We start from the raw sequence: 72,089 nt of genomic DNA on the forward strand, positions 1-72,089 counted from the left end.
CGAGCATCAGCAAGGGGGCACCGAGGTAAGGGAGGACCTGTGGCGCTGGGAGGGAGGCGCGCCTTCAGCTGATGGGCCGTGCGGCGTGGGGGTGCCCTGGGGACAGGTCACACTCGCCTACGCTGCGTGGGCTCCATTTAAGGCCAAGTGGGAGGGAGGAGCAGCTGGGAGGCGGGAGCAGGGCGGTCAATGGGGAAACAGAAGGGAAAAGGGGCGGGGCCGCAAGGGAGCAGCGGCGGGAAGCGGGGAGCAGAGGGGGGTCACACCAGGGGCACAGAGCAAAAGGGGGAAGCGCAACAGAGGGTACTAACTGGAAAGGAAGCACTAAAACAGTAAATAAAGCACAAAATCACAATACAGTCAATGAAATAAAAACAATGACACTGGGCACAGAGGGGGGCAAACCGGCGAAGAAGATCGAGCAGCAGCGAGGGGGCACCGAGGTCAGGGAGGACCTGTGGCGCTGGGAGAGAGGCGCGCCTTCAGCTGGTGGGCCCTGCGGCGTGGGGGTGCCCTGGGGACACCTCAGGGTGGCTTGGTAGCAGGTGGATAGTCGGCCGGTGTTGAGTGCGTGGAGGGCGCTGGGCAAAGTCCAGGCACGGACAGGCGCAGACGGGCTTGCCTTAGGCGCGCCTTCAACGCGCCAGCTGCACAGCCTCCATATGAGGGGAAGAGGGAGGGAGGAGCAGCTGGGAGGCGGAGGCGGGAGCGGGGCGGCGAATGGGGGACCATGGGGACGGGGCCGCAGGGGACGCAGCGGCGGGAGAGCGAGAGGGGGAGCAGGAGGGTGGCACAGAAGGCAAAAGGGTACAAAACACAGGCACAAAATACGGCGGGGCAGGCAGAGAGAGACAGGCGCAACAATGGGCACACAGTAAACAAATGAACAAAAATGAAATAAACGCAGAGGAAACCAAAGGACGAACCGGGGCACAGCAAGTGGCAGCAGCAGGGGTAGCGTCACACAGGAGGACCATGCAGTGGCTGAGGGGGCGACCTACCTGGTGACAGGGTCAGGGGTAGCTCCTTTTACCACTGCGCGGCCTCCATATGAGGGGAAGAGGGAGGGAGGAGCAGCTGGGAGGCAGGAGCGGGGCAGCGAATGGGGGACCAGGAGGGCGGGGACGCAGCGGCGGGAGAGAGCGAGGGGAGAGCGGGAGGGTAGCACAGAAGGCAAAAGGGCACAAAATACAGGCACAAAATACGGCAGGGCAGGCAGAGAGACTGGCAGCAACAATGGGCACACAGTAAACAAATGAACAAAAATGAAATAAACACGGAGGAAACCAAAGGACGAACCGGGGCACAACGAGAGGCAGCAGCAGGGGTAGCGTCATACAGGAGGACAGTGCAGTGGCTGAGGGGGCGACCTACCTTGTGACAGGGTAAGTTTGTCCAGCCTGACAGTGTAAATGCATCCTGCACAGCTAATTTTCCTGACTGTCCTGATGCCAGATAGGCCCAGGCCAGGGACTGGAATTTCTCCTGCCTGGAGAAGCCTGTGGACTGTGCAGTCTCTAGTTTGGCTTATACTTTCCCAATGCCTGTCAGCATCTCCCCTCTTCTAGTAGCCGGTACATTAGTAATCCAGGCCTTCTATCAAAAACTCTTACCTGATAGTGTGATCGGACACCTGAACCTGTTGAATATCTCCTTTTTTTTGCAAAATCTGTGAGCCCCCTTACCACTGCTCCTTTACTCTTCTGTTCACTCACCAGGGGTCTTACAATCAGAAGTTCCAAGTCCATGAAGCCCTATATCATGTCTGTGACGCAGGCCTCTGAGTAGAAACATCCGGCTGCAGAACTGTAGCTGTGCCCACAGAGCTCCACAAGAGCTGCCATTTTCTCTACCATGATTCCAGGGATCCAGACGTCACAGTATAAGCATCAGCGAGTTCCACATTTAAACTCGGGGAGTCACTATGGCATCTGAGTGAGAGCTTCTGAACTTTGATGACTGCCAAATTCATACCACCCAGTGGCCAGGCTTTAATAATACCTTTGTGTGGCCTTTGTTAGTTTGCCAGGTACTTTCTAACAGTACAGGAAGGATCTGAAAGTAGGGCTTCTCTATGTAGAGTGCTTAAATTGTGCCAGTGATCTAAGTGGCGGGCATCAGCAATTATTTTTAGGGACCATTATCAGACTTTGACCCAGTGGAAGAGAGAGAATAGCAGAAAAGAGTGTATAAATCAGGAAGAGAGATAGGAAACTAGAGCCAAAGCCAGAAAGAAAGGATAAACTAGAACCTGCAAGAATGATATAAAGAGACAGGACATGTAGGCTGGTACCAAAGAAGGTATCAGATGGAACAAGTCTATTGAAACTTGGTATGCAGTAACACTGGTACTTGACTGCAATAGTGGCAGGGTAATATGAAAAGCTTTGGGCTTCTATCCCTTGTTTAAAAACTACGCACTGATCCTATTAAAAAAATGTGTTCACAAATTAAGCACATTAACCTCACGTAGGACTGGTCAAATTGTTACCTCTCCTCTGGATATGGAATAGCAGACAGTACCATACACCTGATCCAAACAATCAGGGCTTAAAGATGATAGAGGTTGGACCTCAAAAAATGGTTCATTGGCTGCGTTCCGACTATCTGCTGCTACAGTCTGACCAATGCATTACGATGCCTGCAGTCGGAGGGAGCAGTCAGAGAGACCAACCAATGCTTACCGATGGGCTCAAGGAGCATATCGGTCTCTCAGAAATTCCTTATAATCGCCTAAGGTTGGTGCCAGGATTATGATGTCAGTTTCCGACAGCCAATTCATGTTGGTCATTCCCACATAGAGTGGCTGTCTGAAACTAACTTTTGGGGCCCCTAGCAGGGTCCCCTGCCCTCCTGGCCTTCAGCATTTGGACCTCAACATCCTGACACCGTGTGGCAGGCACCGGGATGTTTACAAATCTTTCATTTATCAATAGGCGTTTTTAGCCTGCAGCACAAGCTCCCCTTTGAAAAATGTATGGGCCCGAATCACAAAAGTAATCTGAGACAAAATCCAAACTTTATGACTTTCGGTATTCACAAAGGGCATTTTGGAGTGTTAAAGTTAGTATTTTGTCTTAAAATGTTCATATATTGGGATTTTACCAGTGTTGAAGGAAAAAAAAATCTGGTGTCTTGTAACTTACCCAAAAGGCTTTGGGTAAGTAACAACAGTCCAGAGAAGCAATAGGGCCTTTCTCCTTAACTACCTACTAACTTAACTTGTTATCAAACAGAATGACTGAAAGCAAGAGCTTTAAACAATTAGTTAATATCTGACCAATTACATAACAGAAAGGAAAAACTTGTACTCTGAGTCCAGCAAGAGTAATGTACTCTCCCATCCCTCAGTTCCTCAGTGGTTGGAACATGGTAAGAGTAATGGGTAAGAGTAATGGGGTAATCTGGGTGAGGCAGCTTCAAGCCAGTGGCGTAGTTAGGGGGGCAGGGGGTGAGTGGGGTAGGTCCACCCCATGCAGCACTATTTTGGGGACGGCGGCCTTTATAATTTATTTGGGGACACTCACTGTAAGTGACTTTAGTCAGTGTCCTCAAATAAATTATAAAGGCCGCCCTCAGTGCCACGCGGCCCCGTGTAAAGAGCAAGGCAAGCGCACCTGCTCGTAAATGCTGCCTGCAGTGCAGCATGCGCTACGTTACCGGTTTGTGGTTGCTTATGGGTCCCGTCCTAGGGCTGTCAATCTTGTAGCGCGCGAAAGCGCTACCAATGACAGCCCTGGGCATAAAGTGTTTGGCCAGCCCTCGCTGAAAAGAAGCACAGCAGTGACGAGTGATGAGTCGAGCACTCCATCACCACGCGGCACGAACGCCTCTCGTGAGCGGTCGCCACTGCCAGCAAGACTATCACTGGAGGCGGGCCGGACCCAGGCAGCAAGCTCCAATTGCCGCGGTACGCTGTAACTCACAGCCTTGCTTGCACCTCTGCAGACCGGAGTCGATGCCTTCAATTATAGAAGGCTGAAAGTGCAAGGCCAGAATTGGCTGACTGGAGTGGGTTAACTGTTATGGGGTCCCGGCGTCCAACTTGCTGCACGGCTCCGCAAATGTGCTGCTTGCAGCGTCACGCCTGCTGAATGCCACTCGCACCGGCTCCGCCAGGTGCTATCACCAGCCATTTGATTTCCTTAAACTCCCCCAATTTAATAATGCCAGACCGGAGAGAAAGCAAGTGAGTGACGGGGGGGCAGCAGCCACCAGGACATAGCCTGCGTGTCACTAGACGGCCCCGCCCACCCAGGGACTCATCAGCCTGCCAGCCGGAGGCTGACTGTTAAATTAAGTGGCCTGCAAACCCGAATTACTACTGCCTGCAGCCACTGCCTTGATAGACAGTGCCTTAAGCAATTCTCGGAGCGCCACCGCCACAATCCTCCGGACTCTGCAACCACTGCCCAAGTAAGTGCCACCAGCCTCTGTGATTTACACAATAAATGGCAGCGCACGGTCAGGCAGCGAGATCATTGTTAGGTGGCACATGTTTAAACTCTTTATCAGCCAGTGTGTGATATCTGGTGCGCTTTTGTCACGTTCAAAATTTCCAATAGAAAGGGTTTATGAAGTTTTAATAATGATCATTAGGATACTGATGACATCATTTGAATTGACCTTTGTACATTACAAGCGTGTAACCATGACAACATAAAACACAAATCTCTTCAATCAGCCTTAACCCTCACGCCATATAAGCATCTAGATTTAGACAAAAAAAATAGTATGGGTGAGATAGCTTGCTGGGTTAAAGCCTGTGCATGCCTTCCTGTGTTAATACTAAGGTGACTTTTAGATTTGGGGGTCTCTGGTTTCCACAGGTAAGCACTTGTGACAAGCAGGGACCCTCTCCTCTATTCAGGGAAAGGGACTTACTCTTCAGAATAACCCCTGCTCACCCTCTAGGTTGCGTGGTGCGAGCAGACAAGGCTAGACTTCAGGGCGATATGGGTTAAGCATTTGTGACCATATACAGCAATCAAATGACACACTACAAATGGACACCAGTCAAGGACTTATAAAAAATAGATTTCTTTATATATAGATTTGAGCAGACTTATTACAAGACCAAAATAACGTTTCAGATTAGGCCACCGTATTATTCAGCAAAGCGTTATCATTGAAAGCGTACTTTTTGAGTCCTGTGCGACTCGTTCTCTTAGTTCCGTGCGTTTGGCAATGGGAAATGCACAAAAAGAGTCAACTGTGCGCAGCGGATGCGTTTGTCCAGTGCGTACCGGGATGGTGTTCGAGTTGATAACAGTACCTCAATTGCAGGGTTTGTCGCGCACAAGTGAAAAAAGCGAAGGTGATGCAAGCAGCTTTGTTGGCCTGAAACGGTGCGAGCTCCGGCTCGTGGGCGTCGGGAGTCCGAGGCGTAGATCGAGGAGCTGGCTGTGATGCAGGCGGATGGTGCGGGTTGCGGGGTGTTCGCTTCTTGTGCGGCTTACGAGCCGTGCTTTTCGTTCAGGCTGTGGACGAGATGCGGGCACGGAGCGGCCAGAACGAGGCAAACAGGCAGGCTCCTTGGTGTGGCTCTGTCCCAGAGATCCGGAGCGTGGTGCGGGGCGGCCAGTACGCTTCAAGCGTACGGACCGCACGGGCTTCCCGCTGTACCTCTGATCTCACTTCTGGCGGTGGGGGCTGCGAAGCGAGCAGTGCGTCTCGGCAGGAAGGAGGAGGCAAGGTGCGGGCGGCCCAAGCAGGACGGGACGGACACGGCTCAGGCAGAGCAGAGTCACCCATGGCGGGGCGGCCAGGCACAGGCTGCACAATAGATGGGGTAGAGGCGCACTTAGGGTCGCGGCTTCCAGCGGCACAAAAGGGGTCGAGCAAACGTCCAGGAGCTCGTCAGGAAAGGCGGCGAGAGTCCAATGATCCCGGGATTCAGGTCAGGGGGCAAGCTCAGTTCCAAGCCCTTGTAGATTGTTTGAATTCACAAATAGTCAAAGTCTCTTTCAGTCCTTCTCCTCTCCTTCCTCAGCAAGGCACCTACTGCAGGCCAGTCCCCCAGGTCAGGGACAGTACTCTTCCTCTCAACGTCTTCCAGGTCCTTCTAATTGGGCAGAGGTTCTTCGTGGTCAAACAGGATCTGATTCCTAAGGAGCAGGGCTCCTATTTGTATACCCAAAATCCTTTGTTCTTTCAGGCCAGGGGGGGCTTTGCCTAATCCAGTCCAGTCCTTGAGCACGTTGTTTTGCAGACTCTGGTTTCTTCTTTCAGTGTGCAGGGCAGAGACATCAGACGCTCCGCAGGAGGTGGAGCCAGCATTGTGGTGACAAGTACAGTTCAGGAGTACTCTGTTGACAGTCTTCCCTTTTCTCTTTACAAGGTGTTGGGCAGAGACATCAGACGCTCCCCAGGGGGCGAAGCCAGCATTGAGGTGGCAGAGCACAGCCCTATTCAGAGTCAAGGGGCACTCCCCCCACCGATCCTGGTGTAATCTCTCTATTCACCACGTGTCAGCCCCAGCCTGTCTCCTGGAATTCCCCAGCCCTATCACACACAGAAACCAGACAGCAGGTACACATCAGAGCAGAGGTGGGCTGAAATGGTTAGGCAAGCAAATACCAACTTTCTAAAAGTGGTATTTGCAAACACAGAACATTAAAGTAAACTTTACTAAAATATGTATTTTATTATCCTGAGTTCAGGCGTATCAAACTCGAATTTCTACCATGTTCCCTGAGCCTCCTAGGACTACAGAAAGTAATAATTCCAGCAGCCCATTCTGGCCTATGAGAGCAGGTAGCCTTACAATAGTAAAAAAACGAAAATGGCTGTAATATACTATTAGGACATGCCACACACATCACGGCTTGTCCTACCTCATACTTACAATACACCCTCCCCTTGGGCCTACCATAGGGGTGACTAATATGAAGTTAAGGGAAGGTTTAGGGACTGGTAAGTGGGTGCACTTGCGCAGGCAGCATGACAGTACCAGACTGCACGCAGGTTCTGCAATGGCAGATCTTAGATACATTTTCAAGGCTGCGTCTGTGGGTGGCACAACCAGTGCTGCAGGCCCACTAGCAGCATTTGGATTTACAAGCCCTGGGCACTCCTAGTGCACGTTACTGGGGTATGATAGTAAACCAAATAAGCCAATCATGGAAGTCAATCAATATACATATTTGTATGTAGGGAGCACTTGCACTGTGGCACTGATTGGCAGTGGCACAGTGCTCTGAGCAGCTAACACCAGCAAAACACATGAGGCACAGCAGCAAAAAGTGGGAGGGAGACTCACACCAAGGGGCCAGGTCTAACACTGACACTGCTAGATATTTCAAATATCCTGCTGGCTTGGGCCCCCAGTTGCTATTTTCAAATGTGTGCTCTATTTCTTGCAGTACACCAGGCCAAATGCTTGTTAACACTGCAAATCACTTCCGTTTCATAATTAACTACCTATGAAATCACTTCAGCTGTTGTCAGGGGAGATGTGCTACAAATAACATTTTGCTAGACAGGAATACCCAGGAAAGAGTCATTGTGTTGGTGTAATGTTTGTCTGATGTAAACTGCTCTGAGCAGCACTAGAAAATAAATGAACAATTTGTGAGAGGGGCTGAAAGATAATACAGTGCTTTACAAATAAAGATATAAGGCATATGAATGATACCACACAATAGCGTTGGGCCATATATTACAGACAAAGAGCATACAAATATAAATTACAGCAATCACAAATATTGAGTAACAACAAAGCCACAGGTCATTTGCAGCAGTTTTCAGATCTTTCTAAGAGTTTCTTCTTGCTCAAATGGGTGCAATGTCATAAATGTAGATGCTTCAGTCATCTTCATTGCTTGATTATGTTCACGCGTAAGTGTCACTCGTTGTCATTGAAATGTCACTCATATTTTCATTGAAATTATGAAAATGTCACACATAAGCTATCTGAAACCTTGGCAGCTATGGACGGTGTTTAGGGTCTGGTCAACAGGCTCTTGACTTGTATACGTCATGATGGTAAGACACTTTTTTCATAAATTGATACTGTGACTTACATACTGAGAGGTGCTAATCTCGAGTTATGGGAGGGAAAGGTTTGTGTTTTTCCTGAATAGATGTCCCATACAGTGACTGATTGCTAAATTAATTTAAAGCATTATCTGTATTATGTTTTATTTCACCGTCCTGTAGCATTTTCTGAATGGCCATTAGTCTAGACACTTTCCACATTATTACCATTAGTCTTTCTGACTTTAATAGTTTTTTTCTTTTTTTATATAGCGCGAACTAGACCCAAACCGAATCGGGTATCAGAGCGCTTTACATAGCACCAATTACGTTACATGAGGAGAGACACACATTCATTTTAGGCACAGGTAGATTAAGTGATTTGCCCAGAATCACAGGAGGTTTTGGCGTCGTTACCGAGACTCGAACCCAGATCCCCAGGTCCGAGGTCGAGCGCCCTAGCCGTTAGGCCAACTCCTCTCCCCAGAGAGGAGTTGTTCCAGGCTTTTGTGTTTAACATTAATGGGACATCCATCATCAGCTGGGAAAAGTGCTCCTCCTGCCAAAACGTAGGGTGGATTAATAAAAAGAAAATGAAACTGCACACCCCTTTTGTTACCTATATCAAACATTAACCTGTCCTCTTTTGGTGTGTCAGCATCTGCCATGTTTGGATTTTCTCATAACTGGACATTCCATTTTACACACAACACCGCCCTGGCTTGCTGTAACTTATGTGTGCCTCACCCTCACTCCCCTGAACCTTGCCCGATGCAGAGTGTCTGAGGTGAGTGTATGAAGCCACTGTCCAATCAGGTTACATGGACACTAAGGTAGTTACCTTCCATTTCTGGTGCTTTGCAGCAGTTAGAGTTTCTCTTTGCTCAAATGGGAGTCATTTCTGATATTTATATGTTTCCCTCGACTTCATTGCTTGATTTTGCTCGGGAGAAAGTGTCACTCATACATATTGAAGTGTCAGTCATAATTACATTAAAATTATGAAAATGTCCCACATAGCAATCTGAAACCTTGGCAGTTATGAGTCGAGTCTGAGGCAGTTGTAGTGCTGGGCAATAGGCTGCAGCAAAACCAAACCCTGCGGTAGAGACCCTGCCACCACTATGGAGTACTGAAGCCTGAGCAAGGTAAGAGCTAAACAGTTGTCACAAGGGGAGGAAAGGATCTTTGGTGAGTAGTAGGGCAGTGGCATAAGTCCTATAAAAAGAAGTGGGGGGACTAACCAAGTTAGGCAGTTAGCAAATTACATCATGACACGTGCAATCCATAGTTGCCAAGGTTTCAGATTGCTATACGTGACATGTTCATAATTTCAGTGTGGTTAGGAGTGACATTTGACACTTTCTTGCAAGCAAAAATCAAGCAATGAAGATGAGGAAACATAAATATGGGAAATTAGACCCATTTGAGCAACAAGAAAATCTGCAGCAAACGCCTGCTGCAGCTGACTATAATAAAGATGAGAGCTATGGACAGCTAGAATGCAGGTAACATGCTCCGTTAAGAATTAACACCAAAAAGAGCAAGGACCTGCGGTTAGTCTGTAGAACCACTGGAGCGAAGCTCTGCAAAAAGAGCCACTGGCAACACAAGACACCAGTTTAGTAGAGAACACAGATCTTTACTGGACCCCACCAATGTAGAAGGGCTATTGCTGGGTGCACACGAGGCATTTAGAGTTGTAGTGGCATGAGCATCACCAGAGCCTGCTCTGATGTCCTGGCATAAATATCTCTAGTGTCGCACAGCGAGTGATAAGTTACACACCAAGTGTAAATACACCAGACGACACTTCAAGTAAAGATTTACATTTTATTTTTTGCCCGTGGCACAAAAGCAGCTTGATCTTCAGTCGGGTATTCAGTCCACCCTACATTGCTGTTTAAAGCCTTCAGCACAGCAAGTGTCTAAAGTCCCCTAAATCCAACACCCCACATTCAGAACTAGATTCACGCAGGTAAGTGCAAAAGTAGACTGTCTTGAGTGAAAGTCAAGACGCAAGCTGATTAGAGTACCTGTCTGTGAACATGTGGCATCGTGGCTGTTTGGAGAGAGCTCAAATAATAAACCAGGAGAGAAGAGTCACTAAACTCCATGCTGCTCTCTCTGTCCCACATGGGGCCTGGGCCCAGATTATAACAGGGTGTGAGAAGCCCTAACACAAATTTCAAATGCCTCAGGCCTATACCGTGAAGCTGACTTACGGACTCTGGCCGCCACAGTGAGCATGTGTGTGATAGCATGATTGCTGGGCAAGCCTCGGGAGAGCCTGTGAGACACACATAGCAGTCACAGTCAGGAAGGATGACAAATATGTTTAAAAGTATTTTAGAAAAATCACACTGGTATAATTAAGCGAGTGGCCATGGGGTGCTGTGCGCAGCCCTATACAACTGCGAGTTCAGATTGTTAACACTTACTTGCACTAGTTAATAGACCAATGTAAAACTAGCATTCCAATGATACATGTGAGAATATTTGTGTCCAAAATTTGACAGTGAGGTGAGGTTCATAATTCGAGTCCAAAATCTAAGCTCACACAATCACAAGGCTGCGGATGCCACGGGCTGCAATCTGAGGGATAGCCCTGAGTGCCACAAGGTCTAGCTACGCCTCTGTTCAGAGCTACTATGCCTAGATTCACTCCAAAAGCTTTTCTTCTGATGTCAATAAATCTCTAAAGGAAATGCCCTTCAATATATTTAGGCTGTTATTAGCGGAAGTGATTTCAGCCTTAAAATGATCTAAAGGAAGCAAAGTTGAGCAAAGTCACTGCTTGCTCTCTAGGCCTAGCACCTTCTGCTTGTCAGTTCCCTCAAAAAACTCAATCCTTTCCAGTGTTTGACAGAAGCTGCAAGGAGGGCAATAGCAGCATAAATCCCAGCATCACTGGGCCTCTCAATCATTTTGAAGTAGAGGTTGGGGGTAGGCATACAGCATCCAGATCCCTAGCGGCAAAATTCTACCACAAGCCTGAACCCCCTTCCCCAAATCCACTTTAACTAGTCCTGTGCATCACACGCTCTCCCTGTGGGAGTCCACATCACTGTCTATCTCCCTGAGTGAAGAACTGCAAAATATGGTCACCCCCTACCTTTCCTGTCGCATCCTCCAGATATATCACCTGCATGGAAACACCTCCAAGTGGTCCACTTGTCCATACTCCTAGTCACAGTTTGAGCTCTCTTGGCCAAGGGGGCACTGGAATGGATGCTGGCATCAGAGATCTGGACTGGCTGTTATTCCTGTTATTTTCTGGTGCTGGAAATAATTGAGGTCTCAGACCAATCCTCGATCTCTGCCCTTTGCACTTCTTTATCCAGAAGCAGATGTTCAAAAAGCTCTTATTCACTCAAGTTCTGTCTGTCAGGGTCCCATGAGACTGGATAGTGGCATTGATTTTGCAGGATGTTTAGTTCCACATCCTGGTCCTGCACTACCACAAAAGCTATGTTCAGTTTCAGGTAGGCCAAGGGTACTTTAAGTTCACTGTGCTTCTTTATAGACTTGCCAGCTGACTGAAGGGGTTTAAAAAGGTGTTGTATGCAGCCATTCTTCGCAGGTTAGGTATACTAGCCTTCCAGTTCCTTGATGACTGGCTACTGAAGATTGACTTGCCTTACACGGTTCCAGACAAAAGCTGACCCTTGTGTAGCATTGGACCCTTTCCCCAACGTGTCAAAGTCAAACCTAACTCATTCCCAATAGCTCCTCTTTATTGGAGCAATCTGGGTACTTTCCTGAGCATTCCCTCCACACAATGAATCCAGGGCATTCAGGCTATGATCCTAATGTTTCAGCCTTTGAGATGGGTTGCAGTGAGAGTGACTGTATAGCTTCTTGGCCTCTTGCCTTCCTGCATCCTGCTGGTTGACCATGCCAGGTGGTACAAGCAGGCTCAGGTCATCTGGACGACAGCGGCATTCCTGTTTAAGGTAGTTGCACCCTTCCATAATGGGCAATCCATCACCTAGCTGGCTTGCTATTTCCCACCTAATTCATCCAAGGTAGAAGAATGGCTCTATCAGCTTGATCCAAAAATGCCCTTCAGTTTTTACATTAACCCCTTCCATGCTGGGCCGATTCTGCTCCTGTGCTGAAGATTTCAGCGCGGGTGCAGTCATGACGGCTCCCAGCCGTCATCCGCACACGAGCACTGTAGTGCATGACGACTGGGGGCCGTCATCAGCCTGCAAGGGGTTAATTGGTCCAGTGAACACCATCTGAACGATGAACTGTTTCTGGGTTTCTCTGATGCTAACATGGGTCAAGCAGAGCAAAAGATAATTATCTCTCCATGGATTGTTCAAAGCGTTAATCTCTGCTCTGGGCCAGCTTAGAAACAGCCCCCAGAAGAGTTCACACTCACTCAACCAGAGCAAAGGCTGCTACCACTGTACTGCTATGTGGTATGCCAGTATTGAGCATTTGCCTGACTGCTACCTGGATGAGCCTCAACACATTGACAAAGCACATTGGCAGCATAGCCATGTCTGGCAGGGCACCTTCTCCAATCTATACTGCAGGACTTACAGGTATGAGTCATTCAACAGACACACTACTTGGGAAGGTACTGCTTTGGTATGTATTCACAAGGTGGGGAATCTGTAGTTAAAAGTTTCTATCAGAAGAACAAGTTAGTTCCCTTCAGTAATGCCTTTTCTGATATCTGTTTACCGCAAAATCCTAACAGACTCTCCCAGCTTCCCAATCTGCGGAATGGTGGACTCATACAATCCATTAGGAGTATTCTGAGGTAGCAATATGCACATTGCCATATTTTGGTTTCAATAGGCTCCATAGCAGACGCACAGAGATCAGAAAGTCAACACATGAAGGTGTTGCATTGGATGCAGGGATGAATCCGGCCATGTAGTGATGCAGGAAGGAATTGCAGTCCGATATATCCCCAACAATGTTGTTGTCTGGGGGGAAATCACATGTTGAGAAATATGGGGTAAGATAGAGTTTCTACCAGAAAAGGAGTTTCGGAAGGTAAGCCACTTTTTCTTCTTTGCAAAAGAAATCCTACCACCGCTTTGCAAAGTTCTGGCTGTAGTATCATAATTGCCTTGCAAAGACACCATGGGCCATGTGTTAAACATACCTAGATATCCAGGATAGCCACCATGTCTCCAAACTATATGAGAGTTCATTTCCTGCAGAGAAATGTAGTTTATGGTGGAGGCACCATCATTCTCTAAGCAATCCAAGTCTCAATCCATAAAGTCCCTCACTCTGTAAGTACTTCCAGACTTTCCTTCCTTGAGATGTTCTCAGTGTGAGCAAATCTAGTGTATTGCTTCCCTAATCTCACCACATTTTAAGTGATGAGATATTCCTTCATCCCTGCTTCCAGCCGGATTAGCTGAATTTCCTTGTGCTTTACTTAAATTTGAACCAAATTAGATTGAGCACACTGCCATAAATGTAATAAAGATACATTTCTAGCTGACATTGGTTGCAGGGATGCAAATTAGATTGGTTGAAACCAACTGCTTTGGTGTTGAAAAGGCTGCAGTAATATAGACAGCATTTCCTGCAGTGCAAATTAATGGATTTTCCTTTTATGCCTAATGGCATAAAGAAATTGGCAGGTTAAACTCATTACACATTTCCACAAATACATTTCAGCCATCTCTTTACCCATTTATACCTCACGTAGGCCTGTTTCTAACATATTTCCAGTCAAGACATAGGCGCTAAACTGCCATGCATATAGATGTCTCATACTGAGTCTGTCTCTTTCCATTTTTCAGAATCTTCTTTTATGCAGTGCTTCACATGCAGTGACCCGACTAGCCCTGCAGGGTGTCTAAAATTTACCTCGTGCAAAAATGAAACAAACTTCTGTAAAACACAACTCTCTGTTTCAGCAGGTAAGGACAAATAGAAATGTATGTGCTTCTCATGATTGCAGACAATTTGTCTGAATGTTTTGGGGTAGCAGAGCAAGGGGTACGTTGGCCACTAAACATGATCACGACAACCCGTCTTCGGTACGCCAGTGAGCCTCCATTCTGGCCCACACAACTGGGGTCTCTAATACTTTGTAATTTGGTCTTTCCTATAAGGTGTATTATACATTTGTGTGTAGATAAGAATTATTGGTCCAGATGAAATGCCACGATCTTATAGACAGTAACAAACATCAACCATGTTGACCTTCTATTTTCTTACAAACAGTGATACGTGCTGGAGTGGAACGCTTTTAACCATAACAAAGGAACCCAACACAAAAAATAGTGTTTTGGGCTCCTGTAATTATTTGTATTGCACATTCTTTCTATTCTACTCACTTCCATTCACATATCCCTCCACCACAATTCCCTCTACACATTGGCAAAAAGAAAAGAACTCCGGCAAAAAAAACCTTTGCTGGGCCCGTTGGTCATGGCAACTCCAGTCCGATGAGAAGCTGCCGGATGATGAAACATGACAACGCTATAGGTGTGTGAGGGCCCTTGTATCTAAGAGAGCACTTCCTCACCTTACCTCCTGGTAGACCTTTATCCCTCTGTTGGAACTGCATACCTTACTTTGACAAGTCAGTAGTACAGGCGCATATGCATGACCTCCTCAAGCCCCAGTCCCCACTTTTTTGTTTAGTAGCAAAAATGACATCACAAATACTTTGATCCCCACAATGACATCAAAAGGTTGACTCTTTCTGCTACAAATTGACCCTCATTAGCATTGAGTGTGCTGCTGAGGTAAGACAAAAGGATAATAGACAGTCCTTTTAGAGCCCTGTCCACTTCCTGTTGCTATTTTCTTTTACTTTTGTGGCCCCTAATACAAAGAGTAGCAAAGGCAGTGCCAGGCCACAACATGGGTAACAAATGAGAAGCTAATGTTTCCACATATTACCTTTGGCAACCTATAACTGATGTCCATGGATGCATCTTTTTCAGGAATACAAAATGCTGCCTCCTGATCAGACTCAGAAAATGGTAAACATTCTGCTAACTCTAGTTCTTAACCCTAAAACATATATGTTATAACTAGTTGGTACATTCTGTCCACCCCTGTTTCCTGACCTACCTTGGTACCTTCCTCATGAAGCTGTTGATAGAATGTTGGGAAGAACCTTCAGTGAGGAGAGTGGATGGCCAAATAAAGAAGTCATTATTAAGCTCGTGTCTTACCTCTTCATTGCTTCACACTTCCAACACTGGCGACGGACCTGTGCAGGGGACAGCTGTTGGCCATCTCCCCTTTGAGTACTCTCTCCCCACGGTAGCGCTCCTTGGTGAGGAAACAAGGACAGAGATCGCTCCCTCTAAGGTACACTGCGTGCAATCTTGTATTCTGGTGTTACTTTATGAGAGGGGTTGTGACAAGGAAGCGCTGAATAATACACCGTGTGACACCTTGGAGGACTTACTTGATGGTGCAGTTCTCGTACAAGTGCCTGGTGCCTGAGGAGACCTTCTTCCATCTCCGGTTTTGAAGGGGCCATCTGTAGTTTCCGCTGTGGGTTCTTGATCTGGGGTATCGTCATGCCGATGGATTAACCCCTGTGCCCCGCGCTATGCCTTGGATGTGCTGATTGATCCTGTCAGCGTCTGTGAGAGTGTGCGGTGAGCGGCGCCTCCGTGTTACCACCGGCCCCGAAGTGTTCCTGTGGTCTGCTGGGGCCTGTCGGAGAACTCTGGCAACGTCCGCTGTGAGTGTGCTAGGAGTTGGGCAGTTGAATTGTAATTGCCCGGACACCCTTGTGGTAATCTCTGTCAGCGTCCGACGCGTGCGGAAACAGCTGTGCTGAGGTGGCAGTGTCTCGACTCTGCAGCGCGCCAGAATCCGGTATTCGCCTTCTGTGCTGAGGCGGTAGATCGTGTGGGAATCCCTGTCAGCGTCCGACGTTGCGGAAACAGCTGCGCTGAGGCGGCAGTGTCTCGACTCTGCAGCGCGCCAGAATCCGGTACCCGCCTTCTGTGCTGAGGCGGTAGTGTCTCTTCTCTGCAGCGCGCAAATCTGGCATCTGCCTCCTTTCTGAGGGAGGAAAGCAGGAATGTAGTGTTCCAGTTCCGCAGCGGCCCATTTGGATTCTCCGCACAGTGTCTCAGTCTCGCGGTGTTCCAGTGAGTGTACTGACATTTCCTGTCAGTTTCCAGCTGTCTTCCTGCCGGGGTCAACAGTGTGTTTTGGCCTCGTATTAAATTTGTTTTCACATGAAGAAAGGAAGTGAGATATAGATTTGGTCATTCATTTCGGTGCTCCACCGTCAATTTGGAACTGTTTCTTCACATTGTATGCCTCAGAGTTGAACAGGAAGGAGACTCTATAGCCTTTGGTTACAGTAAGAATTCATTGAAAAATTAGTGACTGGTTGCTCGTCCTTCATTGAATAACTATTCCATTTACAGTGATCAAATAATGCTGTCACAATAGGTATCATAGTGTGCTGTTTTCACATTTAGCATATATATCTGTTATATGTTCCATCATAGGTACTATATAAGGGCTACTGTTAGTTCACCATGGCAGCTGCAAGCATGAATCAACCACCCCCTTTTTTAAATGACATAGGGGAACCTGAGATAAGCTGGAAGGAATGGGTGAAACTTTTTGAGTCTTACCTTATAGCTATTGGGGGGCAAAGGTTCAATTCTATTAGGAAGCAACACATATTACTCCACAATCTGGGGGTGCAAGGGCGCAAAGTATATGAAAATTTACCTATACCCGAGCAGGATGCTAATGCAGTGGGGGAAGTGGATGTGTTTGTACAGACTATGGAAAAATTAGAGAAACATTTTGGGGATAGAATCAATGTAGTCCTGGAGCGTCATAAATTCTTTAAAAGATGTCAAGGGAAGCAGGAGTCAGTACAAAACTATATTGCAGTCTTGTGGGGGTTGACCCAATTATGTGAATTTGGGGATCTCACTGACTCCCTGATAAGAGACCAATTGGTGAGATGTACCAATAATCCACGCATTCAAGAGAAGTTGCTGGCTAAGAATCCTAGTTTGAAGGAGGCTGTTGAAATAGCGAAGTCAGTGGAGCATACCGCTAGATGTGTCAAAGAAATGAGGCCTGAAGGTGAAGTTGTAGCTACTATAAGTGATACTGAAGAAAGTTTAGATGTCTACAAAATAAGGTATAAGGATAATTCTAATACTAAGATAGAGCACAGGGAGAAAGGTCCTAAATGTTACCGTTGTGGCAGTAATAACCACTTTGCCACTTATTTCCAATGTCCTGCAAAATATGTTACTTGCAAGAAATGCAATAGGAAAGGGCATTTTGCCAGGGTGTGCCGTGATGGGGAGTTACACTTAAGAGACAATGATAGAGGAACTGATAGGGGATCTAACAGAGAAGTAAAATGTATTGAACAAAAAATGGAAAAGTTTATTTTGCAGGTAAAAGATGTTGATGATTCTGTAAACTTCATTTACCCAAAATGTGATGTACTTATTGATGATGAATGCATAGAAATGTTCGCTGATTCATGTTCCCCTTTCACTTTGATCAATAAGGATGACTATGTTGCCATGGAGGGTAATAAGATGAGTGATCTTAAGAATCCTGATATTTCTCCTTCAGGTTACAACAAGGGCAGTATACCTATGCTGGGAATGAAGGATGTGCGGATTCAATTTAAAGATAGGAAAACCTATGGCACAGTTTATGTGGTCAAGTCAGGTTCCAATCTGTTGGGGTGGGTTCACCAGAAGGAGCTGGGAATCATTTTAGACCCAAATAGTCCTGAGCAAGTTTTGCTAACTGCGAATTTTCCAGGTAGTGAAAAGATTTGTGATGAGTTCTACCCCCTGTTCAAAGAGGAGTTAGGTTGTCTGCACAATTTTCAGCATAAGATCAAACTTAAATCAAATGCCAAACCGGTAGTGCATGGCCTGCGCACTGTGCCTCTCAAATTGAAAGAACCTCTAGAAAAGGAGTTGCGTAAGTTGTGTGATCTAGATATAATTCAGCCGGTGAGTTGTTCTGAGTGGTTGGCCCCTATTGTTCTTGCAGCCAAATCCAATGGGGAGGGTATCCGCCTCTGTGTGGATTTACGCAGCCTAAATGATTGTATCTGGGTGGAAAGACACCCGTTGCCAGTTATAAATGAGATGCTTAGTACCATGGGCCCTGCAAAATATTTCAGTGTCATAGACTTATCCATGGCGTACCACCAGATAGAGCTTCATCCGGATTCAAGGCCACTCACGGCGTTTATTACGCCGTTTGGAGCTTTCATGTTCAAAAGAATGCCGTTTGGGCTTGCGTCAGCGGCAGCCATATTCCAAAGAGTCATGCAAAAGATCCTTGAAGGAGTGGAGCACACCATGTGTTTCCAAGATGACATTTTAGTTTATGGTAAAGACTCTGAAGAACATGATACCATTCTAAAGCAAGTGTTCAAGAAACTGATGGATGCAGGGCTTACTGTAAAAAAGGAAAAGTGCAAGATCAAAGTGAAACAAGTGGAATACCTGGGACATTCTATTTCAGAACAAGGTTTCAGACCAAAAGGCAGTTTAATTCGTGCTGTGAAAGAGGCTCCGAGCCCACGTAACAAAGATGAACTAAAATCCTTTTTAGGGCTCATGGAGTACATGTCGAAGTATGTGGACAATTTTGCAACAAAGTGTGAAACAATGAGGGAAATGTTAAAAAAAGACAAGGATTTTGTCTGGAATGAAGAGCAAGAGGCTGTAGCCAATGCACTTAAAGAAGATCTAATTAATTCTCCAGCACTCAGTACCTTTGATCCTACAAAGAAAACCATTCTCGCCACTGACGCATCAAACTACGGGTTGGGCGCCACCTTAGTCCAGAAGGATGGTAATGAAGAAAAAGTGGTTGCCTATGCATCTAGAAGTCTTTCTTCTCCAGAGAAAAACTACTCAGTAATTGAACGTGAGGCTCTGGCATGTTTTTGGGCGGTCAGACATTTTACATTTTTTCTATGGGGGTTGAGATTCACTATAAGAACGGATCACAAGCCCCTCATATATGTATTTTCTGTGAAAGGCCTGAAAAACTGTACTCCACGCATCAGTAGGTGGATCTTAGGTCTGGAACATTATAATTTCAAGGTTGAACATGTGCCAGGCAAAGAAAATACCATCGCTGATTTCCTTTCGAGATTGCCGTTGCCAGAGGAAGAAGGACCTGAGGAGGCTCTGGACAGCCCTATAATGATGATGAGTTTTCCTGCCATCACAGAGGAAGAGTGGGAAGACAATATCAGTAAAGACAATGAACTTAAGATGTTGATGGAGCAGATCAAAGGAGGATGGCCGAATAAGAAAAGAGATGTAAGTGCAGAACTGGAAGAATTTTGGGAAGTACGTAACGAATTAAGTGCTATTGGAGGAAAAGTGTACCGGAATAACAGGATAATTCCGCCAAAGGAATTACGGAAGAGAGTCATCGACTTGGCGCATGAAGGTCATCTTGGACGCAGTGCTACGAAAGCTAGAGTAAGAATGAACTTCTGGTTTCCCAAAATGGATACCATGACTGAAGAAGCTGTAAAAGAATGTGGAGCGTGCGCCAAGAGCGACAAGTCAAAAGTTATACACAAAGCACCACTTTCTCCAGTAGAAGTTCCTATCAAGCCCTGGAGCAAATTGGCTTTAGACATCATCGGACCCATGCAAATGCTAGGTGTGCAAAGAAAGTTCATGTTGGTTCTGGTTGACTACACCTCCCACTGGGTGAAACAAAAGTTTGTGCACAACATCAACACCAAAACAGTGATTCAATTTTTGAATGAGGTGTTTTGTGAGGAAGGTTTACCTTCCACGTTAATCACAGACAATGGGGTACAATTCACCTCTGAAGAAATGAAAAGTTTTCTGGAGACTTCTGGAATTAAACATGAGACCACTGCTCTCTACTGTCCCAAAGCAAATGGCATGGTGGAGAGAGCTAACAGGATCATCAAAGAAAATATTCAGCTAGCCTTGGTTAATAGACAAGATGTTGAGGATTGTCTGAGAGAATGTCTATGGGCCTATCACACAGCACCCAACAAGATCACAGGGGTCTCTCCTTTTGTGTCTTTACGCGGAAGGGAGCCTAGTACCAAGCTTAATCCCTGTTGGTTAAAAGGAGGGGATGTCAGTGATGTTGATTGGGAGGGGGCAGGTGAGAAAGTTAAACAGCATCAGGCGAAATATAAACAGTGGTATGATAATAAACATGGTGTGAAGTCCCAAACATGGAAAGTGGGAGACATGGTGCAAGCCAGAAGGAATTTTAAATTAGGGTCAGACATCAGCAAGTTCTATTCTCCCAGTAGGATTGTTAAAGTGTTAAAAAATGTTGTACAATTTGAAAATGGTCAATGGTGGAGTTTTGATCACATTGTAAAAGTACAGCCATAATCCAGGTTGTGTCTGAAAGACTATATTGTGTTATGCCTTTGTTTACCAATTTCCTATCTCTTTATAGGAAGGGAGATGTGTTATAACTAGTTGGTACATTCTGTCCACCCCTGTTTCCTGACCTACCTTGGTACCTTCCTCATGAAGCTGTTGATAGAATGTTGGGAAGAACCTTCAGTGAGGAGAGTGGATGGCCAAATAAAGAAGTCATTATTAAGCTCGTGTCTTACCTCTTCATTGCTTCACACTTCCAACAATATACTAAAACCAGGTGTTCACTCAGTGAGTGACTGTGATGCCTTTATCTAATCTCAAAAGGTCTTTGGATAAAATAATTTGAACAAAGTGGATAGGTTAGAGGTATGTATAAGAGTTACAGTGGCCCTTAGCTTAAACTGGGAAATGTAAGACTGAGAAGTCAAATTTTACACAATGACACCCTCACATTGTTTTAGCTTTTGGACTTCTAGTTTTTGGATCATTGGTGTACCCTGGAACCCATGATGGATTATCACCTACTGTACTGCCCTGCGGAAAATGGTTTCCAGCTGTACCCTCCAGTGCTCACCTTTTAAAATAAGGTATTCTTCTGTGGAGCTGGGACAAGGGGTTCTGGGAGAGTTGTGCCTAAACCCACATTATTAGATCACAAGTGGAATCTTTTGTCTGCTTCAGTTATTTATCTACATAGAGGAAGTATAGTATAAGATGAGTCCCAGACTAAATTTCTATGATGTAATTGGAGCCCACGGTTGACTGCACTGTTTCATGTGGGTATATTGTAACTGCACAAAATATGTTTTACTTGTGTCTTTACAGTATCTTCAAATGTAAGAGTTGGTACATTGTATGTACATTAGGGGGTTGAAATCCAAATATAAGGTCAGTTTTGAAATATTTAGATTCCTTAGTATATTTTATAATTTGCCATATGTCTGATTCAGCATTCAATGAGATTGGTGCTTTGAGATACATGGCTGAGAGGTAATTGCTGCGGTGCACAGTTGGCAGAGCAAGGACCACTCACCATCCAGAAGGTAGTCTATGGCGAGAAAGGCAGTTTTAGGTACTTGAGAGCAATACTAAGTGGTGAAGGGATACAATTGTGCCACATGGTTGGGTGACTATACCACCAATCATAGGAAACTCCACATCACTTTTCAAGTGCTTGTAGAGGGTTGGAAAGCTGGAAAGGTGATTGAATAACAGTCAGACATCTGGAGACTCCTAGCAGTACTCTACACTTTGTGGCTTTTCTCGAGGACTGGCCATGCCAGCTCCATCATTCTCTATTACATCCAATTGAGGGTGGGCTTGCTAGAAGCCGTGGAAGATGACAGTAAATCCTTAAGTATATTCATAAGGTCAAAAAACCCTTGGAGAATATTCCTGTTGGTTAAGCTAATCACCATGGTGAACACTCAACATACTCCACTAGAAATGCTCCAGTTTGGACCAGGTTATCCTGCTTAGAAAGGACAACTTATGCACAGCAGTTTGAGGAATACCTAAAGGTGCCCTGGAGCTGATCATAATATATTCTTGGGGGAGCCTGTTTGTGACGCAATGCCCTTAGGGAATTTTGGTGCAAGCACATGCGTTATTAAGAATGACCCCCTTCATTGGCGACGGGGGAACTGGAGAATGTTGGCATTTACCCCAGGGGAGTACCTGAGCCTTCCAATTGTGGCCTTTTGAGAATGGGGATCCCTGAATTTTGGAGCAGCAACTGCACTCCCCTCTGGCTGTATACACCTGCGGGGCAAAACAGCTGGAGACAGAGGAGTAACAGCATGCCACCATGGACCCCATGTGCAACCAGAAATTTTAAGAATCCTAAGACCCACGTTTATTAAACTTTGTTCATGCAATCACAGGGAAAAAAAGAAGTAAAAAAAGGTAAAGCCATGAGTTAGGAGATCTGTTGGGGATAGGGATATGCATACATAACATTTTTATGGACTATTAGTCCCTCGGACTCGAACAGGCTAACTTACACCCACTGAAAGTCAGATCATTAATCCTTACTGACCTCTCATACATGGATGATATCATCATACGGAGCCATATGATGTTGGGCCTACAGAGATCACTTGCAGAATTAACAGAATTGGCTGTAGCCACCAAATTAGCTATGGAACTCAGTGTGCTGTATGGTGATTAGTGATATGCATTCTCAGAAACAAAAGTTTGCATATAGGAAAAGGTATGGGGGATTCCCCCAATTTAAAAAGTGTAAAACAAATCTGGAAAATACCATGAATTATCACAGAAAATTGTCTGAGATTACTAAATGTGATTAATACTCCTAAAAACATGGGTAGTAAAATAGATGGGCTGTCAATGATAGTGGTCTAGGGATAAGTAGTGAATGTTGTAATCATCGAGCTTTTATATGAAAAGACATTTAAAGAAGTTTTGCAAATATCAATTACAAGGTAGCAAGAGTCTATAAAATGGAATAAACAAGTTATATCAACTCTAAGTAATAGAGATATTACAAATATGTTGTAACGTGTCTATTGTATATTGCTTATGCTACTTTGCAGTCACTGCTGTGTCCTAAGCACATGGCTAGCCAATTACTTATGATCATCCCTTGAGGAACAGGTTCTTCGAGTTTCAGAGTATCCATAGTACTTGTGGTACAAAAGCTAATGAAGAACCAAACAAATTCATCTTCTTGTCATTATATAAGGTAAAGTCTTGATTAGGGCAAAGGCTTTCTCCTTGGAGAAAATTGGCTCCCCTTGGAGAAAAAAAGGTTATGTTTGCATAGAAGGCTACATTTTCCCTATGTAAAATTCAGTACAGGGAAAATGGGAGCCACAGGAGATGTCATATGACATTCCCAAAAAGGTCCTTGGGAACCTGCACCTCATAAATTGAAATTGAAATCACAAGTCAAACAAAGTTGAAGAAACTATCAAGTACAAATGGGTCTTCTCATGAGCCTAGGATCTAGTCACCATTTCAAGACATCAGTTGTGGAGGGCATGTTCTAGACTACACAACCAGATCACATTGTTAGCTCTGTAAATGTATTGCATATGCTGAGGGTGCAATATTTATGCTTGCATGCCAATACATACTTCGTTCCCTTGCCTGTCACCATCATCAGAGCTTTCTTACGCCCTTTTGTGCATGTGGGTGTGCAGGGCTCACATGCTGTGAAGTTATAGCCTTCGATAGTCTGCGATGAGCATATACAGTAGTCCGCACACCATGCCCAGAGTAATTGTCATACAGTTTGTACTTCCTCCAGTAAAACTGTGCGTTTGTTGGACAACATAAACGTCAGGATTGTGCCAGACTGATACAGTGCACACCCTCAGGATATATTGGCCTCTATTCCTGTTAGCCTACAGTGCACCATCTGCACCTCTAACCTTACAGGGTAACAAATGTATGCATGACAGCCCTGATCACCCAAGAAAGTTGTGGTAACAGATCTAGAACCCTTTTATTTGGACACTCATGCATATCCTAAAGAAGTACTCAAGAAATACTCAGCAAGTTTTTTTAAATTTTATTGAAGCATTGTGATTCTTCTATAAAAACAAGTGTGGTGTGATAATCATTAGAATGAAACAGATTTGTGTAATTAGCATCACAAGAACAGTGAGAAAGATAGACATTTCCACCATAATGCCCAGATAGTAAATACATGCAGACATATGAGCACTGTGCTATAGTGTACTCCTAACTAGAGCTCCCTAACCTAGTTCTGACTAAGGTGGGTGATCTGCCAAATCTTTCCCAGGGTGGACCAACTCCCCATTACCTGTGGGTAACTATAATCAAGCTGTCCATCTTGGTGTAGACTCGGTGGACATCCCTTATGACTGTAAACAGGAATCATTTGAGCTGGTATTCTGGCATGTAGTGCACTCACAGTGTCTGCTAAGTATACATCTGCATAAGTGGTTCTGTATATATAATAAACAGCACCCATGTGGCCATGTTGCAACCTCTGTCAGTCCTCAATTGTTTATTCTAGTTGGAAAACATTGTTGCCTTGTGAACAACAACAATGACATTTTGTTCAGTGAAATTTATTCCTGGTAATAAATTTTCAAGGTGTTGGGATCATATTCCCACAAAGTAGAAATATAAGTGATACCGATTCAGAGAATGTTATGCTGCATTGTCATGCACACAAATGTATTTCAAAAGTCATTGTGTGTGAAAAAGAAGGCAATTTAAGAAACATGAGTATGTAAATGGCAGTGTTCCTAAACAGGCCTATCCTGACCATAACCCAGGCAGGTAGTCAAAACTAAAGGCACAGCAGTCTTGTTAGACATTGGTCTGTGGTGGAATGAGTCAAATGGGTGGATCCATGTTTGATTGTGGTGGAACACTAGAAGTTGTAGACAGGGCCACAAGTGATGTGCATGATGATGCTGATGATGTGAGAACAAGTGACAAAAGTTCTATCAACGATTTCTCGCCCAATGAACGAACCAAGCTCATTAAACGCAAAAGAAAGGAAGTCGCATGTGAGAAACATGGATGTAAAATGACTCCAGAAAACGACAATCCAAGCTAAGACAGCATCAAGGAAAGCAAAAACACTAGCAAAGGGAACACCAAAGACACAAAAACCTGCTCAATTGAATGTCCGATAACCTACAAAAAAAACAGTCCATCACTCATAACAGAGCTAAAACATGCAAACCAGCCAAATGTTACACTCAAAAGCGACAAAAGAAAACAAAAACATGTGTGAACTCATAAACATAGAAGGGCAACCTCCATGGAAGATCACAAACTACTATCAGCCAAAAGTCCATACGAAATTCCAGTTCCTAAGAGATTCAGGCAAAGCAATCTACTCATATAATGACACCATAATTGGTCTACAGTCACCACTGCGACCAACCGGATTAGATAGTTTCTTGCCTCAAATACTAGGAACAACTGCCGTAGAAAATACATACATTCACAAACCATATGGAGACCACATCCCATTTGAGAAGTACAATGGGGGACAGAGCTCAATGGAGGCAAGTTGACGACACCATTGAAGCAACCGTGGGGGCCATCAGTCAAAACAACTGACCAAAAGACTCAGGTGACCAGGAACAAAACTCCAGGGGGCTCGCGCCCGAGAAGGAGAATGAGAACAAATGGGCCGCAATACCAGAAGGGCTCCCGGAGCATCAGATTCCCAATGACTCAAGAGGACAGCCATCCTCCATCTACATATCCCCTTCCCATCAGTACACATTGAGCAAACATGTTGAAGCAATTGCAACATCTTACGCAAAAAATAGCTCTTCATATAAACAACTGACCACACAAGGTGATACACTACTAGCTGAGAAACAGCAAAGGAATAGAGACCCCGCAAATCTCCCCTTACACTCGCCATACGAGGCTTCCTGTACCATTGATAACCGCATGACCTACCTGGCGTCACACGAATGGGAGGACCTATTAGCATCATAAAAGGTTAAACCAACCTTTAATAGCTCCACCGAAGAGCGTTCTAACTCACACACGAGGGAAGCAGCGGCTCTACCAATGCATTCTGGGCAGCTTTACTTAACACAATCCAGCTTTCGGCAACAGCACTGCAGTATCAATCCAATAAACTAGACATGCAGTTGATCGTCCTGCAAGTGCTATTAGAAGCCAGTTCTGTGATAGAAAGAAAAATTACTGATCTTAATGGCCTCATAAAAAGAGGGCAAGAAGCAGCAAAACTATGTCAAATAGTTAGAACTGACTGCGTCTGTTCGTCAATAGTCGACTAGCTATCTAGACTACCCACGATGCTAGGGAACCTCTTGGGGGACTTAAAACTAAACACAAACACCCACCCTACAATGGAAACTAAGTCCGAAAGAACAAGCCTCCGCAAAAAATCATCAGGAACCAGCAACGACCATCATATTGCTATCAAGCAAGAGGACTCATCTCCAATAGCCAAACGCACACCAGAAGAGTCCCTTCCGAACATCTCAATTAATGATAGAGCCGGCGCAGAGACAACTACGAATGCGCAAACCCGTTGGAAACAAAAAAGGAAGGGTAGGAACAGAAAGACAACATGAGTAGATTACACTGACGAGAACCAGCAAATGACTGCATCTACGGATAAGGTGCAAACAAGAGAAACCATGATTTACATCGAAGGAAAAATGTGAACACCTCAAGATAAAAAATCATTAGACACAAAGATCATAAAAGCAGCAGCAGAGAACCCTACACCGATATTCTCCAAAGAGAAAACAAGCAAACAGATAGAGCAGAAGCACATTGGCCAAGCCAAACACAAGCAACCCAGTAATATACCTGAGCCGGTAAATGACACACAAAGCAAAGGAAGGACTATCGCAGGAAATCTGCCAACAGTAAAAATACAACCTGGCACACAAGGCATAGAGCAGGCCCTGGAGGAGCCCGTCCAAATTAACATAGAAGTATCAAACACTGATTCACCCATAAACAGTGTTAATTATTGCAAGGACATCACCATCCAGGAACAAAAGAAGATGGTATGCACACAAAGCACGAATAAGCTAGCCATTGAACAGGCAAAAGAGGATCACCAAGGAGCCAGCTCAGAAAGCAACAACATAACAAATAAAATCCAGCCCCCATACGGGGTCGAACAACATGAGTCAACCACACATCAACGAATACCGACCCCTGGAAAAAAAGAGACAGACATTACTCTATTTATTCCAGAATTCAAATCCAGAGGAAGAGTGGACACTCTAAATAGGGGTAATATACTAAGATTCATCAACTCAATTGAAAACTTAAAACACATTAACACAACAGACCTGCTTGCAATTGAATTTCACTCTTCCCCAGATCAACATGGACACAAAATGACAAAGTCAATCAAATCCTTTCGCAAACTCTCAGATTCTCTCAATGGGGAATAAAGCTAGAGGCAGGAATAAGAACAGCCTACCCCACCTCGCTCCTAGAAGAAAGAAAAAAAGAAAGTCTACAGATAGTTAAATCGATACTAAAAGAAGCACGTAGTTATTCCCCAGGACCCGACAGTAATCTATCACACTTAAAACATTACACAACCCAGCAACCTGATTCAAACTGGGCAAACATCCGGCGGACAATAATTACAGAAGATAAAAAGCGACAAAGGGCATCAGGCCAGACAGGTCTGTCAAGCAAACTGGAAGACATAGAAACATCTAACTACTTAAAATTATTCGATCTGATCTTACTCCAAGAAACCTGAGAAGAGAAAGAGATATCCCTGCAAGGATATACAACTCAAATCCACCCAGCAATTAGAGGTTCTCCCTATGGTCGCAGCTCAGGAGGCTTGGCGTTACTCGCCTCAATACTAACAATAGGAACAATGGAATAAATCAATGTAAAAATCACTCCCCCTAGTGCCATACAGGCAATAGTAATAACAATTGAAAACAAACAGGTGGCTCAACCACTATATATAATAAACGCATATATAAATCCGAAGCACTGACTAAAAGGGGCAAGAGAACTTGTAAGCGAATTGACAAGACTCATGGAAGAAAAGGAAATGGAGAACTTACTTCTGGCAGGCGACTTCAACCTTTACCTTTTTGGAAAGAAATCAGAAGAAGAAATAGTACAGGAACTGAACATTGCATGGGGAATACCAAACCAATCCCCAGCCTCTCCAAACAAGCAAACAAGATGCTCAAACCAACTACTGAAAGATCTGGATCTGGAGCAGTTAAACCTGAGAGTACTAAATTGTCGATTCAAAGAGGACACACCACCAGCACTAAAAAAAAATCTCCTAACTACTTCTTCTCACCTTGACTTCACCCTTGCAACACTGCCATTGTTTGAAATAATAAGCGCATTCACGGTTGTAGAAAAGGGCGATAGTGACCACCTGCCACTAGAAGTTATACTGGGCATCACTAGTGGGAACAACATGGAAGCAAGGAAAAGCATCGGGACAGAGTACACCTCCAACTTTAGATGGATAAGGTGTAAGAACAACAAAGCAGAAGAGTTAGCACTCAACGCAAAAACAATCTTCCACCAGATAACAAGCTTAACAAAGAATCCTTAGAGGCTTAAAGGCTTGGGAAGAATTCATAATGGAACTTGGAACAACTTATGCCACAGAGCAAAAAACTCACAAAGCAAAGACATATTCGGTAAGGTAAATACACCAGTGATAAAAAAAAAAACTAAAATGTAAAATAAACTAGATCCTAAGGCAGCTCCGCAAACAATCGGATAATGAAGTCCTGCAAAAAGAGTTGTGAACTCTAAAGGCTCAACAAAAGAAGAAGATCTGGGTAAGGAAAAGGCAAATGAACGACGATCTCTGGGTGAAAATCGTGTACGACTCGAAACAGAAAAACAGTGCTAGATTCTGGAAAACAATCCATAGCCTCCAACGGCCAGGTCACAAAGGAATTAACTCACACATATCTGAATCTGACTGGGCACACTATTTATCAAACCACTTTATTGACAAAAAACCAGAAGGGGAACCACCCAGAGGAAAATCTCGGACAATCAAGATGCATCCAAGCACTAATAAAAAAGGAATACATAATCTTGAAGTATATGACGACCCCATCAAGACCGAGCTCCCGCGCAAGTTGCAAATCTGGAGGAGGAAGTAACAACAAACTCCAAACTAATCTCAAACAGGAATGAAAAAAATTACGCAGCAACAGCGGTTAGGATCAAGCCACAAATATCAAAAGAGAAACTAGAAGGTGCTCCGTGCCCGGATGGAATCCCGCCAATAATGTACAAGCAAGACGCTGACTTCTGGAGCGATGTACTGGCACCAGTCAGGAAATTAGGGAAACAGCGATATGTCCATCATCCTGGAGAGGATCAATAATAAGTCTGATCTACAAACAGGGCGTAAGGAGCAACCCAAGTAACTATCGACTTATTGCCCTAATAGACATAGAGGCAAAGTACTATGCGGGACACCTTTAGGAGGAATTAACATCCTGGGCAACATTAAAACACATGATACCAGCAAACCAAAACGGATTCAGCAGAGGCCAGGGCACAATAACTAACATCATGGCGCTAACTCTTCTTATGGACGCTGCAAAGACAGCCAAGAGCTCACTATTTCTATGTTTCATAGATTGCAGCGCTGCGTTTGACCAGGTAGATCGCAGCAAACTCTGGCAGAAGCTGGAAAAATGGGGAATTCTCAGGCCGCTTCTAAAACAGCTGAAACTACTACATACCAACAATTGGGTTAAGATCAAACTGGGATCAGGAATGCACCTTTTCAAGGCAAATTAATACCACCAAAGGTCTAAAACAAGGATGCGTTCTAGCACCCATGCTGTTTAAACTATTCCTCCCAGATCTTCCTGGAGAATTGGACAAAACCAAATCGCATGCCCAGTAGCTGGGAGACATCTCGCTATCAAATCTCCTCTATGCAGATGACCTGGTCTTAATTAGTCGGTCCCCTATTTGACTACAACATCTCCTGGACACCACCAACAAATTCTCAACAAATAATGCATTAATGATTAACTTAAATAAATCAAAAGTTATGTCAGTGTATTACAATAAAACAAAGAAATTAGCATTGTTCCTGGATGGACAGAGGCTAGACCACATAGCCACGTACAAATACCTAGGTGTTCTTTTTGACAGCAGACGTTCGTTTAAACCCCAACTAGAGCCCATCCGTCAGATGGGCACAACATTCTACCTCTCAATGAAGCCCCTGAAGAAATTTCTCCCCGACCGGTCACTGGATCCCCTTCTCATTGCTCACATACGGCAGTGAACCCATGCAAGGGAAAGACGCCACGGCTCTAGACAAAACAATCAGCAGAGCATATAGGGCAATCTTCCATCTGCTGAACTATGCCCCCCTGCTCCGCCTTCAATTTGGTCTCCAGAGACAAACGGTGGAGAGAAGAGGTGCCTACATAAAAAGCTGGCGCAAAATCAGAGGCGCTGAGCAAGGATCCTTAAATGCCCAGCTCTGGACTGAACTGTCTATTCAAGAGAACTCACCCGCCAGGAAGTACTTACAAGAATCAATGGAGTATCTGTGTTTAACAACCCTCTGGGAGTCATCCACAGACAACAAAGGCTTCAAAAAGGTGGTAACAAAAGTAACCAAAATGATATCATCCATAGAAGACAAAGAAACCCTGGCCAAGAGGGCTCATGGATGGACACCACTGAAAGCTTACAAAGCTCTTAAACCGCAGAAATGCCTGAAAAAGGGCCCCGCGCAGACGACAAAAAACACATTTTTAAATCTAAGCTTCGTCATCCTCCCAATACTAACCCACTTGCCACCTTGGAAAAGGAGAGCAGACTAACACCTTTGCCATCTTTGCAGATCAAGGAAAGAGGGCCTAATAAATATAATCTGCATCTGCCCAAACCTGATGGAAATAAGGCGCTCCTTACTCCGAGTATTATGGAAACAAAAGGGCTTAACAAGTTGAAGGCACGCTGTGATTCTGTGCTTTAATCATGAAGAAATCCAGCTAAATTGCAGACTAACAAAGTATTTCAATACTGTGGCTAGAAGACTCAAGAGTTAGCCATATGGATTACCTGAAATACAGCAAGCAACAGCATTTCAATCCAATAAAGGAACAGCCCGCTAAGACACTCGCCAAGTCACAACTATGCTTTGGTATACTGAGGCACATTCACTTTACAAACTCAGAAAAGGACTATACTGAAATGTAATAGAGATTTTTTATGATTTTAAAGCGTGTAAAATACCTTTCTCCTCTTATTTTTATAACATAAATGTAAAACAAGGTTTAATGACATTTTAATGATGAACGTATTTAATATTGTGAGTTTTAATTAACTGTACAATAAAGCTACTGCTACTACTACTCCTTCTCACTAATAGTACTAATGGCAAAATAAATTCTGCTCCTCCTATTATATTTAAGGACCATGCACTAGAATAAGTCATTGAATATGTAATATGTTGAGTTATTTGTATGCCAATACATACCTATTTGTTTTATTACTTGTTCTCTTGCCCTTCACAAGCCCCAGTCCTTCCTCCTATTCATGTATGTTCGCGTGAGTCCTGGGTACTGTCAATTATAGAATGTTGAGGAGGGTTAATTGGTGCTTGGGGAATAAAGATTTAATTATGTGAAAAACTGATTCTGAATGAAGACGTTCCACCATACCGTTACCTCCTCCTCATTACAGAGGCAACCATAAGGACTCCAGTAGGTAGGAAGCCATAGGTTTTAGTCCAGCCACCAGAACATACTTTGCTTGTCAGAAATGCCCATGTGTAGCGGTGTACAAAGTCAATAGGAAGTCTAATGAAGAGCTGCAGTAACGTGTATGCTAGTTCAATATGAAAAATTCCATACACAATTCCTGGCAAAATAAAAAGCCAAATGGTGTTAACATCATTCCAAGATCATTTTGTATTTGTTTTGGTTATTCTAAGAATAATTGTTTTGGTTTCTGTCAAATCTGCATCTGTTGCCATTGAAACTTCAATGATATAGATGGCTGTTATGAGCCATATTGAATACATGTACATATCCTAAGTTAATTCTTAGTTCAAGTGTTACAATTTGATTCTATGGGTGAACACAAGAATGCACAAGGGAAGTACCTAACCAGCACATCTTATAAGAACCAAGGCGAAAAGGCTTGCATCGCCTACTTTGTTGGAATGTCATGTTACAAGAGTGTTCGTTGTGGTAATTGCCTTCTCTCTCCTCAGTCTATTTTTAAGAGATAATCATTGGCACATTTTGCTATTTGTGTGGGGCTAAAACCTATTGAACCATTATGTGCAGAAATGGTATTTCACATTAATATTTCTACATTAACAGTTGAAGACAGATGCAATCTCAGAAAAAAAGTGAATCCACTGCCGGATTAGTTCTCTAGTCAGTGTGGATAGTAAAAGTTATCTGAGTAGCCATAAAACACCCTACATCAATCCTACTGAAGCCAAAGAGAGTATGCACAACAATGATTCTGGGCAGATTCATAAAGGTAAACTCACACTTTTGTGTACGTTTACCACACTTTTGATATTCCCAAACTACAAGTTAATAGTACGTTTAAGACTACGGAAACGTTGTTGTCTGGGCAGGGGGATAACTCTGCACATAAAAAGAGAGGACAGTTTTAAAAGTAATAAATGCCAATGTTTTATAGTCCCCCTCAACACTGGTCAGTCCCATCGACAACTTTTCAAGCTCTCAGAGGAGCTGTTTTATGGTCTTCCAGGCCGTTTATTTTCTGTTGGTTTCCCTGATATTAAAACAAACATTACCTACAAAAAACTCAAATGCATGCATTCTTCCACACCTTGCAAAACAATTATACAGTGTATCTGTACAAGTTAAAAACTGCCCAATTTTCAAATTGGACACATTTTTATCTTTCTTATTCACTAATGGGGGACATTTTTATTTTGTTGCTAGGGGGTATATTCAGTCCCAGTCTGACCCCATCTGTGATGCATCTAATTTCTGGGATTTCAATCATGGACATGTCGGTCTTCAAACTTTTTTTACCATTAATTGGGTTAATGGGAACTTTTGTCACCCACTGACTCCATCTCCAGGATGGTGCAGAGACAGACTATAGAGTAAAAAATATCGAATTGCCCAAATATTGTGGCAAAAATATTATGAGTCAGGAATATTGACAGACAAATTCTCGTGGGCAATAATATCGATTTTAGATAAGTAATATTGACTTAAAAAGATTTACTATCGTTTGCAAAAATATAGTTGGTAAAAATATCAATATTTATTAATGTTATGTATTTTACTTATAATTTTATATTTGTGTGATGTTTGTTTTTTTGTATAACAATTGTATGTGTTTTTATTATGTGTTAAAAATTTTATAGGTATTTCCATAGCGGGTTGTGGGTTTATAGGGGAATAGGGTGGGAAGTAGTTCAATTAAATACAAATTAATTATGATGTTATAGTGTTAATTGTGTAAATCAATGTATTATCAATTATTCAATAATTAGTTATTAACTAATTTAAATTAATTATTTAGTAATTAATGATGGTAATTGTGTAATTAATTTTAGGTGTGTGATGTGGTGTTTACAGCTGTAAATGGAGGAAAGGGTGAAAAGTATTTTTTTATTGATGACTTATTATATATAATAATTATTTAAATTATTTAATTAGTAAATAATTATGATAAGTGTGTAATTCATTTAAGGTGTGTGATGTGGATAATATAGTGTTAAAGAATGTCTACTGAATTAATGTTTATTATCTTTATTTATTAATAATATCTTTTTTAATTCATTATTAATTATATTAATTATGGAAATACATTTAAATAAAAATGTTGGTGTCTTTTTTTATTGGTGGTGTTATAGGGTAGGAAACAAAAATACATTTATGTTTTAAATAATTTGTTTTTTGTTAATATTTGCTCCTGTTTACTTAAATATTGTTAATAAATGTATTTATTAATTTATTTTCTATAATATGTGTACCTTTTTGTTATATGTACTGAACATTATAATATGTGTTCTTTTAATATGTCTAATATATTGAATCATACACTTTTTAAATATTGTTTATTTATTTTTAAGAGTATTTATTTTTTTCAATTGTTTAAATGTTATTAGTAAATGTCCCTCTGCTATCCTACTGTTGCAATGATTGGGTGGAGGATAGTAATTGTTAACCCTCTGCTATCCATCACTTTCCCTATTCTTGCACTCACTGGAGTGGGAATTGTATTTTTTACCCCTCCTGCACTCTTTGGAGTGGGAATAGTAATGTTTACCCCTTCGTTATCCAACACTTGCCCTACTGTTTAACTCTTGGTAGTGGTAATAGTAGTAGTATTAACTTCATTCGGTTAAAAGCAACCATCAAAGTATGCAAAAGACGAATAAAAACAAAGCATCTACATTCAATATACAAGGGGAATAATACATAAAGCTAATTCTCAAAAAGGGACCTATACACATAGAAGTACATCCCCACAGGAACCTTTAAAATTACATTCACAAGATGTATTTAAAACACTTCTTATGTTTTGATAACATTCCTCCAGTCAATAGAATATAATACAACTCATAAGGAGAATGTGCAAAATACAGCAAGTGCTAAGGTGTAAGCTAATTCAAAAAATATGTTGTTTAAAAAATGGCAATACAGTTACAAATGCTGTTCTCAAATTTGCCTTGGGACTGGGGAACACATACATAAAATGACCGTGCATAGTGCAAATAGACAGGAAAGCAGCAATACATTGAAGAGAACATCACTCTATAGAGCACAGCAGTCAAAGGTGTTTAAAACTCTTTGTCTTTTAAACCACACTGCTTGCAACAATGTACTTACAGCAAGAACTATTACTGGCGACATGTCACTTTTAAAATCCTAATGGCTTCCAGGTGGCTACGGGTAGCCATGTCGAGGCAGGCTGGAGCTAGCAGTTTGCAACATGTGAGATGATACTCCCTGCAGAAGAACAATACATGTTTCTCAACTTCAGTATCCCAGCTACATAGAGGGCAAATTCTGAGATCTTGGTTAGTGCGCCATCTGCTTGTAAAGGACCTCAAGGTAGGGATTCCATATCAGAACCGTATATACAGGTTCCTGGTTGAGGATGGGAATATTAGTTCTAAAAAGTTCTTCAAACCTTGTAATATTCTTGGAGACTAGGAATGCGTTAATTACAGGCCCACTTTGGCTATTCATTGCATAACGGTTGTTAATGTAAGCCCAGTATTTAATTTTAAGGCAATTTTTTTAGATGTTTTTAGGGTCGTCCCACAAGTTCTGCATCCCAAGTTTAAAGCACCAATTTGATACAGACTTTACCGATGGGATGCCCCTAGCACCTTCAAAGTTCAAAAGCTCTACCAGTGAATCTTCAAGTTGAAGTGTAGACCAGAGTCGGATCCAATATAGTAGGATTTTTAAAATAGCCAAGTCAGCAACCCTTTTTATCGCAACATACAAATAAATGGGGGTTAGTTGTGAGCTCAATGGTAAACCTAGAAGCCTTCTAATAAAATTATTCTCAGCAATCATCAATGCCTGTACATTTCCACAGTCCCAGTTCTCCACTACATAAAGAGCGGCTCCCTGCACCGTTGCTCGGTATGTTTCTACAGCAGGGGAAATTATGCGTGACGTAGTTTGATTATAGAACCTTCAAATAGCATTAGATCTGTGTTCAATCTTTTGTGTAGATTCATCCAATTGACTAGTCCAGCTTAGGTTATCCATGAGTCTGACACCTAAGTAATCAAAGTTGTGTACTCGCTGAAGAGCCTCACCATCTACATGGATACTGGGACTTCCCTTCTTTATATTCCCATTTACTTGGTTTTGTTTATATTTAATTCTAAACCTCTTAAATTTCAAAAATGTAAAATGTAAAAATGTTCTAAAACATCCACAACATCATGCACTGGGAATATAGGGTGGGTGCTAAAACCCAGGCGGACTCCTCTCTCAATTGGAATTCAATCTGTTAGCTCGCCGTTGGGGCACCAGCGAACTTATGCATAGTTATTCACATGCAGTTTATTTGTTATGCGTACTGCGTTAACTGGGACCCCATACTTGCCACGGCTTGCCAGAGAGCAGAGCGTGGTATGAGATTGAAGGCTGCTCTGAGGTCGATAAAAGAAACATATTATTTTTGTTTCTGAAGTAAAACATATTTGTAATATAAAATCATACACCTAAATATCTGGGTTGTTGTTCTGATTCTTAATCTAAAACATGCCTGGAGTGGGGATAAAATGATATTAATATTAACCCAATCAAGAAGTCCCACTAAAATCTGTTTTGAGAAAACGTTTGGGCATTATCAATGAGGCTGATAGGCCTATAATTTGTTGGCTCCCCTGCATCACCTTTTTCGTGTATTGCTATCATTTCTGCCCCAAACCAGGAATCTGGTACCTTTCCCCCAGCTGCTATGGCATTTGACAACATGTTTGCATATATGGACCATATCGAGGGTTTGGATTTGTACAAATCGCTGGACCTTTTGTACGGTCGGAGGCCTTTGCAGATTTCAGCGAGCCAATTGCTCCAGCTGTTTCTACCAGACTAATGACAATGGGAGTGATGGAATTCAGTATGAATGGTTAATTAGAAGAGCTGGTGACATTAAAAGCCTGTGAGTCGCTGAAGTGGATGTTTGTCCCTCCTGTGAAGATAGGGTCGAGGGTGTGTCCATCTCTGTGGGTGGGGTGGTGATGCAGGGAGCTCCTGTGTGCGATGGCGAGTCCTCCTCCTTATTGGTGGCGGGGGGGTCATTTCTTTGGATCTTGTATCCATCTGGAATGGAGGTGGAGATTTCGGGGCAGACGTGGCGTTGGTCCCCGTTTTCGTGAAGAAGGCGATGTCTGGCGAGAGGGTGTCGAGCAGGTCCCAGGTCTCCGTGGCATGTCTGTGGAGGGAGCACACATTGAGGAGAAGGCTCATCAGGGTGTCGGTTATGCGGGCTTCTGTTGTTGGGTCAGCAGTTCTGGGGGGGGCTGTTGATGGCGAAGGATTGTCGGGGGGAGAACTGGCCGTGGGTGATGTCCAGCATCGATCTGTGGCAGTTGTTGTTTCTTCCAGGTTTGAGTGCACGGAGGTCGGCGGAGTTGTGGCGGTAAAAGGTCGTAGATCCAGGGTTCCTAGCACTGGCTGCGTTTAGTTCGTGCACAGGCACATACAGGCTTCCCTTTGGCCTACCTTTGGCATGGCTGCACAGCGTTCGCCATTAAGTAGGGGAGGGGGAGGGAAGTGCAGCTGGGAGTTGGGGAGAGGGTACCGGCAGGGGGTAGGGGCCGCGGGGGCAGCAGCGGCAGGAAGGACACAGGTGCATAAATGGGCACAAGAGAGACAGAAGAACAGAAAAGGCACAAGGTAAAACAGGGGCACAGAAGAAAAAAGTGCAAAGTGGCACAAAGATAGACACGGCACTGAAGAAAAAAGAGCAAAGTAGCACAAAGACAGACAGAGATTAGGCGCAGGCAGGAGCCTGCGGGTGGAGGAGGGCCTCAACACCTACCTGGGCAGCAGCACCCAGCGCACAGTGCCAGAGCAGTAGTAGTTGATAGCAGAGCTCAGGGGTGAACAGTTCTCTGACCAGGAGTTCAGGGGTCCTGTAATTCTGATCAATGGGACAAGCCTATGACAGGATCAATAAAATATGTTTTTCACTAAAAAAGGTTACCCATGGTGATTGGGATTCTATATGGAGGCTTTACTTTTTATAGTATCTATTTGCTGTGAATTGCCTTACTCACTCACTCCTCTTGTTAGTTCTTTACTATGTTCCTGCCTCTCATTTGTCTACCTTATAACTTGTTATTATGTCTCTCCCCTCCATACCTGTATCATTTTCCAGCACTCAATCCCCTCTTATCTCGAGGACAGGAAAATTCCATGTCAACATATGCATGGATGGAGAATCGTTTTAAGATTTGATTGCATCAGGTTAGTTAATGATGGCCATTTAACACATCTGCCTGCTGCTCAATTCTTCAGAAAAATGGCAAAGATCGGCTGAATCAAGATTTTCAACTTTGGACACAAGATATATGTGGAAGGAGCTCGGATAACACAAGTCACTATTCCACATCACTAGTTATTTGTTTTCAGGCACCAATATGTACTCTTTCTTATATAGGTATGCACAGGTATGAATGTAGACAAACGAGATTGCGACTGCACCTGAGATGTAGAACATCCATCTGTGCATGCTAAGGTACGGGGTCTGATGCAAACACCCAGAGATCTTCTGATATATAATCACTTTGCTTCTGTAGAGGGGCAAGGAAGTTGGTCCACCCTTTCTAATTACATGACACCTCCTTTCATGAATTATGGATTACTTTCTATGCTGACTGTATTTGTGTTAGGCATCCTTTTACTTGTTGTTGCATGTATTCTGCATACTAGAGCACTATAGTTAAAATAAATATTTTAAACTTTTCTCGTGCCTCTGTCAGATTCTGGGCTAATGGTTACTATGGTGATAGGATAGGCGGTCCCTGCCTCCTACGCTTCTAGGGTCGCAAGTATAGTTCTATGATCTTGCAGAATCCCTGGAACACTGTTGCTTAGCACCAACAAAGGCAACTTTGCACCGTGGTGAAAGGATGCCGGCTTTGCAGACAAAATTTATTTTGTGCAGGAAAGGACACCTTCCTGCAAAATAACAATCCTCTGAGGCATTTTCATCTTTTTTTTTGTGCTGCAGGATGAAAACTTCGCTGACTTGAGAATGGCATTATCAGACCACGTGAACATGATTCTCTTACCAAAGTGGACCCTAGGATTCCGGTTTTCTAGCTTTTGCCTAAATTGCATAAAGATCCGGTTTCACTACCAGGAGGGCTGATTGTGTCCAGTTGTGATGAGGTTGTGGAACCAATCGTCAAAAACGTGGACACTTTCTTAAAACCTGTTGTATAAAATGTTACATCTTATTTAGGAAACACTATGGTTTTTATTCAGAAAATTGAAGCTCTTGAATTTGATTTGGATACCCAGAGATTAGTGAGTTTTGATGTTACTTTTTTAAATACCAAAATTCCTGCAAATTAACCTCTCCCATGCTCATGACGAGGTCAGCTCGTCATGAGCCACGGTGGTCGTGAGCTCATGACGAGCTCAGCTTGTCATACCAGCCAGAACGCTCGCACGAGGGGCTAATTCCCCCACTGTGCTGAACGTTCCATGAAAACTGGTGTGGCCGTGACAAGCTCAGCTCGTCATGAGCACACGGCCACTGTGGCTCATGACGAGCTGAGTCCGTCATGAGCACCAGGGCGCTGTGTGCACCCCCTGCCCCCCAGCACAGCTGGGGAATTAGCCCCGCAGGCTAGGGGTTAAGGGACTCCAAGCTATTCAATCATTTTTGGATGAAAGACCAAGGCCACATCATGCACCAACAAGCTTCATTTTCAACTTGGCCCAGTTTGCCTTGAGTAACAATTAGTTCAAGTTTGGTGAAGAATTTTTTGTCCAAATCAAAGGGACAACAATGGGCTGTCCCTTTCCTCTAGAGCTGGCCGTGCTGTTCACAGCAAAATTTGAGGAACAATTTATTTATGAAAATAATCCCTTTGTACATCATATTTTGTAATAGTTCTGTTTCATTGACACAAATGTTCGTCTTTGGAACAGGCAAAATGACTCTTTGACATGGTTTACTCTATGGTTGCATGATAGATCAGCTGATATTAAGTTCAGTGCATCAAATAGTGAATCATCAATCACATGTTTGGATGTCGAGGTATCTGGCAGAAGTGGACGGTTAAAAACACATTGTTTTCCAAACCTACTGATAGGAATAATGCTTTGCACTATACTAGCAATCATTCACACAGTTTATGATCTAATTTACCCTAAGGCCAATTTTTCTGACGCAATTATTCTGAAAAAAGTGAATAGGTTTCGAATGCAGAAGCTTTTGTGGATAAACTTAAAGAACATAGCATGAAACGTGCATGCTGGACAAAAAGATAAAATCTATGTTGGAACACATGGTTTGTGTGACCACATTTTGCTCAAAAACTAATCAGTTCAAAAAGATCATTCGGCAGAACTGGCATTTGATTGAAAAAGTGGATAATTCATTTGAGCAACCACTATATTTATACATCTGTGGGACAGTCACAGAACAGACTGCGCACTATTTGGAATTTACCACATGTGTTTGTAGTCATCAAACAATAGAATGTAGACTATTTGAGCATAAAAATCTCAAATGGGTACATAAATCATTCTCAAATTGCATAGCGAATAATGTTGTGCATGCAGTAAGTTGCCCCTGTGAGAAAGTATATATTGGTAAAACCAATCAGAATATTCACCAAAGGATTATCCAACACAATCGCACCTTCAGTGCAAAGTGGTGGCTGCCCCTTTGTGATTGGTTAGGCACGTTTCATACTGAAGCAGATTGGAGATGGACCGACTTGGCAACAATCAAACCGGATCCCCATGTCGGGGCTATTGATGCAAAACTGAACTGTAAGGAGGCTTACCTTATTTTATTCTTTAAAACTGTGGCGAACAAACTCAATGATATGGCGGAAATGAACAATTTACCAACTAAGTACGCTATGCATCTTATCATGGTCAGGAGTAAACAGTCTTTCTGCTGTATGTGACCGGCTTCTACATTGTATCTAATTTTCTCTAGAGATGATTGGATTGGACTGAGGCAAAGTCGTTCACCTCAGTAAGGTTGTTTTCTTTCCTTCCGCTTCCCCTGCTTGGGTTGAGAACCAGAGTGCTCACCCCCCCCTACCTGGGTGCCGCTCCCTGCCGCCGAGCCGCCCCAGTCCCCCTTCCCGCCACTGACCTCCATCTACCCCGCCCCCCTCCTGTCCATTGGCCGCCCCGCTCCCGCCACCCAGCTGACCCGCCCTCCCGGCTCCTTCTTAAGGGGACCGAGCGCAGGGACAAGGAGTGACCGCTGAGCCTGATTCAGGCGAGGTCACCCCCACTCTGCTGCTCCTGCCCGCTGCTGCTGCCTCGCTGCCGCCTCGTGGGACTTCCCCCCCTGCTGCCTCGCTGCTGACCCCAGTGCCGCCTCTGTGTTCCCCCCGTGTCAGCCTTTGACACCTGTGCCGCCTCTGTGTCTCTCCCTGTGTCCGCCTGTCGTGTGTCCAGCCCTAGCCTCCTGTGCCACCCTACCCTGTGTAGCCTGGTCGTTGCCTCTACCTGCCTGCCGCCACTACCCCCTGCTCCCCCCCCTACCTGGGTGCCGCTCCCTGCCGCCGAGCCGCCCCAGTCCCCCTTCCCGCCACTGACCTCCATCTACCCCGCCCCCCTCCTGTCCCTGTCCAAAAGTCTTGGGGTCACTATTGACGCTGAGCTCTCTCTCGGGTCGCAGGTGGGGACGGTGGTTTCCTCCTGCATGTTCCAGCTACGCAGGATTAGGAAGGTGGCCTACCTCCTCACTCCCGATGCCTTGCTACAAGTCATCATGGCCCTTGTTCTCTCCCGCCTGGATTTTTCAAATTCCATCTATTATGGTTTGCCCAAATGTTCCATCAACAGGCTGCAAATCATTCAAAACCAGGCGGCGAGACTGGCCCTCGGGATTCCGAAGTGGCAGTCCGCCAAATCCCTCCTTGTCAAACTACATTGGCTCCCGGTCAGCTTAAGGGCCGCCTTTAAGGTTGGCTGTCTTATCTTTAAGTCTCTCTCTGGTTCTTGCCCCGCTTTTCTGAAATCCCTTATCCGACCCTACTGTCCTTCACGTAACCTTAGATCACTTCACTTACATCTTTTGGTGGTCCCCTCCTTTAAACTCTGTAGATCTGGGGGTCGAAGATTCGCCTTCCTCGGCCCCAAACTCTGGAACTCTCTCCCTCTCCCAGTTAGGACCTCCGGCACTCTCATCCAATTTCGCAAATCACTAAAAACCTGGCTCTTCCCACAATCCTGCTAAATTCCCTCTGTTTCCTCAGCACCCTTTCAGCGCCATGATACCTCCGGTGACAGTGCGCTATACAAAATCCCCTTAACATAACATAACATAACATTGGCCGCCCCGCTACCCAGCTGACCCGCCCTCCCGGCTCCTTCTTAAGGGGACCGAGCGCAGGGACAAGGAGTGACCGCTGAGCCTGATTCAGGCGAGGTCACCCCCACTCCGCTGCTCCTGCCCGCTGCTGCTGCCTCGCTGCCGCCTCGTGGGACTTCCCCCCCCTGCTGCCTCGCTGCTGACCCCAGTGCCGCCTCTGTGTTCCCCCCATGTCAGCCTTTGACACCTGTGCCGCCTCTGTGTCTCTCCCTGTGTCCGCCTGTCGTGTGTCCAGCCCTAGCCTCCTGTGCCACACTACCCTGTGTTGCCTGGTCGTTGCCTCTACCTGCCTGCCGCCACTACCCCCTGCTCCCCCCCTCTGCTCACCCCCCTACCTGGGTGCCGCTCCCTGCCGCCGAGCCGCCCCAGTCCCCCTTCCCGCCACTGACCTCCATCTACCCCGCCCCCCTCCTGTCCATTGGCCGCCCCGCTCCCGCCACCCAGCTGACCCGCCCTCCCGGCTCCTTCTTATGACGCCCCCAGAGCGACCGCGCAGCGGACGCGCGCAGCGGGAGCACCGATTGAGCGCCGAAGGTGCGCCAAAGGTAAGCCCGTCTGCGCCCGTCCGTGCCTGGCCCGCGCCCAGCGCCAGGACCCCTGGCCCCCACCGACGGAAGCCGACCCGACGGACCTACAACGCCACCGAACTCAACGCACTCAACACCGGCCGACCCCCGGGCTGCTACCGAGCCACACCGAGACGCACCCACGGACCCTTCAGCTCCCATTCCTGCAAGTTCACCTGCAACCGGACCCATGCCACACCAGCACCCACCAAGCCGAACTCCAGCAGCACCCACCTGAAGTGCATCCTGCTCAACACCCGCTCCGTCCACAGACACGCCGTCGAGCTCTGGAACCTGCCCGACAACACAGCCCCAGACGTCGCCTTCCTCACGGAAACCTGGATGAACGCCTCCTCAGCGCCCGACATCGCCATCGCCACCCCGGACGGCTACAAGATCATCCGGAGGGACCGCGTCAACCAGACAGGAGGAGGCATCGCCATCATCCACAGGAACACCATCCGCATCACGACCGACACCGACGATACCCTCGCACCCGCCGAACACCTGCACTTCCAGATCCACGCCAACCCCAAGACCACCCTCAGAGACACCCTCATCTACAGACCCCCGGGACCACGCACACAATTCAGCGAAGACATCGCCGACTTCATCAGCCCGCACGCCCTCCTCTCCGCCGACTACATCCTCCTCGGGGACCTCAACTTCCACCTGGAGAACAACAACGACCGCAACACCACCACCCTGCTGGACAACCTCGCCAACCTCGGACTCGAGCAACTGGTGACCACCCCCACCCACTACGCCGGACACACACTCGACCCGGTCTTCTCTTCCAGCAAGGACATCGCCTTCAGCCACGCCACGGGACTCCACTGGACGGATCACAGATGCGTCCACTTCAGCTTCAGAAGGACCACGTTCCACCATCACCAGCAACAGGTTCCCCGCAGAAGCTGGAACAAGATCACCGCAGACCAGCTCGCTACTTCCCTGAGCATGAACCCTCCCACCAGCACAACGAACCCCAGCCAAGCGGCCACCAACCTCACGAAATGGATCAGCAACTGCGCAGACGACCTCGCCCCTCTGAAGACCCCGCCGAGCCGACCCGGCAGCAAGAAAGCACCATGGTTTAACAACGAACTCAAGAGCTCCAAGAAGAACTGCAGAGCACTCGAGAAAACCTGGCGCAGAGACCCAACACCGGACAACATGACCGCCCTCAAGCTCGCCACCCGAAAACACCACCAACTGATCCACACCACCAAGAAAACCGCATTCAAGGAACGACTGGACAACAACGCACACAACAGCAAGGAACTCTTCAACATCGTGAAAGAGCTCTCCAACCCCAACGCCGGAAACAACGACATCACCCCTTCGCATGACCTCTGCAATTCCCTCGCCTCCTACTTCCACAACAAGATCGCGGACATACACAACAGCTTCAGCACTCAACCGACGCACGCCACGACCGAACCACCGCCCCCCACAACCACCCTCCGCGCCTGGACCCCGATCAGCACAGAAGACACCGTCCACACGATGAACTCCATCCACTCCGGTTCTCCGACAGACCCCTGCCCTCATCACGTCTTCAACAAGGCCGACGCTGTCATCGCACCCCACCTGCGGGACATCATCAACACCTCCTTCGACACCGCCACCTTCCCGGAGAGCTGGAAGCACGCCGAACTCAGCGCCCTACTTAAGAAGCCATCAGCTGACCCCCACCGACCTCAAGAACTACCGCCCCATCTCGCTGCTCCCGTTTCCGGCTAAAGTCATCGAGAAGACCGTCAACATGCAACTGACCGCCTTCCTCGAGACGAACGGCTCCCTCGACCTCTCGCAGTCTGGCTTCCGGGCCAACCACAGCACCGAGACCGCCCTGATCGCAGCTACCGATGACATCCGAGCCCTGCTCGACAACGGAGAAACAGCGGCCCTCATCCTCCTGGACCTATCCGCGGCCTTCGACACTGTCTGCCACCGTACCCTAGTACAGCGCTTCAGCAACGTCGGAATCCAGGATAAGGCACTGGAGTGGATCATCTCCTTCCTCGCCAGAAGGACACAGAGAGTCCACCTCCCCCCGTTCAGATCGGAGGCCAGCGATGTCATCTGCGGCGTCCCTCAAGGCTCCTCGCTCAGCCCAACACTCTTCAACGTCTACATGAGCCCCCTCGCAGCCATCGCACGCCAGCACAACCTCAACATCATCTCCTACGTCGACGACACCCAGCTGATCCTCTCCCTCACCAACGACCCCGACACCGCCAGAGCCAACCTACACGAAGGGATGACAGACGTTGCCAAGTGGATGATGAACAGTCGCCTGAAACTGAACTCGGACAAGACGGAAGTCCTCATCCTGGGATCTTCACCCTCCGCCTGGGACGACTCCTGGTGGCCCCCCGCCCTGGGCAGAGCACCCAAACCCACAGACCACGCACGCAAATGGGCTTCATCCTGGACTCCTCCCTCTCCATGACCAGGCAAGTCAACGCCGTCTCCTCGTCGTGCTTCAACATCCTGCGCATGCTACGTAAGATCTTCCGATGGATCCCCACCGAGACCAGGAAGACGGTCACCCAGTCCCTCGTCACCAGCCGTCTGGACTACGGCAACTCCCTCTACGCCGGAACCACCGCCAAACTCCAGAAGGGACTCCAGCGGATCCAGAACACCTCAGCACGACTCATCCTGGACATCCCCCGCCGCAGCCACATCTCCGGACACCTGAGAGACCTGCACTGGCTCCCGGTCAACAAGAGAATTACCTTCCGGCTCCTCACCCACGCACACAAAGCCCTACACAACCAAGGCCCAGGATACCTCAACAGCCGCCTCAACTTCTACGTTCCCAAACGCCAGCTTCGATCGACCAACCACGCCCTCGCCGCCGTCCCCCGCATCCGAAGAGCCACCACTGGAGGAAGATCCTTCTCCCACCTGGCCGCCAAGACTTGGAACTCCCTTCCGACCCACCTCCGACTGACCCAGGACCACCTCGCCTTCAGGAAGCAGCTCAAGACCTGGCTGTTCGAGCAGTAGCGGACCCCCTCCCCCCAGCGCCTTGAGACCCTCCGGGTGAGTAGTGCGCTATATAAATGCTTTGATTGATTGATTAATGTTTTTCATGTTAAGTAATATTTTATGTATGTATTTATGTGAGTTGATGTCTGCATCCACTGTTGTGTATTTTTCTGTTGGAGGGAGGGTTAAAAATATTGCTAATTGAATGTATATGTTTTTCTATGGGTGCCAAAATATAATATAAAAATGAAGGTGTCGGTGAGATGATGTCTAAAGCGTTCTTACCAATTAAGTGCCTGTGCCGAGCACCGGAAACCACTGGCTCTCATTAAGCACCGGACTGACGTAAGGATACCCTGCATGACCTTATATGATGGCCATTGTTAATTTTCATGTGGTGTGCACAGTCTGATGCATGACAGGGTACCTAAACAATACATTTATTTAGGTAAAAAATAAATCGAAGGGGGAATTTGTTTTTTGTATTCTATGCAGTGGAGAGTGTCGACAATTCTGGCATCCACCACTTTGTCAACATATTCCATGCAGTTTGCTGTGGACAAGAGATATGAGCTTCCAATGGAAATTATTGGTTGGGAAACAGCTTAGTATGTATATTTGTTAATTTATTGGCAATGAAGGAACAGTTGAATTTCTTGCATTGCCTTTAACGATAAAGCATAAACATGTGTACTGCAATTTCTAGAATACTGTGGGTGACTTGCAAAGCTGAGTAGCACTAATGGCGAAGAGTGGGCAGTGAACTACCTCAATGCACTAGTGAAGTGTGGAAACTGGACAATGCCATTGTGTGTACAAACATGAGCAACCAAAACTTTGCTGTCAGTCTACCTCACGCCTTCTGGCTGGCTGGAGTGGAGCTGTCCCTGATATGGGGAGAATGAAAAGATTATTTTTTGAATTATTTAATATACATCGACGTACTAGGTAGTTTGTCTTCTGAGCAGAAGAAGAGGATGTTGTTACAATCTCTGGACTCACAGAGATTGAAGATGTACAATCCAATGGCTGAGGTAACTACTGTGGGTGGTGTTGATGTTTTCAATTCTTCTTAATTAGATCGTTATCTTGTACTCAAAGTCTGTATTGGCATTACCAGATACATTTTGTAAATTCAGCACCTTGCATGACTACTTCGTTAGTGAACAAGCGGTCATGTGCGCACACAATCCTGTTTTACAGGAACTCCCATAGTTAAATTGTTGACATGGTGTGGAATATGGTGCAAAATTAGCACAGGACTGACATGATGCAGGCTGTTGTGGAGTGAACCTCCCAGGTTTCAAGAATATATTATTGCTTGTGTGTTTTTTGTTTAAATCTGATTCCTGAACATTTTCATTTATTCACAAGTTCGGTGTTGTCAACATCCATACAACACTAAAATCAACATGCAGGATTTAGGCAAGTAAATACAACAGAGTGTTTGATGGTATGTTAATCAGCGCCTTCCACAGAACACGTGGCCATATTGTATATTCTGCAAACAGTGCATGGCTAGGAAGCCTATGTCTTACCAATCTCATGCTATATTCTGCTAGCGTTGTGCATGGTCTTAGTATTATTTGATGCGAGGGTTAAACTCCAGGTCAGATTATGCCATTTTAGTAGATCTGGCTCTGGGTGAAAACCTATGAGGGTTTGCATTGCAGTTGCCCTGTTCTGCCCCCTTTGCATACATAATGAGGGTTGTTCGCATTCTCTGATTCAAAGCCACTTTGCTTTACACCTGTATCACCTTTTCAGTACAAATCATATTTTGAGGCAGAAAACTGATCATCACTACAGTTCTGTGTTGCTTTGCATCCAAAACGCCAAATCTTGTTGCAAGTTCACTGATGCTGAATAATAGTAAATCTGGGCAAGATTGATCTCTAGAATAGGACATATACTTTGTATGCCAAGGAAATGTTATTCACACCAATAAAAAAAACACAAGAAAACTGTGCACTAGGGAAATCTGGCAAATTAAATAAACTGAGATTGTAAAAGTGACAGGACTGCTAGAGAGCATTGGAGCCAGTTCAACATGTTACCTCCCTTATTGAGAAGTGATGCCTTCCGTCCATGTCCAACAGGAGGTGGAAGAGCAGTGATGGCATGGATGGGGTTACATATATATATTCATATATATAACTTAAACAAACAGGCCGAGCGACAGCGCTTTACGTTTAAAAGATTTGGCAAGAGGGTGGAACAGATCATTTGAGCATAGCACGTGGGCACAGGTCAAAAGACAAATAATTTTCAAGAGAGGCAATGAGGACATTGCAGCACAATGATCTGAATAAGGTAAGAAATTAAGTAGACGAAGTAGGTAAGTAGAATTTAACTTGATGACATTGATAGGAGTCCAAAGCCAGAATTTTCAAGACTTTATGTTGCCGCAAAGTCAGACAAAGTGAAGAAAAGTGGCACACAGACTTGATAAACTTTTTACTATCCAGCAGAAACCCCCACTGGATGGTTGCCCTGAAAGCACTGATAACGCTTTGTGTTGCTGTAATGTATTTTGGGATATAGGCGGCATTCTTTGGATGGTACTTTGTCATTCCAATGCTGCCACCAATGGATTTTGATGCAAAGCCAGATCTACAAATATTGTGAGTTAGTAGGAGAAATACATATTTCTCCTAAGATTTCTACCATTCTGTTTGAGCTGCACTATACAGCACACATAAGATATGTGAAATGTATTCAAGTTTGCCTAGGCATAGGATTCTGTTCTGGAACGGTATACTTCCTATACTAAACATATGCTAGATTACATGCACTCACCTTTGCACATCAGAGGAGAGCAGTAATAGTAAAAGTGACAACGATGAGTAAAAATGAAATACATCAGGGGAGAAGGCACATTCAACAGACCGATAGCGTCACTTACTAACTCAGGCCATTGAACAGAGACAGTGAAACAATGTTTATCTTCATAAAAACCTTTTGTTTTTATTTTACAGGATTTTTGAATGCCCGTAAGACGTGCTCGACTAGCTGTTCGCAATCCACAGTCCCTGGTGTTGTGACTTTGTGTTGCAATACAAACCTTTGTAACAGGGTCCCCGACTCTGGTCGCAGGAAGATGAAGAACAAAACAGACGGGCTTGTCGCACCGCGTCCACTTGTAACAGAGCGTAAGCCGTAAGGAGGACACCTCTTCTCTTCTCTTTTAGGGGCCTTTTCACAAAGGTAAATCACCTGTAAATCTATCCCTGCACCTTGACACTGAGTTCAATTCACAGTGCAAGTGGTAAATCTAGTTTTAGGAAATGCATGGGTACAGATTTATGACTAGTTTCATTCACAAAACTTTACAAAAGAATGCCCTCAATGCTGCAATAGTCACAGGTTTTTGGGGAAATCTTTTAGAAATGTTTTTTGGGCAATACAGAGGCAAATGTTCGTCATGGTAAGAGCCTTATTAGCTTGAAGGTTGCACTCGTGGGTTGGTTTCATTATAAGGTGTTTTCAGATCTTTAAATTTCCAAAACTGATATGTTTTTGTGGGCTTTTTGTAGGTGGATAATATACATGGGTCAGCAGCTGTATAACTGAGTAGTGAACACATAGTATTAAGTATCACTGAGACACTGTGAGTGTGGGTTTGGGGTGAAATATGTCATTTAACTCTCATTCTGACTGCATTTTTGTTCTAATTTTCTGGTTTCAGTTAAGCCCTGAAGAAGAGATTTTGTTCTCGAAATGCATTGGGTGTATTACATCATGGATAAAATTGCGGATTATTACAATGCAAATTTTTACAAGTTGGAATCATTGTGTGGCTAATAAAACACAGAAGATCAGAATATCATGTTTCGTCTTCATGAACTGGTTTAAACTTGGATTAGAAATGGATGAATATGTTTAAAAAAAAAAATAATTACTGGAAGAATACTGCACCTTGAGATTGATGATCCATAATATGGGTCATCTACTTTGTTTCATGTTTCCGCATGTTTTGGATAGAAGCACGCACCTAGGGTTGCAAGCAAGACATTTTTGCCTTAGGGCATTATGTAAAAATGGTTAAACATGAAGTTAACGGGGTGTGCATTCTATCATTTACCGTTTCATTATGCCTTTTGCAAATGGCACAGGCTTTCATTTTTTTAAATGTTTTTCTTCCACCGGGATCCTCCTTCCCTAACCAGTTTTGGGGTGTTGCCTTTCGCTTCCCACCCAGGAAAGATAATTAGCCTGATTCCCCTGGGTAAATTAAAGTGTAAGTTTACTACTTTTTGGTAATCGCAAAGGTATATATAAGTAGTAACTTTACTGCTAGTAACTTTACTACTATTTACTCTTAGTAAAGCTGCTATTAGTAACGGATGTATGACGTTACAATTCATACTTTTACAACGCATGCCATTACAACGAATTTTTTACAACGCAAAAACTTTTACAACGCATGTATTTACAACGCATGTTTTTACAACGCAGGTACCTTTACAACGCATACCATTACAACGTAAGTATTGGTAAGTATATATTATTTTTTTTTATTTAAAATAATTGAAAATAATATATTTTAATTTAATTTAATTTAATTTAATTTTTTTAATTTAATTTAATTTAATTTTTTTAATTTAATTTTATTTTATTTTTACCTTATACCCCTGTATCCCAAAAACCCAAAACTGACCCTGAACCCTAAAAATACCCCTTTACCCAAAAACCCAAAACTGACCCTGAACCCTAAAAATACCCCTGTACCCCAAAAACCCCAAAGTGACCCTGAACCCTAAAAATACCCCTTTACCCAAAAACCCCAAACTGACCCTGAACCCTAAAAATACCCCTTTACCCAAAAACTGAAAACTGACCCTGAACCCTAAAAATACCCCTTTACCCAAAAACTGAAAACTGACCCTGAACCCTAAAAATACCCCTTTACCCAAAAACTGAAAACTGACCCTGTAACCCTAAAAATACCCCTTTACCCAAAAACTGAAAACTGACCCTGAACCCTAAAAATACCCCTTTACCCAAAAACTGAAAACTGACCCTGAACCCTAAAAATACCCCTTTACCCAAAAACTGAAAACTGACCCTGAACCCTAAAAATACCCCTTTACCCAAAAACTGAAAACTGACCCTGAACCCTAAAAATGCCCCTTTACCCAAAAACTGAAAACTGAACCTGAACCCTAAAAATACCCCTTAAAAAACCCAAACATATAAAATTTAAAATATAATTATATACTTACCAATACTTACGTTGTAATGGTATGCGTTGTAAAGGTACCTGCGTTGTAAAAACACGCGTTGTAAATACATGCGTTGTAATGGTTTTTGCGTTGTAAAAGTTTCGTTGTAATGGTAGTGCGTTGTAAAAGTTGCGTTATAATGGTTGTTTCCCATTAGTAACTTATCTTTGTGAATACCAAAAAAGGGCAGCGGTATATCCACTAGGGAACAGGAACATCGCCCTCACTCATGCCAGCGCAGCAAAATGAAATATCAAACAGTAATAACATGATTTTATTACTGTTTTATTTTTAGTACAGCCGTACAGCCTAAACCAAGTGTTGGGGTGGGCCACCACTGCTTCCTGAGTGGCAGCAGGGGAAGAGGAATGGTAAACACCTTACGTTTAAAGTGCGTATGTCACTTGTGACAGCCACCCTGACATGCACACTTTAAACTCTCCACCCGAGGTCGCTAAAACAGTTTGGGTGCAGAGCAGGAACAGGCCTCCAGCATCTGTAGGAGAGCTGAGACAGCCTGCTCCAACCAATTCTGGTGCTGCTCTCATGCTAGTTACCAGCATAGGAGCAGCATCTGTATTGGTATAGGGAGTTGGCTCAGAGTCAGTGGTCGAAGTGGGGACAAAAAAGTAGGGGAACTGTGGGCCGAGACTCAGGGGGCGGGAATAAGCAGAGGATTGGATTAGTGGGCGGAATCGGAGGTGTGGCTAGAAATAGCAAAACATACCAAGTTTTAGTGCATTTGGCATTTCACTGACCAGTTACAGCTTATAACGTTATTTAATTCAAACAATCGATAAACATGTTTATTTTAGGTTTAATATATAAGTTGTTTATATTTAATTCATTTACAATGTAGGACATGTTTCCAATCACAGAATATTCCAAATACGCTTATATTGGAATCATAAGCCATTTGTCTCCGAGCCATGCAGTTTCTTTCATTGGCACTTCTCCCTTTTTCTAACCATTTCTGATCATCTTTCTCACCGCTGCATTTGCATGTTACACTGGGATTAATGAGATGAAAGCTTTCCAGAGAGTGTTAGTATGTGTTGAAAACATGCTCCTTTGTCTGGTGTGCATGCAAATCCTGCATTGCAAATCCCTGGTGAGTTGCATTAGTACTACTGGAACAAGGCCAATGGCGGCACCAATGGGTGAGGTGGACTGGCCTCAAGGGTCTGTGACCTCTGTGACAAAGTCACTGCTCCTCTAGAGTGTGCTGCTTTGTAGGCCTGCCCGCAAGACTGGAGGTGAACATCAGTATGGATTGTGGTGGACAGGGCTTCAAGGTTAACCAACACTGGGCATTGGTAGGGTTCACCTGCTGGTGCTAAGAGACCAGTTCTTCTAAGGTCTATCTTGGGAATGTGCTCCCTCAGAAGTGGTCTGATGGACTAGGCATGAAGGCGGAACCAGGTCCCCAGTTCCAAATTCGGTGGCTCTGGCCATAGTGCCACATCCTATCCCCACTGAACACCCTTCTGCCCCACTGAATGAAACTCGCACTGTCTTGAGCTACAACCCAATTCTGCCCCATTATAAAAACACTCAGGAACTCTCTATCATATTGAACTCCATAACAACTCTAGTGTCTCGGGTACAATTCCAGAAACAAAGGAAGATAATTAAAATTAAGTTAATACAATTTTGGTATCAGCAAACAGGTTGGCGCAGGGACCCTACAAAAGATGCTGCTGCCCCGGGGTTGCCAAACAGTAATTAGCTGCTGCGAGTGGAATAGCAGGTGGTGCTGACATAGATGCATGGCCCCACAATACAGATGAGATTTGGGCTTAAGAGGTGGGTGTATGTCGAGGTGTCACATGTACATCTCACGATGCCACTACCAAGCCCTGATTCTGAGACAAGATATGCCTCTAGCAGTATTCCTGCATCCAGAAACAGTGGGATAGTGTAGTATAAAGGTCTCCAAACATTTCTCCGGTGAAAGCTACTTCTTGTAAATGAAAAGTATTCTGAGCTACACCCTAATATGGATGAGATATGGGTACGTAAAGGACACACAACTTAAATGCTGACGTTTTAGTTTCCAGTTCTGATGTAATTGTCACAGGGCACCATGCCACACCAGCTCGCTGGAAAGTTGACCTGTGGGTAAAACAGTTTTGTCCCTTTGTTCGTGTTTGTGGCCTATCTCATGCAATAAAATGGATGACACTGCTTGGATTAAGTAAACTAGGACCCAAAAGACCCCACTCATCTAGCTAATCGCACTGAAGTACATTGTTTGTTGACCAGAAACACACCTAGCCTTAATGATTCCGGATTATGAATTACTGGTGGCAAGGACATTATAGGATCTAAAAGCATGGGTTTTTATTGGTCCACGGGTAAAATGCATGCCCAAATACTCCACTGTACACTCGCAAATAAAGCACAATTTTTCTAACATATACATTACATTTTTAACTAGGACCATTAAATGTCATAGATTCTGAGGGATTGATCTTAATGACAGAAGCACTAACGGAGGGATGAGTGGAGTGCAGAATAAAAGGAGAGGCCGGAACAAAAGGAGAAGAAAAAAACTGAAAGAAGTAAAATGCAAAGTGAAGAAACAGAACAAATTTGAAAAGGAAAGAAAAAAAAAGAAGCAATAAAAAACTGAAAGTGAGAATGAAGCAAAGGAATAAAAAAAGTAACAAAGAGAAAGAAAAAAGAGAAGGATTGAAGTAGACAATGAAAGAAAGAACCACAGAAACAAACAAGGACAGGAGCGGAATAGGCAGAAAGGAGACCATAAAAGAAGTAGGATGAAGGAAATGAATGAAAAAGAAAACTGAAAAAAGAAAGCAAATAGAAAGGGACAGAAAGGAAGGAGGAGATGAAGAAAGAATGAAAAACTCTGGCAAATAAAGAATAGAAAAACACATCAGTGTGTGTGCTAGGAAGCATTTGCTTGTTTTCAGGCTTCTTACCGTGCGGCAGCTAGACATTTTTCTATTAACAAGAGGGTATGCTGCTTCAGCTCTATACCTTTTGGAGGATTCCCGTAACCGGATATAGGTGGAGAGAGGGGGAGAGAGAGAGAGAAAAAAAAATACTCCTGAACTCCACTGACGGGCAAGCTCCTACAAGACATCCTGAGAGCTACTGGTGGATAGCTCTCTGACACTTAAATCCCTTTACAGATGAAGCCGTATCTAAATCTGAGTGTAGATTTACTACTATCTAAACAAACCAATTATGCATTGTTCTTTTCTAGTACTATGATTTGTTTTGTTTAAATGAAAGCACTTTAACAAGTTTGACTGATGCGTATTTGGTACTTTAGAGGCTTTCTGTTAGGTGTTTTAGTAAATGGCAATTGGAGTCTTACCTTTAATAAAACCTTTCTGTTTTTATTCAACATTTTGTAGTGCAGGAAGTGCTTGCTACAAAAGATTAATCTGTGGTTTTTGGACTATAAATGCCAGGTTACTGAAATCAACTCAGTGACACATGTTCATCCTTCTGAGACTGATAAAATGGATGATCAACCTGCTGGAATCCAAACTGCTGCAGTTTCACATATATGTCTGCAAGGGTGTCAGCACGGGCACACATGCCCACCTACTTAAAACTGAATATTACATGTTTGAGATAGAATGATTGATAAACTGCTTTTTAGCTCATGTAAGAAGAATGCATTCTTTCTTTTGCTCTGATTTTTTTAGATTGCGCTGCTCACTATCATTGCTCTTACAAGTCAACAAAAATAACACAATATTCAAATGTTTGTTCAAGGGCGTCAGGATACTTCTTTCTGTCAGCTCCGTGTCGCTGTATTTTATTTGCCATTTGATTCTTTCGTTTCATGAAATTGTTGAAGGGCACCTCTATTGTTTATTTGTAACCAAAGGTTTGACATGTATGGATTTTAAGTGCCCGCAGTGAGCCTGGCATGGGTGGGGCCGCCAACTGCACTGGCCTCTGAGTAGGGCACTACACATTGGAAAAAATAACAAAAAAACAGCAGATAGGTGGCGTCTGTCAGTCTGCTTGACACCAAAGCCTCCTTATGTGAACATTGTCACAGGTCACAGTGGGGGCAGGCAGGCAGCGTCTTCACAATGAGGTGTGAATCACCGCTCACGGCAGCAGCAGGGCCATCAGAGATAGCCGACACTGATGGCCCTTTCAGTCTTACTTTGCAGGCCCCTAGACACAGCGGGGAAGGGGAGGAGGTCAGGCGCACTGCAGAGGCCTTCCTCGATATGCACGTTGAACCACACATGCGGAAAAATAAGTGTTATTTAAAAGTACGGCTATTCCTCCAGTCCCGGTACACTTTTTCAAAACAAAGAGGTAGGGGAACGGACTAAGATCATTTTTAAAAGTAGGGGCACGCCGTGCCCTTCCGTTCCCGCCCACTTTATACACTGCTCAGAGTTCATTGACTCGATGACCCCAAGCTGGTCACCTGGAATCGGTCCTTGACTTGCTTCTGTCCGACTGTCCCAGGGATTTCACCCCTTCATCAGATTCTCTACCTCTGTATCCTTCTGGTCCTGGTCACAACAGGATTTTGTTATTGCTCTCTGTGCAGCCTTCTCTGCATCCTTGTAAAATGGCGCCCACGGAAGTGACTGGGCAGAGGTTTGAAAGCCTCGTCATCTTCCTCTTGCTATGCTGTGCTGTTTACAAAAGCTTGGAGTGTGTACACCATTCCCCATGGTGAGATTATACGAGAGAGCCTGTGTGCTTGGACTGTCTGTGGCCTAAAACTATGCTGAAGGTTGAAAGCTGAAATTCTAATGGTATGCATGTCAAATTGAACTGCATTCTTTTTCGGAAAACGTGTCTTATGCCTAGACTCAATGCGCAATGAGAAAAATACCCATCTCCGTCCGAGTTACAAATGTGATTTGTGGTCTAATTGAAGTGTTTAGGCAGAATCATGCGAAAAGTACTCTTGGGAGTGTACCTTTAAGGGTGTGCGTCTGACCACTTAATAGTGTCGTCTTTTTATTCTTCAATTTGATTATTAATGACCGCAAATATCTGTATTGAGTATGTTTTTTTTCTGTTAAGTGCTCACCTTTAGTCCGCTCATCAATAAGGATTTTACTAACAGCAAATATGAGATAAGCTCCTATTTTGTAAATGGGTAAAACTCTGTAGTGGTGTGCCATTGGGTCTATTGCTAAGGTTGGTGCCACATGCATGATTACATATTTGTATATGATCTACACACAGTATCATTTGTGTATGGGCATCACAATGTGCAGAGTCTGCATTTTGTAGCCAAAAGCGACAGTCCTGAAAAGATGACTCTTGAGTGGAAGAGTTGCAGTGGTGACAAACATGGACTTACAAGCCTCGCACTACACACACATTTACTTTTTTGGCTTCACTATAGAATCATTTCTAAGAGATACATTCTGAAGAGCAGTAACAAAAGTACTCCAAAACTGTGCAGTGCAGCCTGCAGTGAGACACCAAACTGGAGAGGGGAGTGAAGAAGGATAAAGCGGCCTAGGAGTTAGCCAGAGGAGTAAAACAGGTAAATACACATCTTTAATTTTCAGTAGAGAGAAGGTTAACCAAAGGAAAGAGATAATACAATTGCCCTTCAGTTGTAACAGTAAAACAAAAAATACAGCTCTCTCAATTCCATGCAACTATGAGTGTCAATACGGATTGTAGACAACTCTGAAAGTGAACATACCTGTCTCCACGTCGTAAGTCATTTTCAGAGCCCATGAGATATATGTCCTTGAGTTATATTATACATGAAGTTGGCTTGTGCTTGGAAACAATAGTAGCAAATACAACAGTTTACGTGTTGTAATATCGAGCACACAGACTATAATTTCTCTTTCATTTGTGAGGAATAGTGTAAATAATTTTTTTCTGCAATGTAAGTAAGATTTAGAAATTACAAAGAAGTACATACAGGGGTTGTGAGAAGTTGCATTGGCTGCAGATAGTACTGGCTAATAAAAGTGACTTCAAAGAAGTGGAAGGGACAAGTGGTCAGTGCTCTTTCCCTTTTTTAGCTAAATTAAAACGTCCTCCCCCATTTGCAGAACGTGTCATGAGAAACCAAGACAATGTTTTGTGAAATGCACAATATAGCCCAGTTTCCTTTATTTTCTTGAGGGCAGAATTTTCCCCCAAACTGCAGGGCTTAAAAGCAATGGATTTTACTTGTTCCACACATCGACAAACCAGGGAAGGAACATAAGGCTCACCACTTTCAAAGTCCACCAGCCACCACTGCCATAAAATAGTAAAATTACACTTAGGTATTAAACTTAAACTTGATCCTAAGTGTATTACTTTTTGGTATTCACAAAGGTAAATTCCTACTAGTAATGTTTCTACTACTACACTTAATAGCAATAACTTCATTTCTTTACTAGCAGTAATGTTATTAATAGTAACTTAACTTTGTGAATACTCAAAGGGCCCGATTCACAGAATGAACTTAAGACTCAATCCTAAACTTACTACTATTTTGGTATTCACAGAATGCACTTACTACTTTTGGCATTCACAGAATGAACTTACTACTTTTGGTATTCACAGAATAGACTTACGACTACCAACTTTACGCCCGCTCCCGGGCAGGAACTTACGCTTCCGGCCCGGAATTTCCGGCACTGCGGCGTATTTTCCGATTCTGGCCTGCAATTTCCAGCTCTATTGCGGAATTTCCGATTATGGGCCGGAATTTCCGATTCCGGCCCAGAAGATGCGAATTTTGGCAGTTGATCATATTAGCCAACGGTAAACACCAGCACCACAAAACACATAAAAGCAGCACACATTGAAGAAACAGGTTTGGCCACAAAGAGTTCACAACTCTCACATTGCCAGAGAAAATGGAACTAATGAGGAGAAAGAGGAACTTCACTGCAGAGGAGACCACCATGCTTGTGGAGGTCATAGTCAGGCACCACAAACACTTATATGGACTCCCACCCTACTGCACCAGTGGGACACAGAAGGCAGCCCTGTGGCAGGAATTAGCCACTGCTGTCACAGCATTGGGGGAGGAGAGGCACCCAGTACAGGACATCAAGAAGAAGTGGCAGGATGAAAGGCAGAGGGTGAAGCAGAAGTACTCAAGAATTGAATTAAGCAGGATCCTCCATGCTGCAGACCCTGGACCCCTCATCCGTCTCACCCCACTGGAGGAGGATATCCTTAGTACAATACACCCCCACTTGGTCCATGGGCTGCCTGTCAGGGACATCCGCTACGTGGGACCAGGTAAATGGAATGAAAAGAAAAAGGGCCCGATTCACAGAATAAACTTAAGACTAAATCCTAAACTCACTACTATTTGGTATACACAGAATGCACTTACTACTTTTGGCATTCACCAAAAGAATTTACTACTTTCAGTATTCACAGATTGAATTTACTACTTTCGGTATTCACAGAATAGACTTGCGACTACTAACTTTACGTTCGCACCCGGGCCGTAATTTCTGCCTCCGGGCCGGAATTTACGGCTCTGTGTTGGAATTTCTGAATTTTAGCCGGAATTTCCGATTCCACGCCGGAAGATACAAATTTTGGCATTTGGACATGTTAGCCAAGGGTAAACACCTGTCCAAGTGTCTACCATCCCCCACCATGGATCCGCTGACGCACTGCAGCCAATCCTAGCCCTGCAGCATGTATAAATGCAGAGCAGACACAAACAAACCCTTTCAAGTTGTCACTAAATGTGTTTGTAGAACTGCCCCTTTCCATGCAGCAAAACTACTTGAGGAGGAGGAGGAGAGCAGAGACGATCTTCAGACAGAGGATCAACCGATTTGGAATGTCCAGCCAAGAAATAAGGGCCAGGTACCGTTTCCCTCCAGAGGTTATCTTGGATATGGTATGTGAGTGGGAGCAGGAACTTGACTCTGTGACCTGCTGCTCACATGCAATACCAGCATATCTCAAGATCCTTTCTGCTCTCCATTTCTTTGCCACTGGGTCTTTCCAAAGGGTCTCCAGTGACCATGTGGGCATTTCCCAGGCAAGCCAGTCGCGGTGCCTGCATCTGGTACTGAGATGCATCACTGCTAGAGCCCACAACCACATACAAATGCCACATACACTGGCCATGAGACAAAGGGCAGCAAGAGATTTATATCTCCTTGCACAATTCCCACGTGTGCTGGGTACAATTGATTGCACCCATGTGGCCCTTCAGCCACCCCGCATCATTGCACACTTCTTCTGCAACAAACACAGATGGTATTCTATCAATGTGCAAGCTGTCTGTGATGCCAGTGGGAGGTTCATCAATGTGCATGCAGTGTTCCGAGGCAGTACCCATGACAGCTTCATATTCCGCATGTCACCTCTTGCCCGGCGGTTGGCTGCTGGAGAATTTGGCAACATGTGGCTACTGGGTAAGTACCAAGCACCAAAAATGAGAGATATGTGTAAGTGAAATGTCTGAATGCCCCCGAATATTAACCATTGTACAATAGGACTCATCACCCAACAGACACTGCATGTACTAACGTATAGATCATGTTCTGTGCAAGTCAAAGAGGGAAATGTAAACAACTGCCCTTTCTTTCCTCCTCAGGCGACGCTGGGTATGCACTCTCCCCACATCTGGTCACCCCTTACAGGCGTGCAAACACTGTACCTCAGCGTAGGTACAATAGGGCACACATACGGACTCGAGCCATCATAGAGCACACGTGGTCTGTTGAAGTCGCGATTCAGATGTCTCGACTGTACAGGGGATGTGCTGCTGTACTCCCGTGTGCAAGATCATATTAGCCTGTTGTGTTTTGCACAACAGTGCTTTAATGCATGGCTTACACATACCTCTGAAACCTCGGCTAGCTCTGAATCTGGGAAACCTGGCCATTGCACATACCCGACGTCAGGGCATGCAAGTCTATGATCAGCTCGTTGCCACGTTTTTTACATGAGCAACCTGTAGTGTCATGGACAAAATGTGGTTTGCTGTCTGTTGTCAATGATGAAACTTGGATAGACATGACTATGTCAATAAATCCCACCCTGAGATGAATTTGCAAGCCACACTAACTGTATGTAAATCACAGCTGCTGACAGTAGTCAAAAGGTGGAATGTGCCTCAGGTCATGTGCCAATGTCAGCGATCAGTGTAGTGGACGTCCCTAAAACAACTATTCACGCTGATGACAAACAATACTTGTCCTGAGAGACATACCTAGACCTCATGAGGATGGGTCACTTAATCACAAAAGGCCATAACCCTTGCATACTCAGGCCTGTGACCTCAACAGATTTCACTTCACGCCACTTTAGAGAGGCGTTCCTGTGCCAGAACACATCCCCCTGCGCCGGAACGCCCAACTCTGGAGCAGGGCTTTACAACGTGACACATCTCCCAGATGCGTCACGTTGAAAATACACTGCAACATGGTGCTGGCTTTGCGCTTCTGCTGCGTCGTAAAAGTGATACAGAAAAGGGGGTGGTGATGAACAGAGTGTCTGAATTAAGCAGACCACTCTTACCCAGTCCAAAGATCAGGGCTTGATCCATCACCGTTATTTATCTCACTGCCCCATCCCAGCTCAGAACCTGGCTATATGCAAATTAGTCTGTCCCTGGCCCAGTGCATCATGGGAACAGGGCAGACCAAACTACCAAGCCAATTCTTCACCAGAAAGGAGACAAGCTACCGGGGACCGGTTTCTGGCATTTCAGCCTCTTCGGCCCGGCTTGCTTGAATCCTGATGGAGCAGTGAGAAAGGGACTCATGTCTGAGTATACCCTGCCACACCTATAGTGGCCAAAAACGATACAGAAAAGGGGGTGGTGATGAACAGAGTGTCTGAATTAAGCAGACCACTCTTACCCAGTCCAAAGATCAGGGCTTGATCCATCACCGTTATTTATCTCACTGCCCCATCCCAGCTCAGAACCTGGCTATATGCAAATTAGTCTGTCCCTGGCCCAGTGCATCATGGGAACAGGGCAGACCAAACTACCAAGCCAATTCTTCACCAGAAAGGAGACAAGCTACCGGGGACCGGTTTCTGGCATTTCAGCCTCTTCGGCCCGGCTTGCTTGAATCCTGATGGAGCAGTGAGAAAGGGACTCATGTCTGAGTATACCCTGCCACACCTATAGTGGCCAAAAACGATACAGAAAAGGGGGTGGTGATGAACAGAGTGTCTGAATTAAGCAGACCACTCTTACCCAGTCCAAAGATCAGGGCTTGATCCATCACCGTTATTTATCTCACTGCCCCATCCCAGCTCAGAACCTGGCTATATGCAAATTAGTCTGTCCCTGGCCCAGTGCATCATGGGAACAGGGCAGACCAAACTACCAAGCCAATTCTTCACCCCCTTTTCTAAATCGCGTCGCGTCGTAAAAGTGACACAACTGCGGCACAAATGTGGCATACGGGGCTTGTAAATCTGCCCCATGTGTCTGTGATATATCCACACTGCTCCACACCAATGTTAAGTAACATATCACACGACTCTGATAATGAGCACTCAATATGGACTACATGTACCATAATGCAAAGTAGGAGAAAATGAAACTGGGGTTTGATGTTGTGTCACCCCCCGTCTGTACAGAAATGTCAATAAATGGTCTGTTCCCCCTTTTGTTACATATTCATGATTCTCACCTGCACTGCCATTTCAGTTTTTTTGACAACAGAACAGCAGGATGGCAGTGGATTTGATAACTGATTGTGGATGGATCAGGATGAATACAAAATGGCTGCCAACTACTTCCTGTGATGTATTTCCTGTCTCCCACTTCCTGTATAACATTTCCTGTATGATATTATGTGTTTCGGGTCATTTTCGGAGGTTAAGGCCCAAAAACGTAATTTCCGGTTTCGCAGCGTAATGAGCATGCCCGTAAACGATGCTCCGGAACGGAAACTACGTTTTCGGGCTGCAATATCCGAAAATAAACTGGAACACATCATTTCATACAGGCAATGGTATACAGGAAGTGGGAGACAGGAAATACATCACAGTAAGTAGTTGGCAGCCATTTTGTGTTCATTCTGTGTCATCCTCTATCACTGATTTGATCCTCAGACATCCTGCTGCTCTCATCACACTTATTTCCCCTAAAGTGGCTGAGTATGAAGAGAGAGCACCCCCTTTCTCAGAAAGGGAATTGGACATCTTGGTACAGGGGGTGTGGACAAATTTCCTCAGCTATATGGGGACCCTGAGTACCAGCTGAGCACTGCAGCCCGGGCCAGGCTATGGGCCAACATCGGCTTGCGATGCAGTACAGTGGGAGTGTACACCAGGAGTGCTAGGGCATGCCGCACGCGCTGGGAGGACCTAAAGCGCTGGTCCCGCCACAAGGCTATGGAGCTGGTAGGCCTGTCATTCTAGCACCATGTGCATCGTCCTCGCCTCTCCCCACTGTACAGGAGGGTCCTGCAAGCAGCTTGGCCGACCCTCCAAGTCAAGTATAAATTTGTATAGCGCACTACTAACCCAGAGGGTCTCAAGGCGCTTGGGGGAGAGGGGTTCGCTACTTATCAAACAGCCAAGTTTTGAGTTGTTTTCTGAAGGAGAGGTGGTTCTGTGTGAGACGGAGGTGAGTGGGGAGGGAGTTCCAGGTTTTGGCCGCTAAGTAGGAGAATGTTCTTCCTCCCATGGTGGTTCTTCCGATGCGTGGAATACCGGCGAGGGCTTGGTTGGACGATCGTAGTTTGCAGGCAGGGGTGTAAAAGGTCAGGCGAGTGTTGAGGTATTTGGGTCCTAGGTCGTGGAGGGCCTTGTGTGCGTGAGTGAGAATACAGATCGTTATTCTCTTGTTGACGGGGAGCCAGTGAAGGTCTCTCAGGCGGCCGGATATGTGATTGTGGCGGGGTATGTCTAGGATGAGTCGAGCGGAGGCGTTTTGAATGCGTTGAAGTCTCTTCTGCAATTTGGCTGTGGTTCCGGCGTAGGGGGTGTTTCCGTAGTCCAGTCGGCTTGTGACCAGTGCTTGGGTGACCATCTTCCTTGTTTCGGTTGGGATCCATTGGAAGATTTTTCAGAGCATACGTAGGATGTTAAAGCATGACAATGAGACGGCGTTGATCTGTCTGGTCATCGAGAGGGCGGAGTCTAGGATGAATCCCAGGTTGCGAGCATGGTCTGTTAGTTTGGGTGCGCTGCCTAGGGCCAGTGGCCACCATGAGTCGTCCCATGCAGAGGGGGATGATCCTAGGATGAGGACTTCCGTCTTGTCTGAATTCAGTTTTAGGCGGCTGTTCTTCATCCACTTGGCTACGTCCTTCATTCCTTCGTGTAGGTTGGTTTTGGCGGTGTCTGGGTCTTTAGTGAGGGAGAGGATCAGCTGTGTGTCATCAGCGTATGAGATGATATTGAGGTTGTGCTGGCGAGCGATGGTTGGGAGGGGGCTCATGTAGACGTTGAAGAGGGTGGGACTGAGCGATGATCCTTGTGGTACGCCGCAGATGACTTCGGTGGCCTCTGATCTGAAAGGGGGGAGGCGGACTCTTTGGGTTCTTCCGGCGAGGAACGAGATGATCCAATCCAAAGCCTTATCTTGTATCCCGACGTTGCAGAGGCGTTGTACCAGTGTGCGGTGGCAGACCGTGTCAAATGCTGCGGAGAGGTCCAGGAGAATGAGGGCAACTGTTTCCCCGTTGTCGAGTAGTGACCGGATGTCGTCTGTGGCTGCGATGAGGGCTGTCTCGGTGCTGTGGTTGGCTCGGAAGCCAGACTGTGAGGGTCGAGGGAGCTGTTAGACTCGAGGAAGGTGGTGAGCTGACAGTTGACGGTCTTCTCTATGACTTTGGCGGGGAATGGGAGGAGTGAGATGGGGCGGTAGTTTTTAAGTTCGGTGGGGTCTGCAGTTGGTTTCTTCAGGAGGGCACTGAGTTCGGCGTGTTTCCAGCTTTCCGGGAAGGTAGCGGTGTTGAGGGAGCAGTTGATGATATCCCGGGGTTGGGGTGCGATAAAGGTGTCGGCTTTGTTGAAGATGTGGTGGGGGCATGGGTCGGTTGGAGATCCGGAGTGGATTGAGTTTATCAAGCGGATGGTGTCTTCGGTGCTAATCGGGTTCCAGGCGCGAAGGGTGGTGGAGGGGGGCTTCAGTTCGGTGGTGACGGGAGTGGTCTGGTCACCAAAGCTGTTATGTATGTCAGCGATCTTGCTGTGGAAGAACGAGGCTAGAGAGTCGCAGAGGTCTTGAGAGGGAGTGATGTCATTAGTGTCGGCGTTGGGGTTGGTGAGCTCTTTGACAATGCTAAAGAGTTCCTTGCTGTTGTGGGCGTTGTTGTCTATTCGATCCTTGAATGCTGTTTTCTTGGTGGAGCGGATCAGTTGGTGGTGTTTGCGGGTTGCGTCCTTGAGGGCGGTCATGTTGTCTGTGGTTGGGTTTTTTCGCCAGGCTTTCTCGAGGGTGCGGCAGTTCTTTTTGGAGTTCTTGAGGTCGTCGTTGAACTAGGAGGCTTTTTTGTTCCCTGGTTTGTTGTGATGGTTTTTCAAGGGTGCTAATTCGTCGGCGCAGTGGGTGATCCACTGTGCGAGATTGATGGCTGCTTGATTTGGGTCCGTTGATATGGTGGGAAGGTTTTGTTTCAGAGATGTGGTGAGCTGGTCGGTGGTAACTTTGTTCCAGTTTCTGCGGGGAGCTTGTTGTGGTTGGTGGTGGGTCGTGGTCTTTTTGAAGCTGAAGTGGACGCAGCTGTGATCTGTCCAGTGGAGTCCTGTGGCGTGATTAAAGGAGATGTGCTTGCTGGAGGAGAAGATTGGGTCAAGCGTGTGACCGGCTAGGTGGGTGGGGGTACTCACCAGTTGTTTGAGTCCGAGATTGGTGAGATTGTCCAGCAGGGTGGTGGTGTTGTTGTTGTTGTTGTTGTTATTCTCTAGGTGGAAGTTGAGGTCTCCAAGGAGAATGTAGTCTTTGGAGGGGATGGCGTGTGGGCTGATAAAGTCAGCGATGTCTTCACTGAATTGTGTGCGGGGTCCAGGGAGTCTGTAAATGAGGGTGCCTCTGAGTGTGGTCTTGGGGTCGGTGTGTATTTGGAAGTGGAGGTGTTCGGTGGCTATGAGGGTGTCTTCGGAGCTGGTCGAGATGCGAATGGTGTTCTTGTGGATGATGGCGATGCCTCCTCCTGTTTGGTTGATACGGTCTCTTCGGATAATCTTGTAACCGTCCGGGATGGCTATTGCGATGTCGGGCGCTGATGAGGCGTTCATCCAGGTTTCCGTAAGGAAGGCGACGTCCGGCGATGTGGTGTCGAGTAAGTTCCATAGTTCAATGGCGTGTCTGTGGACTGAGTGGGTGTTGAGCAGGATGCACTTTAGGTGATTGTTGTCGGAGCTCTGTTTTGCGTTTGTGGGTGTAGTGTGGGTCTTTATGCAGGAGAACTTTCAGGATTGGCAGGTGAAAGGTCCATGGGTATGTCCTGGGGCGGCTTGGTGGCAGTCGTGGAGGCGGCCGGGGTTGAGTGTAGTGAGGGTTGCGGCGTCGTAGGTACGGTGGGAGGGATGGTCTTTGTGGGATTCAGGGGTTCTGGCGCTGGGCGCGGGCCAGGCGTGGACGGGCGTAGACGGGCTTACCTTTGCGTCCGCTGCGTGTAAGTGCATCTGTCATAAGTGGAGAGTGGAGGGGGGCGGAGGGAGGGAGGAGCAGCTGGGAGGCGGGAGCGGGGTGGTGAGTGGGGAAGGGAGCAGTGAAGCTGGAGGGAGCAAGGGTGGGACCGGAGCAGCAGGGATCGAGGAAGAATCCAAACACAAACAAATGGAGGCACAGTAAATAAATACAGGGTCACGGAGGCATAGAGACAATCTAAATATACGGCACAATCAGCACAGGGCACGGAGGCACAAATACGGGCTAAAAAGCAGGATAATCAACACAGGGTACGGAGTCACGGTTAAAAATCGATACAGGCTCAATCGATACAGGCTCAATATGCAGGCTCAAGGACTACTACAAATGCAGGGGCACGAAGGCACGATGTGCCTTCTCAGTACTTATCTGATGAATGCAGTGGCAGCGGGAGGAGCGACCGGCTCTGACCAGGTCCGGTCGAGTCACAGCTCTCCGTTCTGCGGACCTCTCCTTTAGGTTCCAGTGGGAGGGAGGAGCAGCTGGGAGGCGGGAGCGGGGTGGTGAGTGGGGAGGGGAGCGGTGAAGCTGGAGGGAGCGGGGGTGGAGCCGGAGCAGCAGGGATCGAGGAAGAATCCGAACACAAATAAATGGAGGCACAGTAAATAAATGCAGGGGCACGGAGGCAGGGAGACAATCTAAATATGCGGCACAATCAGCACAGGGCACGGAGGCACAAATACGGGCTAAAAAGCAGGATAATCAACACAGGGGCACGGAGTCACGGTTAAAATCGATACAGGCTCAATCGATACAGGCTCAATATGCAGGCTCAAGGACTACTACAAACGCAGGGGCACGAAGGCAAGATGTGCGTTCTCAGTACTTATCGATGAATGCAGCGGGAGGAGCGACCGGCTCTGACCAGATCAGGTAGAGTCACCCTCCGTGCTCAGCTGGAGGAGTATGAGCAGCAGGGACCTAGTAAGTGCATCATATGCAATATGTGTCAGGGAGTCCGATGTGAGTAAAACAGTGCTGTACCATTGTGTGTCCCATGCCTCAATTCACCAATTCCGTGTCCATGCAGCAGTCACCAAGATTAAAAAGGCACACTGTGGCATACGGACTGTACAGGGCGAGTGCATTTTGGGAGTTGTAGTTTCTTCATGACAACTGGGTAAATGATCCAAACTTGTGCATTCATATTGAATTCTGCTCTGCCAGCACCACTACCTGTAGTGTAGCTCCTATTTTCCCAATAGGCTCTGCGCATTGGAATAGTACCTACAGCAGTAAAGGCCTAGGCCAGACGTTAACTAGGTCTACTACTGTCGATACTAGACTTAATTTTTGGGTTTGCCAGCTAAGCTCAGAGTTCGCTAGAAACTTTCTCGAATGTTCAAGGAAGGATTAACTCCCCTGATTAGACAAGAAGGGATTTAGTTTCTGACAACCATAGAACATGACAACTTTGCTCTCCCCTAATCAAGAGTCAATCTCAAGAGTCGTGTGAGCACAAGGCAATTATTTTACTCAGTCAGTACGTGCATTCTTAGTCTCATCAGAGTGTAGAGAAAAGGAGGAGACGGGCGTGTTCAATAAAAGATGTTATTTATTGATCAGTCTCTTTTCTCGTACAAGAGAAATGGATCGATATTATTGCAATACTTATAGTTAAGTAAAGTGCATACATTAAAAGCAATAGTATAAAATAATACTGTAAAAACATTGATATGGTTTCTGAGCCATATGATGTTTAAAATGATTAAAATATATTTACATACACATATACATTTGACTAAACGTACTCAACTGGTGTTTCTAAATACGCCTACCCCGTGTACCTGACCTAAGTCTAATACGTGGGCGGGAATAGAAAGTTACAGTTTAAGTTAAGTTTGTTTTTGCCAAGTGAATAACTAAAGAATTCTCTAGGAGGGGTTATTCAGTTCTGTACCTGGAATTTAGGATGAATGAGGAATGGTATCTCTTTCTCTGCTCTCGATATTCCAGGCTGCCTGCGAGGGCTGCCCAGAAGCGCCGGTGCTGGGTCTCTCGGCTTGAGATAGCAGCGCGTCTCTCAGCGCGTCAGGAAGGCGGGGCTGCTGCCAGCGGGGTCTGCTTCTGCTCTCGGCTTCGGCAAGTATGGCTGCTCCGTCTTGTCACCACGCGTGTGTTTGCATAGGGCAAGGTCGGCAATATTTATACCTTAAAGGTGCCGGGATTGACGTAAGGATGGACATAGGTACGTCAATAAAGATGTCATACGACTTGCTCGTTAGTACATTCTTTACTAAAGTTCTCTGTGAAATCAAAACAATGGCCGCACGGATTATCCAGGTTGTCATAGGTTTGATTTGTTATGAGAACGTCGTATGCCTTATCAGGGGCTGGAGGAATGTCGCTTGTCTAATTAGATCTCAAGCGTTATGACCTAATCAGATAACACGTTCCTGTGCCGTAGTGTGACTGCGTCAGATAACGGTATCTGCCTCATGGGCTGACTGTTAGTTAACTAGCTAGTAAGTTTAACCAGAATAGGGTCAGGAATAGGGGGATCGATTCAGAACCTATAGAAATACACGACACCCACTCCACGCTAACTATGGTCATATCTACTAATCTATGCATAGTATAACATAGTACAACATACTATAGAGTATAGTGTATACCTTACCACCCCAAAATACATAAATGCATTTTGAAATTTTCAAATATACTGAAAAATTGCAGTCATATATATTGTATGCACTTAAGCTATGAATTAAATGCAAAAGTAAACACGCATTGTTATGCATTATTGCTTGTTGGTATATGAGAAATACACATGAAATGGCTCTTAATATGGCTATACAGAAAAAAAGTCGAAACCATTTCATCACATAAAATATATTGTGAACATACCAGCGGGCAGCTAAAGTCTATATAAAGTATCTTAAAAAATAGAAATCTTAGTTCTCTAGGAATAGTTTCTTACTTTAAGCAGAAGATCAGTGTCCCGGGGAAAAAATATATAGAAAATTTTTTAAGGGCTTGCTGAAAAAAGTTGCTGTCCGTGAACTGGATTGTAATTGTTCATGTGACTTTATTTTTAAAGTTGAAGGCCGAATTCAGGGAACGCCGTGTGCGAGTTTACTCAAAAGTCTCTATTTCTGTTCCGGAGAGAACATCATATCATTCAGGCTTTCGAAAAAACTGTCAACAGCTTCATGGGAAAGTTCCACTAAGTCGGAAATAGGGGTAACCATGCATTCATGCGCATGATTGTCTGCATTGACATTCTGATTTGCATTGCTGACAGAAGGTCGTACCTGTTCGATGCTGCTTTCATCTCGTACTTCACTACTCTTCAATCGCAGTGGTGAAGATTCCAGGAATGCCGTCATCAGAATTGGCAGCCTTTGAGGGCAGCACAGTGCGTGAACCTTGGTAGGAACCAACAGTGTATCTGCATCCACCGGCGCATCCGATTGTAGCGTCAGACAGGTGTCTAACACGCATTCTTCTCCGCATAGCAGACACCTTAGTACAGGTAAAACACACCTTTGCCACATTGGTCGAAATGATAGAAACCAAGTCATGTTCAGGTCTCTAAGCCGGGAGAGTCCCAGGATTTTTGATATCCGGTCCCGGTATCCAATGGCTAGGATCATATCTTCCATTGTCGCGAGAGTTTGATCTGTGACATGGGTTGCCATATCGAAAAATAAGGACTAGGAATAGGATTCCTGCAATTAGTCCTAGTATTAGGGGAAGTCCGCCAAAAATCGAATGGACGAAATCTGGAAAAATACCCAGTATGGCTTTGAATGGTGTTAATGCCATCGAAAATACTGTCTTAAATACCTTTGAGACTCCTGTGGTATCAGAAATATTTAAGATTTCGCTCAGGATTTCCGCGAAATGTACGGGGGAATTGGTTGATAATAATGTATGTATCTCTGCAGTCGTCCTTGCGACTTGTAGATCATACGTTTCTTTTGATGACGTGAGCCTTGTAGGCGTCTGAAGAAGCACTGTTTTCATTCTGCTTAAAGTGTCTATTCGAATAGAAGTAATTTTCAAACTAGGCCATGCCCTCGCCTCCCTGTCTGGAAAGGAGCTGGGGAACAAAGAACGTCCACAGCACTTGACCTTCGCCGTCGTAGTGACGAGATAAGGAGTCCCGGGCATAAGACTACAGCATCTGCGGTCTACAATAAGAATGTAACTCCCATTATAGAGTCTTTGAAAGAATGGTTCTATTTCAGTTGCAGGTGCGCCTTGCTGGTGACATGAAAGGTTGTATGAATTCCCTTCACAGCCTCCGTGCAAACTAATACCGTTACACAGAAGCGTGCCGCTTAGTGACATAGCACAATTGTTGCCACTAAGAAACACTTTCTGTCCTTTGTTACTGACACATGCATGTGAATAGGGCAGGTTCCAAGTTGTTTTAAGGTACCCCTTTCCCAATTTCTCGTACATGCCAGCCTGTATATATTTTTGGCAGTATTGAAACCTGAAGGTTGAGATTGGAATATTTATGATTCCGTGGATTATCCATTCACTGACAGGTCGTTCTGACATTGTCAACGGTAATCTTTCTAGCTTTTCAATGCTCAAGATTGTATAATCAGCACCCTTCTGCGCCATACCGATTTGTCTATCAGTAAGGTTAAAGATTTGGAATAGTGACGTAGTGTTGATTAAACGCCAAGGCACATAGCCTGAACGCAGATTTTGTAACGTCCAGCCAAGCTGTACGATAGAACGCAATTGTGACTGACCATGTTGTAATAACAGTAAGTCTTGCGATAATATATCGATTGCTGAAGACACAATGCTGTCCAATGAAAAAATTCTGGAGGACAGAGTCATTAACCCATTGTCCACTACAGAAAGTGATTTTTCCAAATTAATACGGTCAATTTCCCGTATTCTTTCTGCTGTCTCAATTTGAGTAACCTTCCAGGCCTCATTATATGCTGCATATACAGAGGCTGCTATGAAACGCTTTTGACGCTGTTTGCGTGGTCCCATTATGAAATCACGCAAGTCAGCACCATCAGTAAGTAAAGTTAGGTGTTGCTTAATTTCAGGCAGTGTGGAAGTTTGTAGCCATTGAAGGCATAATTTGCCCACACTGTAGGTTGTTATTATCCCTGGGTGATGTCTTTGGGGATATCTAGGGTCTGGCCATTTTGAAACCCTGTGTTTTATTCAGGAATCTATCTTGACAGTGATTTGTATCTGTGGGCCAGATCAACCATTGTTTCCAATCAGGATGTGTTCTGTTTTGGTTAAGTATATGGTTTACGTCTATTTCTTCATCTGTATCAGAGTTATTGCTAAACATTGTTGGCTTTGGAATAGACGGGTTATTTAAATCTTTGATTTTGGCTAAGCCCAGACAGGTGGTTTGTTGAACAGTGTCATTTAAAAATATCATTTGTTCTGGGATCATGCAGGCTCTAAACAAAGCTTCTAAACCCTGTACTTGCCATTCTTTTGTGCCCCAAACACTTTTCAAATCAACATTTTTGTCCCAATAATCGAATCCAAAAGTATTCATTTTTTCAAAGAATGAATCAGAATAAATCAATTTTGTGTTGGTTATCATGGTTTTGGTCCCTGTCTTGTTTGACAATTTATAATAAAATGTTTCAGCATTACTAGTGTTAAAACCTTGAAAGTATGAATATTTGTCATAAACGGTTCTAGAGCTCCCTTTTGGAGGTGTAGCACAATGTTCCCATTGATTAAAATTTAAAACATTTCTAGGTTGTGCAGATTTATGCAAGAAATGGTTACCATAGTGGTTATAGCAATACATACTATCATAATTTGTAGAACCTTGCAAATAATCATGTTTTGTAAATTTAGCAGACATTACTAAGTCAGACATCATATTGTTTATACTTTCAAAGTCCCAATCATCAGCAAATGAGTTTGGTTTTGCAAAGTCACTCAAAGAGATCTTAATTTGGTGTGGATATTTCAGGATCTCGACCGGACCATAAATTTCATAGTCAGTGTTGTCCCAGGCTACCCCACCAGGTATTGGAATTGCTGTGAAGTTGGCTGAAGAAAGTTCTGAAGAAAGTTCTCGTTTCTCGACGTGTGAAGATGTGTGTGGTTTGAGGACCAAGTTGATGTTCTGACTTGCTGTGTCCATTTTAGCATATTTTCCCTCAATGAAGCGTCCCAAAGTAAATACCATGATGAGCCAAAGTATGAGGATAAATGCACCAAAACCCACCCAAAATTCAATCCATGGAGAAATCAGATATGTTTCTTTTAGTTGTTTCAAAAGTTCCTTCGCTTTGTCTTTAAAGGATTTTGATGATGGCTGTGTCTTTTGTTCGCTGAAGCCTTCAGAGGAATCATCGAAGTTGATGAAGTAACCGGATGCAGTTCTGTCAATTGTTCCAATTGGTTCAGGATTTTTGTTTTTTGCATTTTCACTTGGTACTTCAGTATAGATTGGTGTGTCTCTGCTAAATGTCTTTATTTGGGTTTTCAGAGGTCTAAGTTCTATTGCATTGTTGCATAGTCCTTGTTGTTCTTCTGTAGGCGTTTCGAATGTGATGAGCCTCTTTGTTAGGACCTCTGTACTGGTAGCAAACCTTGGTGTTCTGCTACTTATTGGGAGTCCACTTGGCCTACTGTTTGTTATTGGCCACATGTTGTGGTTTTACCAGGTCGATGGATACAACTCGGTTCTCCTTTTTTCCAGCAAGTGGCGGTAGTACAACTGATCTTGTCCCGTTGACAGACAAGACAGGAACTGCTTTTCTGTAAGAAGGCCCAAATTCCTTCTTTACCGCGATCTTCTCCCTGACTAGATCCCCGACTTTTGGAATCCAGACAGGTCTTGCTGGGACAGGTGGTGATT

At 44.9% G+C, this 72,089-nt stretch overlaps 1 long non-coding RNA gene across 1 annotated transcript; it reads left to right on the forward strand.

The window, feature by feature from the left end:
- Nucleotides 1-13,761: 13,761 nt before the first annotated feature.
- Nucleotides 13,762-49,287, forward strand: LOC144827057 (uncharacterized). The gene is made up of 3 exons (XR_013610003.1): nt 13,762-13,877; nt 48,442-48,670; nt 49,152-49,287. It is a non-coding gene; the product is annotated as an uncharacterized LOC144827057 (long non-coding RNA).
- The last annotated feature ends 22,802 nt before the right edge of the window (nt 49,288-72,089 follow it).

The sequence above is a fragment of the Lissotriton helveticus genome, chromosome 4_1 (genome assembly GCF_964261635.1).
Source record: "Lissotriton helveticus chromosome 4_1, aLisHel1.1, whole genome shotgun sequence".
NCBI classification, from domain to species: domain Eukaryota; kingdom Metazoa; phylum Chordata; class Amphibia; order Caudata; family Salamandridae; genus Lissotriton; species Lissotriton helveticus.